This window comes from Enhydra lutris, unplaced genomic scaffold (assembly GCF_002288905.1).
Source record: "Enhydra lutris kenyoni isolate GAN:26980312 unplaced genomic scaffold, ASM228890v2 scaffoldscaffold18, whole genome shotgun sequence".
In the NCBI taxonomy this organism is placed as follows: domain Eukaryota; kingdom Metazoa; phylum Chordata; class Mammalia; order Carnivora; family Mustelidae; genus Enhydra; species Enhydra lutris.
The window spans coordinates 501,753-572,956 of NW_019154102.1; the positions used below are offsets into that span (position 1 = coordinate 501,753).

The 71,204-nt window shown below is 48.8% G+C and overlaps 1 protein-coding gene and 1 pseudogene across 1 annotated transcript; one reads left to right on the plus strand and one right to left on the minus strand.

Moving 5' to 3' along the window:
- Nucleotides 1–2,718: 2,718 nt before the first annotated feature.
- Nucleotides 2,719–50,286, minus strand: LOC111148103 (potassium two pore domain channel subfamily K member 12). The gene is made up of 2 exons (XM_022504508.1): nt 49,896–50,286; nt 2,719–3,620 (listed from the first exon to the last, which is right to left on the minus strand). The coding sequence occupies exons 1-2, from the start codon at nt 50,284–50,286 to the stop codon at nt 2,719–2,721; spliced, it is 1,293 nt and encodes a 430-aa protein (XP_022360216.1).
- A 9,460-nt stretch (nt 50,287–59,746) lies between these two features.
- Nucleotides 59,747–60,725, plus strand: LOC111147917 (annotated as a pseudogene).
- Nucleotides 60,726–71,204: the final 10,479 nt, after the last annotated feature.

Sequence of the window (71,204 nt, forward strand, 5' to 3'; positions counted from 1 at the left end):
GGGAACCCAGCCTCTCCCCACCCCCCTGGGAAGCAGCCCCTGGCATTTGGGACACTGAGCCCTTTGGCGGGAGGTGAAGGACAACAATGTACTGAATTTGGGTAAGGGCACTAGGGGAACATGGGCAAAAAGACAAGCATGACTCTGGATCTTAAGCTCCTTTTGTATGTTGGAGGGCTGGTGTTTCTCTGGGAGGTTGATGAGAGGGAAGGGTCCCTTCCCTGTCCCCATTCAGCCAGGCTTATGGCTCCTTCAGAAGCTTGCTCAAGCTGCTCGCAATTGTCTCCTTCCCAAGGCAAAGCAGTGGAGAAGTGAAAACAGCGAAGGCTGCAGCATGAGCACTTTAGGATAGACTTTAGGAAGCACTGCTGACAGAGAAGACTGCCAAGGAAGGTTGTGAGTTTTTCTTCTCTGGAGGTGGGTCCTGCTCCCTCCTGTGGAGACGCAGCTCTGTGCAGTCCTGTGTGCTGGTCAGTGGGATCCCCTGGACACCTCCTTGGCCTGTCTAGCTCAAAGAACCTCGTTAGCTAGGTCTTAAGCTTCCTGTGCTGTCACTGGGGCTCATGTCCTCTGCATTGGCTGCTGTTTTGCCTGCTCACGAGTCCTCATGGTCTAGATGCCTCCATCATGGGGCTCTCTCACCCCCTCTGTCTGCTTCAGATCCCTAAGTTATTGCTTGTTGCCTGGGTGACACCTCTAATTGGATGCCTTTTCATCTTTCCTTCTTTTAGAGGGATTGGCATGACAATGTATTTCTAGGCCTTATGAGAGGGCCTTGGTCTAGAGCATATGTGCCTCTCTCGGTATGCTGTCTCTGCAGTGTGACCCCAGCCATGGCTTGGGTGGGGCAGGGGTGTCACCAGCTGGCCTGAGTGACGGTCACCGTGACTCCTGAAGCGTGGGCCTTCAGGATTTAGTAAGACTGACCTCTCTCCTGGCCACTCTGCCTCCCTGCCTCACCCACAGATTAGGGTCTGTGGTTTCAATCCCAATCCCAATCCCAATGAGAAATTAATCAAAGTAGCTAGAGTATCATTCGGATCCCAACACTTTTTCCCCTTCTGGTCATGAATTGGAGCAGGGAAAGGGGAGGTTGACATTGAAACATGACTCCTGATGTGTGTGCATGTGTGTGTGTTCCAGGCACATACGCTTCCTTCACTGCCGGGAAGGGAGATTCCATGGCCTCCCATGCCTCTCGGGCATACAGTGTGAGGCATCCTGGTGTTTCTCCAAGACTTCCTGTCAGAAGCTGTGGATATTGGTGGGTCACACCATGTCTGACTAGACTCTGGCATTTGTCCTTGGGATCATCTCTTTAGATGAGGAAGAGGGGCCAGAAGAGGATTGTTCCTTTACAGTCCAAGAACCCCCTCCTTTCAATGAAGGCAGCATCTGGCCTTCCTCCAGGTCAGGGACCTCTCTGCAGCAGAGGGCGGAGAGCCAGTCCCTCAACTGGACAATCAACCAGCGCAAAACTAATTCCAAAACTGCTTTCATCCACCCTATCCATCAGCTCCCCCTGCTCCTGCCTTCCACCACCTCCAATACAGACTGTGCGTGGAGAAAACAAATTCACTTGACTGTCAGTGGAGGCCAAACAGGGCTTAGAATGGGATCTGTCCGCAAAAACATTATGGGCCCTGGAGCCAAATTCTCTGACATTCGCAGGATGGCTGCTTTGGGTTCCTGGTGCGGCAGAGCTCGGACTCAGAGGAGGAGAAGGGGGTTTTGCAGGCTGTGCTCTGCACCCTTAGGGGGAAAACAAGCTGCTCAACGGGGAGTTAAGAACCGAAATCCACACCAACAAAGCAAGATCTTGTCTGAGAAGACTCAGACATTCCTGATTGGTAATGAAGAGCATTCCCAAGGACAACACTGGTAGAAGAAAGGGTTGGAGGATTCTGTGATGCGCCCCCAGCCTCAGAGATCAGCTGGCTGAAGCAAAACAGGGCTCGGGGAGCCTGTGTGTTCCCCTCCCTGCGGCCACCCTGGGTTTCCAACATTCAGAGTAGCTGCCCTGTGTGTGGGGCTAAATGCACCAACTCCAGGCTGAGAAAGGCCAGCTGAGCCCCTTACCATCCCAATTTCCAGATCTCAGGGAAATGCCACAGTCTGCAAGTTGGTGCTGTGTTTCATCTCATTGCATAATACTACACCATTCTCCGTGTGTAGCGGCTGTTCTATTTATATACATCGGTAGGCAACATATGGCTCTCCCCACCCCCACCTGTCAAAACTGTGACTACATCACTTCTGACGACCAGAAGGAAGCTGCTAGGCTGGGCCAGGATTCTAAATGCTGCGGAGGTAATTCAGAGCCATGAGAAGTTGCACCATATGCTTTGGGGTTGCCGGCTGCTTATGTGCATGGGGACGGGGTTCAGTGCCAGTCCGAAAAACCCAGGAATGGACCTCTCCTCGCTGCAGCATGCACCAGGCGAGGGTCTGGGGTGCCACTTTCTCTCGCCCAGGAGGACAATCTGCCGGGGGCCACGGTTCTTCAAGAGGGGACCCAGGAGGAAAACAGGCTCCCCCGAAACCTGCCCTGGATAACATCAGGCCTGGCCAAATAGTATTTCTTTAAAAAAAAAAATTTTTTTTTGGTTTGATTTTATTGGGTAAAGATTAAGAAAGCGCCAGCGTCTGAGAGAAGGAAAGCAAACCACGGCCGGCGGCACGCCAGCCTGCCGAGGGTCCGTGGCGCGGCCCGGCGGTCTACCTGGAGGCGCTGGTCTCCGCCAGCCGGTTGTTCATGATGCCCAGCGCGCCCACACCTCCCGAGAAGCCGTTCTGGCGCGTGTTGACGCACACGCTGCGCGGGTAGCCGTTGGCCGTCTCCGACAGCTGCTTCTGCAGCAGCGCCAACGACACCTTGTTGGAGGCCGTGAGGTCGCGCATGGAGATGAGCTCGCCCGACAGGCGGCGGCCCTCGGCGTCGCTGTCGCGGGCCGCGGGGTCGGCGCCGAGTGCGGCCAAGCGGCGGCGCAGCCGGGAGCCCGGCGTGATGGCGTTGCGCCGCGAGAGGGGCGCGCCGGGCGCCGGGCAGCAGCGCGCGCAGCAGCGGCAGCTCAGCTTGCGCAGCATCCAGTTGAGCACCTGCTTGATGAGGATGGAGATGACGTTGAAGAGCGAGTAGATGCAGCACACGCCGAGCAGGATGAAGAGGAAGTTGCCCAGGCGGTAGAGCCCCTGGTTCCGGTAGGCGGCGTGCTGGCTGCTCACCAGGTCCCCGAAGCCGATGGTGCTGAAGGTGACGAAGCAGAAGTAGAGCGAGTCCACGTAGTCCCAGCCCTCCACGCTGGTGTACATGGCCGAGGCGCAGCACGATAGCAGCACAGCGAACAGGCCCAGGATCAGTAGCACGTGGTACACCGAGGGCTTCCAGCCGGCCAGGCAATCGGCCTCTGAGAGCGCGGAGCCGCGGCGGAAGGTGGCGGGCAGCAGGCCGCTGCGGCGCAGCTGGCGCTCCCGGCAGGCGCGCATAATGAAGGCCAGCAGCGAGATGATGCGCTCCAGGAAGAGGTTGAAGAACAGGATGGTCCCGGCGCAGCCGAACAACCCGTAGGCGATGAGGAAGGCCTTCCCGCCCACCGTCGCGGGGGTGGTCATGCCGAAACCTGGGGAGACAGGGCAGGGGTCAGCGAGGCCCTGGCTGGGCAGGTGGTGCCTGCTGGGTGGCGAGCCGGGCGGGCATACGCAGGTGCTGCCGTGGCTTCTTCCCTGAGTGGCATCACTCAGAGGAGGGGAGACGGTGCTTAGACATTTCTCTCCCTTGGCGGCACTAGGCTTGGTTCCCGATTTCGGAGCGACGCCTAAACTGATGGAGGAGACACACCCCTTGTCTTGGGGATCTGTAGATTGAAATGCGTGGGGGCAGGATGGCCACTAGGAAAGACCCATAAAGACTCAGGAAATGAAACCACTGTGCAGATGCAGACCACTGAGATACCTACAAAGCGACGAAGAGATGTCACCTGCTCTCCCACCCCTCAAATTGTTTTGTTTTTTGTTTTTGTTTTAAGGTAACCAATGCACATGTAGGCATACTTAGGACAGAATTCCATAAAGGCTTCATTTTAACCGGGGTTACTAGGGATGGGGTAGAGTGTGTTCAGTCTGGGTAGCTATGCATGATGGTCTCTAAAAGGGGGTTTATGAAACTGACAAAAAGATTGAGAATGAGTCCACAACCTTCAGAGAGTGAGCTGGCTCCGTCTTTGAGTGTCCAACCTGGGGCCTATCCCAGGACCCTTGGGTCATGACCTGAGCCGACTGAGCCACTGAGGTGCCCTCATCAATGGATTTTTGTGGGAGGCTTGACATCCCACCAGTGTGTTCAGGCCCCTGCCATCCAGGGCAGTGCAGCTCTGCCCCTCCCACCTGAGCTCTCAGCCCACTTCTGGTGTGGTCTCTTTGTGGGACCCATGTTTGCCTCACTCTGGTTATAGAAGGTACAAAGACTTTGGCACCAAGATTCACTGCTGCCTGGAGTCTGAGCTGGAAATGGATCATCTGTCTGAACAAGCACCATGGCACCTTTCAGCTCCTATGCAGCAAAAATTCAAGGGCATCCCTGTGCAATGTATGCCCCCATGTCAGGAGGTCTGCCTGTGTGCTGCTACTGGTGGGGTGAACCAGTCCTGGGAACTGGGTGGATAAGAGTTTTGTCTCACTTGGCTTACTATTTCCTTAAAAGAGCCAGAGGAAAAAATTTTTTATTTTCAGTAATTCCTTAAGTCTATATACTAATCATTCTCTAGATTCCCTGGAGGAAATCTCAATAGCCTAACCATGGTCATTTTCTGCTTAATGACTTAAGTTAGGAGGAAAGCTTATGACGATACCATGTTGAAGAAGATGAATTATATCCCTAGATTCAGATTTTGTCCACAAGACGGTAAAAACAAAAAACAAAAACACCAAAACTGTATTAGCAGTGTGACCAATTTAATAGAGGGACTTTTCCACAATCAAGGGGAGCCTGGGTGGCTCAGTCTATTAAGCATCAGCCTTAGGATTGAGCCCTGAGTTGGGCTCCCTGCTCTGTTGGGAGTCTGCTTCTCCCTCTCCTTTTGCCCCTCCCCTGTCCATGCTCGCCCCCATCCACACCTCTCTTCCAAACAAATAAAATCTTTAAAAAAAAAAAAATCTTAAAAAAAAAAAAAAGCCCAACCTAAGTTCTTGAATTCACAAAGAAATCAGTTCTGAATCCATATGGTTATATGTGGTTATATGTGAAGTGAAAGTGTTTGTATTTGTGTGTGCATGTGCACATTTATATAAAGTCCTACATTGATGACCCAAATATCCAACAACACAACCAAGTCACAGTCTGTTCATGCAAGGATATAGCATTGAGAAAGCATCGACCACAGCTACTTGAAATAATAAGAATGAGCCTCACAAAAGAATGTCAAACAAGGAAGCTGAACACAGAATACCTTCTGTATTATTCTACTTATAAAAAACTCAAAACTGGGCACCTGGGTGGCTCAGTCAGTTAAGTGTCTGCCTTCAGCTCAGGTCATGATCCCAGGATTTTGGGATGGAGTCCCACCTTGGGCTCCTTGCTCAGCAGGGAGTCTGCTTCTCCCTCTGCCCCTACCCACTCGTGCTCACATACTCTATCAAAAATAAAATCTTTTTTTTTTTTTAAAGATTTTATTTATTTATTTGACAGACAGAAATCACAAGTAGGCAGAGAGGCAGGCAGAGAGAGAGAGGAAGAAGCAGGCTCCCTGCCGAGCAGAGAGCCCAATGCGGGGCTTGATCCCAGGACTCTGGGATCATGACCTGAGCCGAAGGCAGAGGCTTTAACCCACTGAGCCACCCAGGCGCCCCTCAAAAATAAAATCTTTAAAAAAATTCAAAACCAAGCAAAACCAAACTATAGTAATTTTTTAGGAATACATTCTTGGTTGGTAAAATTATAAGGTAAATCAATTTCTTTTTTTAAGTTTTTATTTATCTGAGTAATCTCTACTCCCAACACAGGACTCGAAGTCGTGACCCCAAGATCAAGAGTCGGATGCTCTCCTAACTGAATCAGCCAGGTGCCCCCCCCCATTTTAAGTTTTTATTTAAGGGAAGTAATTTGAATAAAAGAATTGGAATTTCCCCTGGGCGTGGCAGGGGGGTAATAAATTGGAGGGGATACAGGGGCCTCTGGGATGTTGGAAATGTTTTGTTAATCTAGATAGTGGTTACATGGGTGTTGTGTAATTATGTGTTTTATGAGGGTTTTGGTTTTTTGTTTGTTTGGTTTTTTGTACTCATGATATGAAAAACTTAAAAAACCTCCTAGACTCTTAACCCTAAGAGACCTTAACTCTGACCTACCTCTCACTGTATAGGGGAGGGAGCAGGAGCAGAGGGAACATGGCCTGCAGCTTCTTGGGGCAGATATCATACATGTGTCCTGGCTTCTAGCCTGGTGCCTAGACCATTCTACCCGACACTGCTTCTAACACACTGAGGAAAAATAGCACCTGTAATAGGGGATTCCTTTGCTAGATTCCAGAAGAAATGGAAAGTCCTGAGCCTGGAAAATTAACACCTGCATGAGAGAATATGGGATTTTCTGAGACAATGGGATTTTTGCAATCTTTATGATTTTTAGCTGAAGTTTCAAACATAAGAGTGACGCGTGGTATGTTATCCTCTATTTGAAAGAGAAATTCTTGATGCATCTCTGCCGGATTACTAGAAGTCCAAAATGGGTCTGGTGACTAGCACACCTCATCTCCAGGCTATATGGAAAAGGCTAGAAATTATCCAGGGATAATGGGAGATGGTCATGAAGTATCAGAGTTTTTGTGGCGGAAAGTACTGTGTCATCCTGTACCCACCCCCAGGGCAGGTATGGGGGTGCGGTCAAGAGCCTCTCTGGTTGCAGCCTCACTTCCCGAGGCTAGCCAAGCAGCAGACACTGGGAGGCCCAGCCAGGGCCACTTGTTGCAGTATAGCAAGAGTTTGGGGAGAGCCAGAGGTATTTCCTAGAGTCTGAAGCCGTGCTGGAGAGTCCTCTGGATGAGAGGCTGGCTGGAGCAGCCCACACAGGCAGGGGTGGGAAGAGGAGAGCAGTCTGCCCTTCTGATGATGCTTGTTGCATCAAGTATGTGAGAGAGTGACACGGTCGAGCAGAAGGCAGCCAGATCTGAAGAGACTCTGCCCAAGACAGTTGCTGCTGGATGCAGGGGCCCCTAGAAATAGGAGGCTAAGGGGCGGGGTGCTGGGACAGCGTTGGAGGTAGAAATAGGAGGCTAAGGGGCGGGGTGCTGGGACACAGGAGGTAGGATGGAGAGGGCAGGCCCACTAAGGGAATAGCGCAGGGCATCTCCAAAGACCCAGAGATGGGCCCCATGAACATGCATGTTCGTCCCCACAGTGGCCATGGCAGTGCTACCAGCAATAGCTAAGAAGGGATTATAGTGGCCCCAGTGATGTCAGACCAAGAGGCAAACAGATTGCCCCTCTCTCACTGCAGGCCCCTTAATCTGAGGGCCAGGCCTCAGCTGGAGGGAGAGGCTGAGCTTTGATTAAAAGAGAACTTGAAGATTGGATTTAGATTAGGTTGAGATCGGACTGGATATTTGAGACTGAGTTTCAATTATAAAATGGCTGGTACTTTAAAAAAAAAAAAAAAAAGGACTAGTTGGAAAACTCTAGCATTTGCCCAAGATGTGAAGGGATCCAAAGGGAAGTTCTTTAAGAGACCAGATGAAGACCATTGAATAAACTGGTTCCACCTGGACTTAATGCAGGGAAGGCCACCCCCCTCCCCGACATACCCCCAGCAGGCCGCCTAGCTTCATCTCTGCAACAGCTGTGAGGGAGGCATACCCCACCCCACAGACAGGAAATCAAAGACTAGGGGGGTAAGTCGTTGTCAAGGCCCCACAGCATGAAAGGGTAAGCTGAGACAGAAACCCAGGTCTGCCAGTACCCACCATCCACATTCTTCCCACACTGCCTTCCCAGGGCACTGTGGGCCTCCATTCCTCCTAGAAAACCTAATTTCCATTCTCCAGGGCTGACAGCCAGGAGCGTGCTTTCATGTGGGGAGGCTGACCCTCAGTCACCACTCCTGTCCCCAGGCAGTCCTCTGTCCCCTTGTGGCTCTCTTTCCACTGACCAGTGCTGGAGAGAGGGGCCACTGATCCTCCTTGATGTTCCCACCAAGGTGGCTTCTTCACCCCTCTTGTGGCTCAGTGAAGACAAGTGTGACTTTGTAACCAGACTCAACCCTGGGACAGCAAGAGGAACGCAATGCTGAGGGGACCTCTACTTTTGGCTGTCTGGCTGATTGCCCACAGGCAGGGGACTCATCTGCCTCACAGGACTGCCCCTACCTGACCTACCTCCAAGTCAAAGGCCATGCCCTCTATCAGCAGCATCCTCGGATTCCTCCAAACTCCATGTCTGGCTTCCCAGCCCCTCTCTGGAGCTGGGTATCTTTTTTTTTTAAAGATTTTATTTATTTATTTGAGAGACAGAGTGCGAGCACAAGTAGGGGGAGAGCAGAGGGAGAAGGAGAAGCAGATTCCCCACTGAGCAGGTAGCCCGATGCAGGGCTCAATCCCAGGACCCTGAGATCATGACCTGAGCAGAAAGCAGACACTTAACCAACTGAGCCATCAGGAGCCCCTCTTTTTTTTTTTTAATTTTACTTATAATTTTTTAAAAGATTATTTATTTGAGAGGGAGAAAAAACATGAGTGGGGTGAGAGGCAGAGGGAGAAGCAGACTCTCTGATAAGCAGGGAGCCCAAAGTGGGGCTCAATCCCAGGACCCAGAGAGCATGACCTGAGCCAAAGGCAGACACTTAACCAAAGATAAGTTAAGGATACGTCTCTTCGCTTGACGATGGTATTGAGAATGAGAGGAGTTTCCCTACCAACCATTCTCCTTCCCTGAGGGGGTGTGGCCTTATCCTAGGGCCCCTTTAAGGTACACCCCGAGATATGCTGCTGGAAGACCAACACCCACCCATTCACTCCATCAGCAAACACAGTTTGGCAGGTTTTGTGCTCGGCTCAGGGATATGGTGGAAAACCAGACAGATGCAGTTTCGGCCCTCACAGAGTATCTGGGCTGTCTTCTTAGATGTACTGATTTGTATTTCTCTGCTGCCTCAGGCTCACCCCCAGGCCAGGGCACAGCGTTTCTTTCCTGTGCCCACAAAGAGGTGGGACCAGAACTTATTCTGGGACCTCTGCATGGCCATGACCACAGGCGCAAAATGGTGCCGAATGCTTGACTGGCTGTGGTCCCATCATCCCAGAATGAAGGAAACAGGCAGGAGTCTCTCTGACAGCACAGACAGCACCCAATCAAGGTCCCTCTCACCAGCCCTATTCCTGAGGTCTGGCTCTGTGCCCACTGTACCTCCTTTTGCTTTCCTACAAACGACACTGTCTGCTTAGCTCAAGAGATAGGGTGGAGGTGACAGTTTACCCTCCTTCCCCCATTCATACCCACAGCCTCAGAGCTCTGGGGGAAGGGGGTTGCTGAGGCCTTGGGGTCAGGCTTCTTGCTGAGGGCTGGGGGTGGGGGTGATGACTGTGCCTAGCGCTGGTGTCTAGCCAGGTGCTTCCCAGAGTAGAAGAGCTGTCCCCCAAGCTCTGATAATCTGTGGGGAGCCAGGCTGGCCCTGGAGGGGGGCCTCAAAGACTTAGCGGAGAAAAGGCAAACCCAGCCATCCTGAGAGTCCTTTCCCTCCCCCAATCACACCCTGCAGAGGCGTAATCTGTCCCCAGTTTCGCACCAAGCCTGCTGTTTTGTTTATGCCACAATTGATCTGCCATCCCAGTTTGCAAAGAGCAGACACTTGGGGGCTTTATTATGCCACTTTGACAAAAGCTGTGAAGCTCGTTTCCACAGCCTGTCTGGTGCCGCCTTCGCAAATGGGGCCCTGGTGACAGGGCCTCTGGAGTTCAGCTCCAAGAGGCTGGAATGGAGATGGGGAGGCCGGTACTGATCTATGTCGGGTGCTCCTGGCTGGCCCCTCCGGGCTGGACGCTAGTCGCATGTCATCTCATCCAGTCCTCCCAGACACCCTGTGAGGGAGGCATCATCAGCCCCAACAAGGACAAGGGCTAAGGGAGCTGAAGGTGGTTGGCTGAGTTCCAATTTGTAAGTGGCTGAACTGACCCTGAAGCCCCTTCCGCTGGGCCAGACAGAGGGGGGGGGTCTTTGCTCTTCCCTGGGGAACATTTTCCTGGCCACTCTACAGTGTCAACTTGGAGAAGGGGAGATATAATTTATAGCCCAATCCAGTATACTTTTGAGAGTAAAAGGGGGCACTAGTAATAATTTCCCAGAACAGCATAGAAAAATCAGAGGGGATCCAAGCAACTGGGAGGTATGATTAAAATGCAGATTCTAAAGCAGAGGCCGGTTAGGTCAGCTGGTTAGAGTGTGGTGCTAATAAAATGCAGAATCCAAGGTGGGTCCCACTCCAGAGGTTTATTTTGTGGGCCATGAAAAGGGCCAGGAATCTGCATTTTAACCAACGTTCCCTCATGATTCTGATGCAGACGGGCTAAAGCCGGTTCTTTAAGAAACAATGTTACAACGTAGCGCTGAAGGTCCTACTGGTCGAAATTTGCTGATTTCAACTATTTTGATTTAAATGTCTTAATTTCTTTAAAAAGAAAAAGGCTTTATTAAGGTATAGTTAATACATAAAATTGTAAGGATATTTAAAGTGTATATTGTTGATTCAAATTTCAAGTGGCCTGCAATGCTTGTGACAGATATTGTACGTCTCCTTAAGAACACGTCCCACCATGGGGCGCCTGGGTGGCTCAGTGGGTTAAAACCTCTGCCTTCCGCTCAGGTCATAGTCTCAGGATCCAGACCACCATCAGGCTCTCTGCTCAGCGGGGAGCCTGCTTCCCTCTCTCTCTGCCTGCTGCTCTGCCTACTTGTGATCTCTCTCTCTGTGTGTCAAATAAATAAATAAAATCTTAAAAAACAAAAAACAAAAAAAACCCAACCCACCTCCAAACGCTGAGTGAGGTAGCCAGGCCACTTGAAGAACCACCCCACGTCCAGGGGCGGGCTACGTGCTGCTTTAGCCAATGGAAACGACCCATCCCTTACTGGGATTGGCTCAAGGATGGATAGGCCTAAATCAATCAGGGCAGGACATTTTTCTGGCTACAGAGATGGGTGCAAAAAGGGGCATGTGACCCCATTCAGGCGAATCAGATGAAAGGAGATTTGCTCTGGTAGTTTTTGGGCAGAACGATGGTCACTCCAGAGCCGCCCTGGATGTGGAGGGAGCGGAAAGTGGCCCTAGGAGTTGCGGACAGCCATCTGTGGCAATGAGGTGGAGCCAGCCTTAGATGAAGCTGACATGGCAGGTGGCCGAGTGGAGGCAGCTGAAAGAAATGAGGCCATCATGACCCCAATGAGTGGTCAAATCAAGCTGGCCTTCTGACCATTCTACCTCCAGACTTCCAATTGCTTGAGCCCATAAATCCCCTTTCCTGCTTACACCTTCCATGACACGCAACCAAACCAAATAACTAAAATCAACTGCTGTGATGGTGAAGGGCCTGGGCAAGCAGCTCAGGGTCCAGGAAATAGGACCAGACTTGAACTCAAAGATTTGACCTCTGTTGTGGCCTCTATGGGCCAAGCGTGAAGCAAGTTGGTACCGCGAACTTCTGAGCCTCCATTTCTTCATCTGTAAAATGAAACCTCCCAAAGGGAATGCTCTTTGTAAACCGTAATATGCTATGCCAACCTATGTTCCTGAAGATGATAAAATAGACTTAATGGTTTTGGGGAGAAGGGGGTGCGGAGAATTCCCAAAATTTAAAAAAAAAAAAGTGGATGAACGTTTATTTATGGCAGGACTTTTCAGAGCGCTTATTGTGTTCCTGTGATTTATGAATTCGAGGGGCTGTTCTAACACTCTCCAGTGTTCCCCAAACTAATCTGACCACAGATTGTATTTGCCTCTAGTGAACTTGTTTCCAAGAATAACCTTTGGGAAATGCTGCATTCTACCCTCATGAAGACTTAAGGATGAGACATTTAAAAAAAATGCTTGAGGAGTGCCCACATTTTTCAATAGTCACCGTGACAATGCAGTGCCTAGAATAGAATAGCCCCTGCTTTGCAGAACGTGCTTGAGCTAAGCTTGTCGAATGGATAGAGACTCCTCTGCTTGTTTGGAGCAGTGATTCTCAAACTAGATTGCCTAGGACCCACCTGGAGATCTTGTTGGATTCTGGGGCAGGGCTCCCAATGCTGCATTTGTAACTTGGCTTCAGGTGATACCACTCCAGCTGGTCAGTGATTTTTATTTTAAGTAGCAAGCACAGATGACATACATCATTAATTACCTTCAGGGGCCTGTCTCCACAATGAGACTGGAATCCCTTGCAGGTGGGGCCACATCATACTGGCTATTTGGAACTCTGTTTCTCAGGTTTTAATCCTAGCTCTACCACTCCCTGACTGTGTGTCTTTAACCAAATTAATTAACCTCTCTGTGCCTGGATGCCCTTATCTGTAAAATGCAGATAACTTAGCTACTTCAATAATTTTTTGTATTGAGTTAATATATGCAAAATACTTAATGCCTAGCACATTAGGAAACCCTTAATAAAGATTTATTAATCTTTCTCTGCTCTACAGTGAACCAGGAAATCTTATGTGAAGTCAGCAATCATGGTTATTTGTTGACCGAATGACTGAAAGTAAAAATTTTAAGAACTTCTCGATGGTTAGCGTTAACTATCATTGACACTGGGAAAACACAGGGATGGGATCAACAGGTAGGGATGGGCAAGTCCTCATTAGGGTGTCCAGATAAAATACTGGAAATAGGGTTTCCAGATAAAATAAAACTCCCAATTAAATATCAAATCACTTTTTAGTGTAAGTATGTCCCAAACACTGCGTGGGGCACACTGGCACTAAAAAATGATCCATTTTTGGGTACTCGGTTGGCTCAAAGAAGCATGTGACTCTTGATCTTGGGGTTGTGGGTTTGAGCCTCATGTTGGGCACAGAGATGACTAAAAAAAAAATAATAAAATTAAAATGTTATATATTCAAGAAGAAAAGGAAGGGTTATATATTGGGGTGCCTAGCTGGCTCAGTTGGTAGGGCAAATCTCAGGGTTGTGAGTTCGAGCCCCATGTTTGGTGTAGCAATTACTTAAAAATAAAATCTTAAAGAAAAGATTCACTGTTTATCTGAAATTCATATATAAATGGGTGTCCTGTATTTTTATTTGCTCAGTCTGGTCACCCTACCCGTGGTTGCACTTGTCTGCTTGGCACAGTTTTCTGGGAAGTTTTTCCCAACATCCTCATCTCATATGATCCTTTCTGACTGGCTAGAGGAAAGATTAACAGCCTCATTTTAATAATCAAGGAAACTGAAGCTCACTGGAGACTGGATCATGCTCAAAGTCGCTAAGCAGCCAGGCCTTCCCCTTCCCCTGCCTCATCAAGCAGGGAGCAGTGGGAGATTCCGGGTGGACTGTAGGGTGGAGGGTCCGATTTCCATGAGGCTGATCTGTGGCTAGAGCCAAGACACTGATTCTGGGGAGAAGGAGGGCGGCTCCTCTGTGGAGCAAGGCTGCCTATGTGAGAAGGCGTCAGGCCATCATGCCAGAGAGACTTCCCTGGGACACAAGCCCAGGCCCTTGGAACCTCGGGGCCTGTCCATCCTACTCTAATCACTACCCTGGGGTCAGGGGAGGGGGGTCGCGGGAACAACCCCAGCAGCCTGGGTAAGCCCCGAACATTTTGGGAGAGCTGGGGGCTGAAAGAATGGCTGGGAAAAGTCACTAAAGCATTCCATGAGGAATAAAAATGTGGCGGGGGCTATTTATAGCTGATATGTACTGAACCCTCACTACTTGGCCCTGGGCCAAGACTTCATGTATCTCCATACATTTGAAACTCACGACGACTCCGTGAGGCACTGGGTTTCATTCATTCCAAGTCACAGCTGTTTTCCTTTGAATTTTAACATGCCTGAAACCAGGCTGCTTCTCAACAATCGATGACCTGACATAGTTTATTTGGCAACATTTAAAATTCTTAATGGCATATACAATATCGGTGCATTTATAATCAATGGTGTGATTATAATCTCAGATGGGATGAACCACAGTGGGAGGTTATTATCATCCCCATTTGTTAGATTAGCAGATGTAGTCACATTTAATAAAGACACTGAAGTTAAATAACTTGCCCAGATCACACAAGTGGCAGAGCCAGGATTTGGAAGGAGAAGAAGGAGCTTGCAGTGCTGCAAGGGAGAGTCAAGTGCTGGGGAATTAGGAAGAAAGAGAGGTAGGTTGCTTTTGGCTGGAGCAGCAGGTCTTCACCGGGGTGCGCGGGAGAATCGCCATCGCCAGGGAGACTTAAAACTGTCCCGAGTGCGCAGGCGCGCTCGCCCCGGCGCAGGTCAGAACCCGGGCTAAGGTCCTCCGGATGGAGCGTCTGGGAAATCCTGACGGCGGAAGGCGTGTTTGCCCAGAAGGGTGGGTGCGGTTTCGAGTGGCAGGAAGTAGAGGCCCAGCCTTGAGAAAGGCGTGCGCATCAGAAGAGTGCCAGGCCCAGGGCTGGCTGTGGGGGGGGGGGGGGTCAGTCTGGCCCCTAGAGAGTGTCCAGTAGCCCTCGCCTACAGAGTGCGTGACTATTTGGAAGAAGGAAGAGGACCATGTGGGAGAACTTCCCCTCCACCTTGTTCTCAGGCGGAACATCATGGGAGCATTGTGGGAGTGAGGCCTCTAGAAGCTTCTCCAGCACCTGAGCCTGACATCCAGCAAAATGCCCTGCCTTGTATAAACTTCCATGTTCTGGAAACCTCAAACTGCATTAGACAAAACTGGCTAGTCTCCATTACTGTTCCTATAGGCTCGGGAAGGACCAGGTCACCCTTCTTGGAGCGCTGGGAGCAGTGTCTGTGGTGTCAGGCTCTTGCCTCACTTGCTAATGGGGCAACATAGACATGTTAGTTCTCCCTGGAAAAAATGGCCTGCCGACTGCCTACCTCAGAAGGTTATTGTGGGGAATCAGTGAGGAGGTGGTTCCCCCAGCTTCCCACAGTGCCTGGGACATGCTGAGTGCTCACCAAGCAGCAAGCTTAATTGGCACGGGAGAGACACGGCCCTTCCATCATGGCTCAAGGGCATCAGGTGAAACCTGCAAGCCAAGGGCCAAGCAGAGACTTGAAGTTTCCGCAGCTGGAAAGCTCTCCATCTACACATCCCAGATCCCACGCTACCACTGACTTTCACCTCTCTGGGCCTCAGTTCACTGGCAGTTCCAGGTAAGTGGTCCCACCCATTCTGGTCGTGTTTCAGGGCTCTGGTTCCTGAGCGGGTTGGGAGGCCCAGCTAGAGGCAGGCACTGCCTTCTTCCATCCCCAAATCCACTGTGGTACTGGGGCGGGATGCTGGAAAACGGAACTGTTGGTGTCATGGGCTGTTGTATTGGTTGGCGCTTGTGGATTTGTCTAGATTGCAAACTCTATGGACAGCTTCCCAAGGCCAGTAGGCCTTGGTACCCTTCTCTCCATGGCTGAGCGTGGGGTGGGGCACACAGAGGATGCTGGATGACTCAGGACAAAATGGCACCGCTTGCAAAGCATCTGGGAAATGTGGGCCCCTCCTTCTCCCATTTGCTTTTGGCTTGTTCTGGGAAAGGTTTTCGAATGAACTTTGTTTGAGGAGACCAGGTGGGGGTAGCTGAGAGGGCAGAGGGTTAGGAAAAGAGGACTGAACCCTCCCCACCCCACCCCCAAGCTGCAGGCTGGTGATGTTTCACACTAGAAAAGTTTTTGGTAAACTGTGAGCAATGGGGAAGTGACCTCAAGAACTAGTCATGAACCTTGGCACAGCTTTCCTGGCCAGCTGGGCTGACTTGAACCTCATACTCTGTGCTGCTTCTGTGGGATTAAGGTTTTCTCTCCTTACCAGAAATCATTCAGCAAAATGAGTTATTAAAAGCCAGTTAACTACTCCTGCCTCCGGGTAGCTCCTGCTTAACAACCTCTCCCGGGGAGCAGCTGTCAAACCCAGGCCCCACGGAGCTGGCGGGGAGATGAGTCATTTACATGGAGCCCATCCTCCGTCCTGCCCCCCAGATCTGTCCCTGTCTCTCTGATGACTAATTCTTCTCAGGGATGAGATCACTGGCCCTCCTGCCCCCCACCCTCCCCAAAGAGCAGAGCCCTAGCCTCAGTCCAGGACTGGGGGAGAAGGCTGACTCCAAGGCGAGCGGAGGCAGGACTGGTCCCTAGTGGGACCCAGGCCTGGCCGGCGGGAGCCTGGAGTCAGCCTAGTAACAGGAGGAAAGCCTGCCTTGGCCTCGCTCCTTGCTCTTGGACCCCCAGGGCCCTGTGCAGACCTGGGGTGAGGCTGCTCATTCAGGGAGGAGCTTGAGAGCTCACCTGCTTGGGTGTCACTACAGTGTCAACGGAATCTCTGATCACCTCTAGTCCTGTATCTAGGGGAGCAGAGGTTTTCAAGCCCATGTTGGTTCCTGTACAGCAGAGTCTGCTCTCCCATGGACAGCTCACCTCCTCTCAGTCAGTCCTGCTTTCATGTATCCCGACCTTCATCCGTGCCTGCGGAGCTGCAAGCCATCTTTGAAGGAGGGCCTCTGTTCCCTGCTGAGGGGAGACATAGGGAGGGAAGTCGGGTGCTGGGAAGCTGGGTTCTGAGACTTCAGGGACAGGCACCCTGTGCACTGGGGACCCGTCTTCAAGGCCCTGGTCTGTATGAGGAGTTGTCGCAGCACTTGGCTCATCCCCCTGCCTCCCCTCACAGGAGGCCTGTGGGCTGCTCCAGGGGAGTGATGAAGACAGAGGGTGTGATGTGGACAACCTCACTGTTGAGAGCTGCAGTGGGCGAAATGCTCTCGAGGGTCCCCGCAGGACCCCGCGTCTGCCCTGGTGCTCACCAACATGACCCCTGCCCTGTGGACCAGCAGACAGGCTAGGAGGGCTGCCACAGCGTCTCAGCTCAGGGGTCTCTGTTAGGGCCTGTCTGTGTCAGGAGGGATTGTACTTGTGGCCTCTGGACTGAGGCTAAGGGGTCAGGAGGGCCTCCTCTTTCCCACGGGGCATGGCTGCTCCTACTGCATGTTCCGCTCTCAGCCACCTGCAGGGAAGGGTGCCGGCTGCCGGCTCACAGCAGGTGAGGGAGGGATGGCTTGGGTATGGAGCCCTACCCAGTGCCCAGCTTTCTGCTGGTGCCTTCCCAGAGGTGCCCCCAGAGCAGCTCCTGGAGCTGGTGCTTCTGGTCCTTATTCAGGTGAGAAAACCAAGGCCCAGAGATGTCAAGTAACGAACAAAAGAACACCAGGGCACAGGTCCCAAACCCGACACCCACGTGCTCTCCATTCACCCTTTTAAGGCGCCACTCAGCCTTTGGCTCAGAGAATACCCTGTGATCATGCCCCAGAACACCACAGCATGATGGGAAACTGTGGCCAGAATGCCTGCCCTGGGTCTGTGGCAGGAGTGTGCATCAGATCCTGAGTGACTGGAGGTGGAAGCTGGGGCTCGGTGGCGTCAAGGACCTTGTTCAGAGTCCCAGACAAAGGCAGACAATGGAATTCCAGCTCAGGTTTGCCCAACCCCACATCCCACGTTCCTTATCAGCTTACCTTTAGCCTCCCTAACCCCATTCACAGAGAAAGCTGATGCCTTGGAGCCCTCCTTCTGCAGACTGCCCTGGGGGGGGCGGGCTGTCCTGCTCTAACCTCACCAAGCTCCCAACAGGAGGACCCAGAATTTCTCACACTGGCACTCAAGGCCCTGACCCACTTTTCTAGCATCAGCTTCCCTCATTGAACATTCGTCCTCAGGCACTTGGGTCCCTTCAGTGCCTTATGCAGACACACATGTTCTTTCACCAGGAATTCATGGAAAGTCTGCTCTGTGTCAGGCACTGGAGGACAGGAGGCAAGCACGATGGGCAGAACTGCAGCCTACCCAGAGCCTTGCATGGAGCAGATGCTCCACAGACACTCCCCACCACCATGTCTTTGCACCTGCTGTTCCCCACCTTGTAAGGCCTGTGGTGACTTCTTTCCTTTCTTTATACCTCTCTGAAGCCCATTCATCACCTGGCGGCACATTTAGCTTTGCAGTGGCCCTGTACTGTTGACCATGTCCCAGAGTGTTCTTTACCCCTTTGTGCTTCTCTGTGTTGCCTTGTCGAGGAGGAAGACCAAGCCCGTGTCTTATATTTCCCCTCTCCCTGTACAACATAGGTGCTCAGGGAAGAGCTGCTGAATTCCCAATGGAACTGGCACGTTGTCTAGTGGTCACCCAGCAGGGCCCATCCCAGAAACATGGTTTGCACCTTAGTTTGAGTGAATTCATCTCACATGTTTTTGAGATCTGCTTTGTGCCTGCCATGGGTCAGTGAAGGGAACACTGTGATGGACAGTATCTATCGTCTGGGCCCAGCAGCCAAAGGCCACCAGGAACACCCCTGTGGACACACAAAATGGAGTTGACTCATTGAGACAAGGGAGAGGTACACCATAGGGAGCTATGGGGCATCTCTGCCAGCAGGTATCGGAAAGGACTTCTTTAGGATTTGGGCTTGAGTTAGGTGAGTTTGGGGGAGGCACCAGGAAGCAAGGCTTTGCTCTGGATTGGATGCTGCCAGGAAGCAGGGAGAATTCGAGGAGTGGACATTTTGATAACTGTTACCTAGAGGGTGGGAATAATGGAGCAAGGCCATAGCCATGGTTGGTAAAGCAGCAGCAGTCGGTCGTGGTAACCAGAGGGGGGTGTCCGGTCATGTGGGTGTCTTAGATGATGTTCTTACAGTCTGTGTTCAGACATGATTATGGGTGAGTGGTCTTCTTATCTTACTCCTCTCTGGTCATCAAGGGGCCTTGTCTGCTGTTGGTGTCCTTTGGAACTGCTTATGCTCCATGCCTAAACACCTAGTCTAGATGTGAGCACTCCCAGCTTGCAGGGAGCCGTCTTTCTCAAAATGGCTCTGCACTCAGCTTCTCTAACAGCATTTTATTGGATGTCATTCTTTTTTTTTTAAAGAAATTCCTTCTAAGTTTTCAGTTTATTAGAAAAAAAAATATATATGCATGTGTGAGTGCATGTATTTAATTCTATGTTGTAGAATTATGGGTAATTTTTATTTTACTTTTCTTCTATATGCTTGATAAATACTTCACATTTCCTCTCATACAAACAGGATAGTTACTATTTTAGAAATAGTAACTTTTCCCTAAACAATAATTTTTTAAAAATTTATAAATAGGGGGACCTGGCTGGCTCAGTCAGTAGTGTGTGACTCTTGGTCTTGGGCTCATGAGTTCAAGCCTCCTGTTGGGCACAGAGATTACTAAATCATAAATAAAATGTATAAATAAAAATGAATGAGATAAGGACCTCGTTCTCAAAAGAATGGCCCTGATACCCTATGAAAATGACAGCGTGGGAGACACCGCAAGAAGCCGGCAAATAAGAGAAGAGCCCTAGGGGGCTTCCCTGAGGAGGTGCCGCTGGCTGAGTAGTAAACATGGCTTAGCCAAGCAGGTGGAGGCTGGGAGATGGATTCAGGGGTCATATGGGTTAGACTTCTCGGGGACTGTATATAGTATGAGAATGAGAGCCTCTGGGGATCCCTGAGAGTAGAATAAGAGCCTGTGAAGGAGGCTTTCATGCACTCAACAAATACTTATTGAGGGCCTGCTGTGTGCCAGATGTTACGCTGGACCCTTGGGATTCATCAGTAATTCAAACAGGCTTATATTTCAGCTTCGAGATGGATTGTAGACTACAAACAATATGCAAGTAAATTGTGTTAGGAAGTGGCTGGTGCCTTAGAGAAAAGAAAAAACTAGAGCTCGCGAAGGGGGTAGGGGTGCTGTGGGCTGGGAGGGGGCACCTTGCAGCATGAAGTGGGGTGAGTCAGGGCAGGCCTCACTAAGGAAGGAACATTTGATGAGGCACTGGAAGGAAGTGACATCAGGAGTAAGAGCGTTCCAGGCTAGTCAACAACTAGAGCCAAGGGCCGGAGGCTGGGGAGCTGGAGGTGGACTATGAGAGCAGGAAAAGGAAAGAAAAGACTGGACAGAGGGATTAGTCAGCGAATTTTTCATAGACCCTCTCAAAGTTTAACTCACACAGATGCCTTAGAACATGAGAAAAGCTAGCATTTTCTAAAAATCATTTGATTTTTAGCATGAGGGAAAAACAGATAAGCTAGTGGTCTTTAAAAAAGAGGAAGAAATATAATAACTATTCAAATAGATTTCAAGGGACAGCAGAAATGCCGAATATAACTGGTAACTACCTTTTTTCTCTATTAGAATTACATGCCATTTTAGAAAGGAATTAAGATTATAAGAACAACCATCAGTTGCTCAGTATACAGAGAAAATTTTTATGTTTTACTTTATTTCCTTAATAGTGAGAGAGAGAGAGAGCACGCACGAGCATGAGGGGTGGGAGGAGGAGAGGGAGAGAGAGAATCCCAGACGCTGCACTGAGTATAGGGCCCCACTGGGGGCTTGATCTCATGACCTTGAGATCGTGACCTCAGCCAAAATCAAGTCAGACACTTAACTGACTGAGCCCCCAGGCACCCTACAAAATTTTGTTTTATTACATATATTCACCACTGTTACCCAGGAAAGAGAATGGCATCATAATCCCCATTTTGCAGATGAGGAAACTGATTCAATGGGAAGTTATAAAACTTACCTGACGTCTTGACTTCCTCAAGTGTGAGCCAGAGTCTACCTCCTCCTACCTCTCACCCCCATCTCTTTAAGCCTAGCATCTTTCAGTTATAACAAGAGAAATATTTGAGGGCATATCAGTTTGTATTTTGTACATAGTGTTCATATGCTCTCAATCAACGTTTAGCTATTAACGTTTTTTTAAAGATTTTTATTTATGTATTTTGAGAGAGAGCATGAACAGGGAGGGGAGAGGGGAAAAGGAGAGGGAGAAGGAAAAGCAGACTCCCCACTGGATCCGATGGAGGCCGATCCCAGGATCCTGGGATCATGACCTGAGCCGAAGGCAGACACTTAACCAACTGAGTTAAGCAGGCCTAGCTATTAAAATTTTTACATGAGAGGAATAATAATAATAGTAATAATAATAACAATAAAGCCAGTCTCTCTGGCTGCTATATTGAGGACAGCCAGAAGGGTCAGGCTCTAGGAGTCCAGTTCAGAGGCTGCAGCACCGAAACAGGTGGGGGTGGCCCAGAGCAAGGCAGTAGCCAGATGGGGACTAGGAAAGGGGAGCCAAAGGGAAGACGCAAAAGCAGGAGAGAACAAAGTCACTGAAGCTAGAACAGACAAAGGGTTTGAGAAGCACGGATGATGGAGCAAGGGGTCAGAGACTTCTAGAAGAATCTAATCATACAGAAACCTGACAGGTCCCCTGGGATTTGGCAATTGGGAGGAGCTGGCTCTAGGCCTGAAAGGAGGGGTTAAGGCCTCATGGATGCCAGTCTGCAGGGGCAGGAGCAGAGGGTGGTGCAGAGGTCCTGAAAGGGGAGGAAATGGACACAGCGGAGGAGCCTGCCCCTGAAGCAGCTTAAGGGGGCCACCCCCACCTGGCAAGGCTCACGGCCAAGACAGGTGCTTCACTTACTTTACCTCAGGGAGCGTTGCCTTCTTAATGTTTGTGTCCCAGCCCCTGAGGTGATGGCATAACGAGGTGGGGCCTTTGAGATGGCTTCTCCCTTATGAATGGGATCAGTGCCCTTGTAAAGAGACCCCAGAGAGCTCCCTCATCCCTGCCGTTATGTGAGGACACAGAACAGTGTCACCTATGAACCATGAACTGGGCACTCACCAGACACTGAATCTGCCGGCACCTTGATCTTGGACTTCCAGCCTCCAGAGCTGTGAGAAATAAATACTGTTTCAGCCACTCAGTCTCTGGTATCTTTGTTATAGCAGCCCTAACAGACTGGGTGGGGAGGCTGAGCAACTTGCTCAAGTATCGGAAGACCGAGGTTAAAATCCCAGGCCCTGGAGAGATTCAGGTTGTCTCCAGCTCCACACTCACTCAGGGCTACCTGGCATGCCTGTGTCTTGTCTGTCCTGCGGAGACGGCAGGACCTCTAGGGTGGCTCTTGTACTCAGCGGAGAAGACATCAGTGTGCTCAATATTGAGTTTACATGCCCTGCAAGGGCCAAGAGGGACAAGTTCCTAGATGGGCAGACCTCTGTCTTGGAGGAAATACAAACAAGGCTTCTAAAATTTCAGGTGTCAGATCTTGCTTTCAGGCATTCACTCCCTGTCTCAGTCTGTTCAAGCTGCTGTAACACAATCCTATAAACTGGGTGGTTTGTAGGCAACAGAGATTGACTCCTCCCAGAGCTGGAGACTGGGACGTCTAAGATTAAGGTCCCAGCAGATTCCATATCTGGTGAGAGCCCTCTTTCCCGCTCAAGGTGCCTTTTCTCTGTGTTCACATGAGGGAAGGAGTGAAGGATCTCTCCGGAATCTTTTTTATAAAGTCTGTAATCCTGTCATGAGGGTTCCGCCCTCATAACCTAATCACATCTCAGAGGCCCCAGCTACCTAATACCCTTATCTTAGGGGTTAGGTCTCAACAGGAGAATGTTAGGCGGACACAGACATTTCAGACCACATCACTCCCTCACTCTCACATGTACTCACCTGGTCTCTCGCTTCTGTAATGAGATGTGCCTACATGTGTCAGCCATGAGCTGTTCTCACTGTGCCAAGGGGTTTTGTGTCTGTCTTGGGAAGTGGGAGGAGACCCAGGCTCACCCCAGTAGAGGCTGGAACAGGAGCCTGGAAGCTCAAAGCAACAAGCCCCCTCTTGTGGGGTGTCCAAATGCCATCTTTGCGCTATGTCACGTCATCAGAAAACAGTGACCGTGGACCATCCTGTCCTTGCTCCCCATGGAAATGCTTTCAGAAATGATTTAATATTTGGCCTCCTGCCTTTAGGAAGACCAGGTCTGTGTCTTGTGCAAAACTGAAGGAAAAATATTGCCCATATCCCCGATTAAAGATCCATGAGGGGTGCCTGGGTGGCTTAGTTGGTTGGGCATCCAACTCCTGATTTTGGCTGAGGTCATGATCTTGGGGTCCTGGGATCGAGCCCCGAGTTGGGCTGCATGTTCAGCGGGGAGTCTGCTTGAGGATTCTCCCTCTCTTTCTGGCCTTCCCACACTCTCTCAAATAAAAATAAATCTTAAAAAGAAGAAAATCCATGAGATTTTTTTCTCCTTGTGTGTAGCATCTGAGATGTTGCCTTCCCAGGAGCACCTGTGTGCGTGCTTCCCCTCCCTGAGTTCTGAGCGCCCAGGGGAGGCTTGGAGCCAAGATAGTTACCAGTTGCCATAGGACTGTGCCCCAGCACTTGGGACAACTCTCATCTTTAAATTATTTTTTAGCTCCTTTCACCCCTCCCTCCCTCCTTCCCTCGTCCTCTTCCTCCTGTCCACAAGACCTGCTGAGCACCTGCTCTGGGCAAGCACCATGCTAGGACACAGCCCTGCCCTCTTCGAGCTCACAGTTCAGCTTATTTCTAGTTTTACCACAAAGTTTTTTCACGCTCTGTGGAAAGAAGCTGGCTTTTAGGGGTGCCTGGAGGGCTCAGTCATTTAAGCAGCTGCCTTCGTCCTGGGATCAAGCCCCGCATCGGGCTCCCTGCTCAGCAGGAAACTGCTTCTCCCTCTCCCTCTGCCTGCTGCTCCCCTGCTTGTGCTCCCTTCCTCCTCTCTCTCTCTGTCAAATAAGTAAAATCCTATTAAAAAAAAAAAAAAAGCCAAAGAAGCTGGCTTTTAGTCATATATACAAGCAGCAACAATTTCCAGAAATCTTCAAGTCACAGTGATCCCACCAAATACATGCATTTTCTTTCTCTAAAGTGGTCTTGAAAATGCAGACCAGCTCTCCTTCATCAAGGAAGGTCTGTGGCAGGTTTCATTCTGAAGGCAGGGGGATGACCTCCATGACCTCTTGCTCCCCCCCAATTCTTATGTTTAAGTCCTAACCCTCCAGTTCCTCAGAACATGACTGTATTTGCTCATAGAGCCCTTAAAGAGGCAATTAAGGAATAGGAGGCCATACAAGTAGGTCCTAAACCAGACTGGGGTCCTTCTAAAAAGTGATTAGGTCCCAGACAGACACCAAGGCAGGACCACGTGAAGATGCACAGAGAAGATAGTCAGGGTCAAGGAAAGAAGCCTCAAAAGAAACCACCCCGTGGACACCTTGATCTTGGACTTGGGGCCTCCCAAACCATGAGAACATAAGCCCCCACGGCCTATGGTGCTTTGTCCTGCTGCAGGAGCCCTGCGTCACTGCACCCTCGCTCATCCTGGTGCTTACAGCAGTGGTGGTGGCAGGGAGCTTGGATCAGGAGGCTGTGTTTATATTTATCCTGCTGACTGCAGGGGGCTGTTTATACCCAGAGCAATAACCTCCCAGGCTAGAGGAGGGCAGCCAAGGAACCAGCTGCTTCCATCAGGCCTGCTGGCTTCCTCCAGCAGGGCTCACACTCGGAGGCCCCAAGGTTCTCAGGTGCCACCTCTCTGCAGGCTCTCTGTGATGCCAGTTCTCCTCACCCCCACACTGGTCTGGAGCTCAGGGGCCAGAGTCTGGTCTTCCTGGAGCACAGGCGGATTGCATGGAAGCTGACCGCTCCTCTCACACTCTCCACAACACACATAGCCCAAGGACTCCTGCTAGACTCATTCCAATTCACTGTGACACTGGGTGTTCAGTAGGTGCTCAATAAACAGAATAAGGAGGGGTTTGGGATTAAAAAAATTAGTCTAGACTTCTACCTTTGTAAACTGCAAAGTGCTTTTGCCTCATGTCCTTCCTTCTTGCTCCCCTTCCTGGGGGTTCTGAGGGGGGTCTCCTGGGAGTGGGGCCCAGCGATTCTGGGAATGTTCAGGGGTCTTACAGCTGGCCCAGCCTTCCCGGAGCCGATTCCCGGAAAGGATTCAGCAGGACTCTGGCCCCGATGCCCAGATTGTTATTTTATCAGAGAAATCACTGCTGCCCTGTGACCCAGGAGGTCCCCGCCTGGGGAAAGAGTGAGATGTGAGAACCCAAGCCAGGTGAGGGGACCCAGGCTTCTGCTGCCTGCAAAGAATTTGGATGTGCAGGGAGCCAGCGTGTGCATGGAAACAGGCGAGCCAAAACACAACCAGGCCTACAGGTTTTCAGCGCCCACTGCAGGAGACACTCTGCACTCCCGGTGGGTAAATCCATGGGTCAGTCTGCACTCTGACACGCACCCATGTTCTCCTGATGGACTATTCGAGGTGAGAACAAGCATTTACTTGAGCAGGTGTGTCACTGTAACTGTGAAGAGGGAGCCCTTGGAGCACTGCCTCACAGACCCTGTCACAACCACAGCCACCACCACAGGCATTGATGACAACTACATCTTTGAGCTCAGATCCCTACTCTGTGTCACATTCCTCACTAGGTTTCGGGGGGGGGGTGCGGTTGTGAAGGTCATCTTCACAGTTTATTTGCCTCTCCTCTCAGCCATCCGAAGTGGGTGCGAGTACCCTGTTTTTAGATGCGCAGTCTGACAGGCATGGTCTGAGGCAAGAAAGTAGTGGACATGGTGTCAGAATTCAGGTCCGTGATCCCATAGGTTCCAGGTCTCTGACAACACCGTCCCAGAGTTTCAGAGCAGACACTCATCAGAAGCTTGGCTGTCTCACTAGGTGCTGCTGTCCCACTAGGTGCTCCTGCCCCTGGCTGGACAGATGCCCCAGAAGCCAATGGGGTATATCCCCCCAGGCATGTGCTCTCTTGGCTCTCTGGGAGAAAGGGTAGCGTGGGGATCACCATGGCCACGTGACCCTGGACACTGGCCATGGACTAACCCTCTGGGAGCCAGGCCAGTGAGCTAGGGCTTGGGGATGGGTCATTCCCTCCTCCTGTCTGCTGGGATTCCGGAGGTCTATAGAAGAACGTGTACCATCTTTACAGTCTCCTCTATCTTGCCCCACAGTGATTCGTCATCCACCCAGATACAGTTCTCCTACCTCTCTCTGTCCCTGATGAGAGGAGGTCAGGGGCTCTTTCCAGCAAGAAGCCAGGAGGACGCCCATCACGGCTCCTAGGAGCCGGGGTTCCCAGATGTGGCACCAAGTCCTCAGGGCCTGCCTGGCTTCAGCTCTTGGTGGCAGTGAAAGGCCAAGTAACATTCTAGAAACATGGCCACCAGTTTCACCTCTCGTTCTTTTGGACCGACTCTGTGGTCTCAGAGGGGAGTAAAGACAGACCTCCATCAGAAGACAGATGCACAGACATGCCTACATGCCCCCCACCCAACACACACAGGGTATCACAGGGATAAAGCTAGGCCAAAGGGAATCTCATCACCTCATCTCTTCCTATAGTTTCAGCCTGTTCTTGGGCAAGGCTTCGTAGCCCAGGGAAGCCCCGGCCTCTGTGCACAGGGCCTGCACCTCACCAGCTCCAAGTGACAGGGACTGCGGATGGCAGACTGTGGACAGCATCTGGGAAAGCCTTTCTCTTTCACGTGGCACTTTCCCAGGCCCCAGAGATGGCTAGCTTTATTGTTCCCAGGGCTCTTGCTAAAATGCATCAGTCCTGTGCACTTTTCTGTCTGAGTAACTCATAGATTGCAAAAGCTATAATTTCATGGGATTTGTTTTAAATGCCCTTTGTTGGCAGATATGGGCTCAGCATGAGCACTGGGTAATTTTCCAGCCTCCTAAGTGGCCCCCCTGTAGCTAACACGTACCATGCACCAAACATAACCCACCCTCTTTCCACCCCCCAGACAACCCGATTACTCACTCACATGGACTTCACCAGGGCCCTCCTAGGGTGGGGTGGGGGGGGAGGGTCCCTCGCCTAGGTCCTGTGGGGGAGGCACTCATGCTTCTGACAAGCTCCAGCATGTCCTCTCCAAAGAGTACTATGCATCCAACAAGAGGAATGCTTTTAAAAAGTTTATTTCTATGTTATGTATCAATAATGAAAGACCTGAAATTTTTCTCTAGAAAAAAAAACCAATCCAAGACAAATCTCTGTTGTAGTTCTATTTTAGCGGTATTGGAAATTGGAACATTTTTTCTTTCACTTCTTTGTGCTTCTTTCTTTATCAAATGTTCAATAATGAACATATGGTATTTGAGTGGATTAAAAACTATGTCATTATTTTTTAAAGGCAGGGTCTGACTGGGAAGGGAAGTCCTAGGTGTGTGGTCAGATAGTCCTTGGCAGGAGTGAAACAAAGAAGGAGGGTTAGCGGAGCCTGAATTATCAGGGTGGGCTCTGCTGAGGAAGAGGCCCTTGAATGCTGTGTGGGTTTTGGAGAAGTGAAGAGGGGAGAATGGGAGAGGGCTTTTCCGGGCAGAGGTGAGGTCATAATAAAGAATGGAGGGGCCCAGTACCAGGTCATTTGACTAGAGCTGAGGGTGGAGCAAGGAGAGGCATGGAGAGGCTAGAGCCAGTTTCTAGAAGCTTAGAGGATACAAGGCAGGCTGCTGCCAGAGAATGGACCTTTTGGGAGGTCTGGATCCAGCTCCACATCTTTCCTCAATTCAGTCATTTACCAAGTCCCTCTTCTGTCTCTAAATCCCCCCATCATTCTGGCAGTACCAGCTTTGTGGCAGGGTGGGGTGGGTGGTGGGCTGGCTGAGGAGGCAGGGACCCCCAGGTCAGAGTCTCCTTTCTGTGACTCATTAGCTCTTTGATCTGAGAAGTCCCTTTAACTTCTCTTTGCTTCAGTTTTCTCACCTATAAAGTGAGGATATGAATTGCACCTGTTTCCACAGGACGATGATGAGGGTTAAATGAAATAACATGTGTAAAGCGCTTAGCATAGGGCTTGGAAACGTTGACTATTTGTGCTGTTAGAGAACAAAGAACAGAATTTCTAAAGATAGGAGATGAGGAAGAATGGGGAAGAGAAAGGTGGTAGAATAAAACTCCCAGACTGAATTTCACTAAGCTTCCTTTGTTTTCTTTGGGTAAATAATTGGCTCAGGAGGCCAGCTGGCATTGTCTCCATGTTCTCTTGGGGAGGAACCCACCCACATTAAACTCCCAGAGAGAGACAGCTATGGACAGGGAAAAGCTGTAAATGGAACCCACATCGTAGATGCCCCAGGAACAGAGGAACAGCCCCTCCTGTCAGAAACTTCCAAGGGCTTCCAGAGCATAGAGCCATGGGTCCCAATTATTAGGCTGAGATTCTCACAATTCTGCCTTTATTGCAAAGGCATCTGAATCTATTTGTTCTCAGCTATAATAACTTTCTCCTACATGCCTGTGCTACTAGTTTCCAGATATATGTGAAGTGAAACCATGAATGCATTTAGAAATGGTATTGAATTCAGAGGACTTCATGCATCAATATGTATTTTTCCTATTAATTAATGGGTACAGAAATTATATGTAACTTCTATCATATTGGTTCCATAAAAAATATTTCTATCGGGGCGCCTGGGTGGCTCAGTGGGTTAAAGCCTCTGCCTTCGGCTCAGGTCATGATCCCGGGGTCCTGGGATCAAGCCCCGCATCAGGCTCTCTGCTCAGTGGGGAGCCTGCTTCCTCCTCTCTCTCTCTGCCTACTTGTGATCTCTGTCTGTCAAATAAATAAATAAAATCTTAAAAAAAAAAATTTCTATCATTCAGGTTCCATAAAAATACTCTAAATAAATAAAAATATTTATTATGTAAAAATATTTAAAGTGATCCTCACCTTTTAAAAAGGTTTGAAAGGCATCTGGTTTGATTCCCTGGATTGATTTCCTCTCCCTCTAAGACCCTGTTAACACGACAGTAAAGGGATAGAAAGGCATAAAGCAGGAACAAAAGTGAAAATGGGGAGGGAGGTTTCCAGTGGATGAGGAATCTCAACATAATTCTGGAAGGTCACAGCAGGTGAAGGAGTGGTGACTGATGAAGGTGGTTGTGGCTGAGGAGGAGGAGGAGGAGATGAAGTGCCCCCAAAGAACCCTGGACAGGCTTAGGTGAGGGCCATACCAAAAGACAATGCCTGGCTGCTCATTAGAGAGAAACTTGAGCCTCCAGGCTCAAGTCAGATTTTCTGTTTTTAATTCTTAAATATGAATGGACAGCCACAATTCAGACATTTGCAGAAAGCCTGTGACCTCCTTCTATCCGTTCTCCTCCCAAGCTTAGCCACTCCTTCAGCTTTTGGACTGCTAAGGCTTAGTCTTCAGATCACTTCTGAGTCCCATGATCACTCCCTTGGCTGCACATTGGAGTTACCTAAGGACTTTAACAAGATACTCATACCTATGTCCTACCTCTAGAGAATATGATACAGTTGGATGTCAGGGGTAGGGTGGTGGTTGGACATTAGGACTTTAAAAAGCTCCCCAGGTAATTTTAATATGCAACTAGCTTATCTTTGGCAGGGGGTCAAATGACACTTATAAGAGTGGTTCTCACTCCTGCCTGCACATTAGAACCATCTGGAGAACTTTAAGAAATATCAGTTCCTAGGTCCATTCCCCAGAGATCCTGATTGAATTGGCTTAAAGTTGAGTCTGAACACTGACTTTTTTTTCTAAGTTTTCCGAGTGTTTTTAATACCACTGCAGTCAGGGTTGAGAGCCATTGGTCTATAAAAATTTGATTATCTTAGGGCTGAACTCTCTCTTGAGTTCTAGACTTGCATATCCAATTGCCTACTGACATCTAGCCTGAAGTCTAGCAGTCATCTCAAAATTAATGTCTTCAAAACCAAGCCTTGATTCTCCTCTCCATCCCAGCAGCCTTCTTGATTTGACTACAGCCTTCCTTATCTCAGTAAGTGACAATCCATCCTTCCAGTTGCTGAGGTCAGAAGTCTTAGAGTCCTTTTTGCTTATTTTCTTTCTTTCACACCCTATATCTGATCCATTAGCAAATCCTTCCATTCTACCTTTGAATCATATCCAGAATTTAACCACTGACTTTTGCTTCAGGCCACGAAGGAGTAGCTGGGTCCAGACCTACCTCCCATCATAAATAATGGGGAAACCACATAAAATCTATGAAACAGTTATTTTCAAAAACTGGAAAACAGGTAGTGCAGGATTATGATCCCTGAGAGAAAGGAAACAAACAAGGCGAGAACCTTTGATTGCCCTGGTTTTCTGGTTGGAGGCAGTTTTCAAACAGCAGTAGAAGAAATGGGGATCCAAATAGAGCCCAGCACTCACTGAATTGAGGAGGCAGAGATCTGAGTTCAAGGAGGACCAGGCAGCTATCACATAGGCAGTACTTGCAGGGTAGTGTATGGGAAAGGAAGGAACTACTGAGTGAAAGAGCATAGGGCTTTCCTTGAGTCTTTGGCTGAAAAACAACGTGTGCAGGGCTGCCTGGGTGGCTCAGTGGGTTAAGCCTCTGCCTTCAGCTCAGGTCATGATCTCAGGGTCCTGGGATCAAGTCCCACATCGGGCTCTCTGCTAGGCAGGGAGCCTGCTTCCTCCTCTCTCTCTCTCTCTCTCTCTACTTGTGATCTCTCTCTGTCAAATAAATAAAATCTTAAAAAAAAAAAAGTGTGCAGGTATAGGATGAAACTTCTTAAGACCAAGAAAAGAACCAACTTCCATGAAAGGATGGCTGCCAGAGATGTGTAAGCCAAACCATTTCCAGAGCTTTTATAGAGCCAGGAATCACCTGAGTTCCCACCAGCCAAGGGACAAAGGTTTTAATGAATACACAAGGCATTCAGTAGAGACCCCAGAAAGGTTATGCCTTAATAGTGCAGCTGAACTAGCCCCAGAGAAAAGTCTCCTTTAGATTTGTCTTTAAAAAGTTTAAAAACAAGCCTGAAAAAGATCACATGTATCTATCAGTAACTCAACTGTCTTCCAGAACAAAGTCCAACCCTTTTTTAAAAACAAAAAAATTTATTTGAGTGAGCATGAGAGAGAATATGTGTGAGCAGGGGAAGGGGCAGAGAGAGAGAGAGAATCTCCAGGAGACTCCCTCTTCAAGCATGGAGCCCAATGCAGAGTTTGATCTTACAACCCTGAGATCATGACCTGAGCAGAATTCCAGAGTGGGAGGCTTAACAAACTGAGCCACCCATGCACCTTTTTTTAATACTTTTTAAAAGGAGTCCAGCAAAAAAAAAAAAAAAAGGAGTCCAGCATTTAGGAGTCCATTAGCATTAAGGTCCATTAGCATTAAAGGACTCCAACACTTTTTAAAGGAGTCCAACACTTTTTAAAGGAGTACAGCATAATCATCAAAAATGTAAAATTCACAATGTCTCTATTAAAATCAGACATGCAAAGAAGCAGAAATCCACAAATGAGAAAAATTAGTCAGTAGAAAATGATCCAAAAATGCTAAAGATTAGGGAACTAACAAAGATATTTAAACAGCTATTTTAAATATGTTAAACATGTTCAAGGTTTTAAGAAAAAGATGAACGTAATGAGAGAAATGGGAAAAAATAAAGAACTAAGAATTTCTAGAGGTAAAAAAAATAAAATATCTGAAATGGAAACTTCACATTGGATAGGATTAAGAGTAGATTAGCCACTGCAGGAAAAAATAAAAGATCAAACTTGAAGACATTGCAACAGAAACTATCTAAAATGAAGCACAGTGAGAAAAAAGGTCTGAAAAACAAAAGAAGCAACAAAGATAAGAGTTTGTTATCTGTGAGACAGTATTGGGTGGTTTACTATATGTGTAATTGGAGTCCACAAAGGGATGGTGGGGTAACAAAAAGCATATTTGAAAAAGTAATGGTCGGAAATTTTCCATAGTTGGTAAAATTTATAAACACACAGACCCAAGAAGTTCAGTAAGACTAAAGTAGGATAAACTCAAAGAAAACCATGTCAAAGCACATCAAAATCAAATTCCGGAGAATCAGGGTTGAAGGAAAAATCTTAAAAGCAGCAAAGGGAAAAAAGGCACATTACTTAGATATAAACAAAGATTAAAAATCACAGACTTCTTGTCGGAGACCATGTAAGCCAGGAAATAATCTTTAAAAGGTTGAAGGAAACCAAACAACCCTTAAACCTAGATTTCTATGCCCAGTGAATATATCTTTTCTGAAAGCTCTTCTCAAAGATCTCATCACTTCTTCCTGGCTCTGCCATTAAAATCTGGTTCAAGTCACCATCATCTCTCACCTGGAATATTACAAAAGCCTCCTAACTGGTTGTCATGCTTCTAAACTCACTCCGCAAAATTTTTTTTCTTGAACAAGAGTCAGAGTGACCTTAAAATATAAGTCAGATTATCTCTCTGCTCTTCTCAGTACCCTCTAGTGGTTCCCCATTTCGTTCAGTAAAACCCAAAGTCTTTGCCATGGCCCAGACACCCTGCATGATCTAGTCCTTGGTGGTGGTTCTGACTTCACACTATGACATTCTCCTACTTGACCCTCCTCCAAACAACATTCCAGCCACGTGGGCCTCACTGCTGCTCCTCCAACAAACCGAGGAAGCTCATGCTTAAGAACCGTGGCTGCAGTAATCTTCCTCCAGGAAGCCACACAGCAAACTCTTACTTCACTCCATGTCTTTGCTCAAGGGTCATGTTGTCAGAGACCCGTTTAGATCACCCAGTTGAAGACAGCACCCCCATTTCCATTGCTCTTTTATTCTCTTAATTTGCTTTTTTCTTTTTGTAGCCTTTGTCCCCATCTGACACTTCTTTTTTTCTATTTTTCCCTTGTGATGAGACCCTTTTTTTTTTTTAAGATTATTTATTTATTTATTTGATAGGGGGGAGGAGAGAGAGAGAGAGCAGCACAAGCAGGGGGAGTGGCAGGCAGAGGGAGAAGCGGAGCCCAATGTAGGGCTTGATCCCAGGACTTTGGGATCATGACCTGAGCAGAAGGCAGATGCTTAGCTAACTGAGCCCCCAGGTGCTCCTGACACTTATTTAATGACTGACTTCCTTAGCTAGAATGTTAGCTCTTTACAGTGGGGACTTTGTCTCCTTGTTCACTGCTGGACATGGAATGTGAAATCAATCACTGCCACACATACACACATAAACGCACTGCGTCCCTACCTCACATTTTTCTGGAACTCTGTAGTTCAAGACTCCTTGATACATAAAACATCTTTGTGCCCTCAAAGGGCTGGGAGGAGCTCTACATGACATATGTTTTAGTACAGTGGCCTCACTCGGGGGTTGGAAACCCTGGAAACATTACAAGAGGAAAAGGCCAGGGCCTCGCAGATGCTGGCTCATTTGATCATATCACATGCAAAAGTTGGGCCTCTCCCTGCAGGGTCTGAATCATCTCCTACCTCCCTTCTCAGCCCTGGGGAGTGGGGCAGGGTCAGGAACTGGGATAGAATTAATCAGAGTACTCAGCTCCAAGTCTGCAGCTGGAGTGCCCTTCAGTCATAATCAGCTATAAAAGAAGAATTTTTTATGGAAAAACCATTTAAAAAGAAATAAAGCAGAGATTTATTTGGAGGTGAAGGTGGTTCTAGGAACAAAGACACCATGAATTAAGGTTACTGCTACACACCAACCTCTGTTGCAGACTTGTGCCTCTTCCCTAGCACCATTCTCAGCTGCCGGGCACCCGAGGCTGCCCTCTGCAATCTGTGAGCCAGGGGCGAGGGGCTAACCTTCTGAGCCCAGATTTGGGGAGGGACTTTCTCCTCCGGCTTCAGCCTGACTTCACTCCCCACCTTCTGTGCAGTTGGAGCCTCCTCAACTGCCTTCCCCCCATTATTAGACACACACAACTGGATGTATTGTAGAGATCCACAGGCTCACACTCAGTCCCCTTCCCTGGGTCCTTGTGTGTGGCCTTCACGAGGAGAAATGGGGGCAGAACAGAGAACAAGAAAACCCAGGAGCAGTAGAGATGCTGTTGAGTCACAATGAGCGCTAGTCACTAGATCCTGCCATTTGGTTCCTGAATACGCCTCTCTCAGCTTCTCGTCTGGTCCTTTCCGAAGGCCACAGGATGCCTGCCCCCATCCCAGGCCGTTTCCACCCCATTCACTCTGCACACAGGTATTCAGCATCCCAGCTTGCCATATAAACAGATGAACGAACATTTATGGCCTCTTGGCCTATTATGTGAGGGTCTTCCCTGAAACCCTGTGAGGCAGACGTTATTGTGGGAAAGACGTGTGTGTGGCTGCTAAGTCCAGTGTGCCAAATTCGGCTAGCTCTTTGTTCCGTGTGTGTACACCAGTAGCTATAAAGTAAAATTATAACCATCATAGATCATGAGCCACTTAGAGCTCATGAAGAAACAATACTCATTGGCAGTCCTTTTGAATGAGTTTGGAATCACACCGCAGTTCAGAGCTAAATATACAAACTGAGTACCTACTCCTCAAGGATTTACCACCCATATACACATGTAAGCTCCCCATAAAGTGCAGAGGACAGCTGGTAGTGGGCTGATTTAAATGTTGGAGGTGAAGAGCCAGAACGAGGTACTTCACAATTATCTGGCTGTTTCCCAGCAATCTAGAGAATGACAATTTAGACTAACTAGATTGCCTGATTTAATGATCTAGTATATAGTGACTGATCAGCCAGAACGCTCCTCGGAAACACTATCCTCACAGGGCAGTCCTGCTCAGGAACATGCAGTGGCTCCTTACTGCTCTGCAGGCCAAGACCAAACATTTCTGCCTGGGTTTTCAAGGCCCGCTGATGGGACCCAAACCTATAAAATCCGTTTTACCTGTCATTGCTCCGTAACATGCCTCAGACTGGCTGGTCCTGATGTCACTCACTGTTTCTCCAGCTTCCCTGTCCTGTAGCTCGAGAGGTGGCATCAGACACAATGGAAGGAGCAAAGGCTTTAGGGTCAGAGAGCGCAGCTCGGGGTCCAGCTTTGCCACTCACGGTGTGATCTCAGCCACATTATTAATTAATAAAAACACTAGTTCACTTAGAGTGCCTATTAAATGCCAGGGACAGACTAAGCACTGCACTCATTATCTCCTGTCATTCTCCTGACAACCAGTGAGATAGCTGTTGTTATTACCTCCATTTAAAGATGCAAGAACTGAAGCTCTGGAAGTTCATTCATTAGTTCAGCAAACACCCGGAGCTATGCTTAGTGACAGGAATGTAACCATGCATGAGAGAGAGAGGAACCCAGCTCTCAAGGAACAGGGAGTGGCCAGAAGTTGGGCAACGGAGAAGCACACAAACAGATAGATGAACCAGATGATTTATGAAAGTGGTTTGTGCTCCAATAACACATGGCAGTGTAATGAGCAGGGGTCATGGGGTGGGGGTCAGGGAGGACTGCTCAAAGGGGTACATTTTAGCTTTTGACATTGAGACCTGAATGTGGTTGAGTGGTCAGCCATGCTGAGATGCACAGAACAGTGCTCTAAGGAGCAGAGACAGCAAGTGCGAGTACCCTGAGGTCTAACGTCCACTTTGGGTGGAGTGACAGGAGCATAAGGAATCCGATTTCCTGCAATGGGAAGTCACTGAAGGCTTTCAAGTGGAAAACTGGACAAGAACTTGATCTGATTATACCTTTAAAGATCTCTGTGGCTGCTGTGTAGAGAAGAGGTTGTCACGATGCAGACAAGAAGCTGAGGGTTGGTTAGGAAACTGCTGTAGTTGTTCCAGCAACAAGTGGCAGTGGGGGTCGGAGCAGATGGTAGTGATGGGCATGGGGACGAGGGGATGGGATCAGCATATATTTTGCAGACTGCACTGACAGGAGTTGATGATGGATTGGATCTAGAAGGTGAGGGAGAAAGAGGAATCAGGACAGCTCCTTATGTTGGTGACCTTCATTCAGATAAGGAAGACTGAGCTGGGGCAGGAATCAAGCATTCTATTGTTGGTCTTTTTAAGTTTTGATACCCAATTAGCCAACCACGTAGAGATGTCAAGGAGGCAGTTGGACCTCTGGTCTTGAAGGTTAGTGGGGAAGATTGGGGTTATTCTTGTGGAAGTCATTAGCAGATAGGGTTTCAAGCCATGGGCTGCAAGAGGATGGGAGTAGGCAGACCCAAAATATACAACTTTGGCATAGGATTATTCGGAGCTGAAGGCAATGGAGAAACAGCAGACGCAAGAAAAGCCCTCTACCCATCTTCCCCTATCTGCCTAAATGTGGGGTATAAAATTTCCTTTGTGAAGATATCTTCCTTTCCCTCAACCATACCAGAAAGAACTCCTAATCACCAGAGACACTCTTATCACCCTAGTACTGCATGAGATTGAGTCTGCATAAGAAATCCTACTAAAGGGGTGCCTGGGTGGCTCAGTGGGTTAAGCCTCTGTCTCTGGCTCAGGTCATGATCTCAGGGTTCTGGGATTGAGCCCTGCATTGGGCTCTCTGCTCAGCAGGAAGCCTGCTTCCCTTTCTTTCTCTGCCTGCCTCTCTGCCTACTTGTGATCTCTCTCTGTCAAATAAATTAAATAAATAATCTTTTAAAAAAATCCTACCAAAATAACCTTTATGTTTCATTAGTTTCCCCTGACTACAACTTACCACTCCTAGAAAGCTAAACCCTCTTTCTTTTGTCTTATAACTTCACGATTTATTGCCCTTCATTAAGATGGCATATAAGCCCCTAGCCCAACTGCTTCTTTAAGTATTCAGTTCTTTCCTTAAAAGGCCTCCAGGCAGGGAAGCCTGAGTGGCTCAGTGGGTTAAAAGGCCTCCAGGCAGAAACATAATAATACCTTTGTCCTGCAAATCTGGCCTTTGTCAGTTTAATTTGCAGGCCCCAGAAACTGAATCTAAGAGGGTAGAAGAAAAAGACTTTTGCTCCCCCACAGGTGAAATGAGACCGTCTGAAGAGAGGGCAGAGAGAAGGGCCTGAGGACCGAGCTTGGGGCTCTCCAACACTGAAAGGCCACACAGAGGAAGGGACCCAAGGAAGGAAACTGAAGAAGGCAGCCAGGGGAGGATAAAAGAGAGCATGCTGTCCCAGAAGCCAAGAGAATAGAGGATTTCAAGAAGGAGGAGTGGTCAGCCATGTCTAATATTGCTGAGATGCTGAGTAAGAGGGAACGGGGAAGTCATCATCGAATTTGCAGGAGGCTGCTGGGAGTCTTGCAAGTTCAGACTCCAGAAAGGTGGCGTGACCTCTTGATTGATGTGGATCCGGAAGAGAAGGGAGGGGAGAAGGGAGATATTGACTACCCTTCTGAGAAGTTTTCCTGTACATGGGAGCAGAGAAAGGAGGAGGTAGCCGGAGGATGATGCAGGGGTCAAGGGAGGGGTCTATTGAGAAGGGAGAAAATATAGCATGTTTCATACTCATCGAGGACACTCTGATAATGCATGGGAGTGGGTAATGGCAGGAATGGAATCTTTGAGCAAGTTAAAGGGAATGGGTGGACGATTCACCTGCTGTCATAACAGGCAAAGCCACTGCATATGGTAAGTAGATTTAGGGGTGTGAGGATACAAGAGTCCCTCTCTGATTACTTTCATTTTCTCCATGAAGTGTGAGCAGAGCGAGGGGTATGGGAGGCTGGAGGTTGGAGGGGCAGGGAGAAGGGGTGAACTGACATGGTAGGAAGGCGGTAGGAGGGCCTGCCAGTTGGAGTTCCCAGCTGGTTCCCAGGGATCACTAAGGTAAAGTTGGATCAGCCAGTATGTTTGCATTGTTTTCTCCTGCTACAATCAGCTGCTTGGGTGCGGGAGGGGAACAGGTGGAAAGCTGGTGCTTAGATGGTGGCAGAGCAGGGGTAAGGGCCCAGCACACACGGAGAAGGGCAAGGAAGTTAAGGGTCCCTGCAGAGGGAGTAAATCTAGGCTGGATTACAAAAGAGGTGAGGTCCCAAACAAGATGACAGAAACATAAGAGCAGGACACCATAGGTCCTGAGGTCCCAGGATCACTGTTTGGAAGGCAAGAGAGGAGTAGAGCGGGAAGGACGGGAGGTGGTGGTCAGAGGCAGGGATGTTTGGAGTCAAACACTTTGAAGGTAGCGCAGGGTCATAGCAAGGACAGCGGGAGAACTGCATACCTGCAGAGGGGGACTGAGAAGAACATAGTGGTCAATGAGATGAGATGGTTGAGGGACAGGAGCCCTGGGTCTTTGATGGGTCAACCTCGGCAGACGGGAGCAGGAAGCAGGGGAAGGCAGTGTGCAAGGCTTCCTCAGTGATCAAGGAAGAGACATGTCCCAGCAACCGGCTAGTGAAGGACCAAGCTGAAATTCAAACCCCAGACCAGGGCTCTCGGTCTCCTCCCTGTCCCCTGTGTCACACTGCAAGGCACTGGCTGGCGATGCAGATTTCCTCATTCTGCAACAACAGGCACTGCCCCACTGAGCAGCACGAGCTGGGGAGCTTGCTATGGCCCTTTCTGCACAGTGGGCATGCTGTCCAGGGTGCCACCCCATGGGTGCAAGGGCACACTGGCCACAGCAGTTCCTGGCACTCTTGCTTCTCAGATACCCACCAGACCTTGCAGCGTGCTCACTAATGTGACCACAGTCTCTTGCCATTACGGACTGCGCTGCCTCAGGGGTTTGGGGCTTGTGCATAGGTGGTGATGGTGATGACAGCACAGGGGACTGCATACGGCTGTGGAGCCTGGACACACTGGTTGCACAGTGCAGTTCACTCCGCGCACCAAGTTGCTTGGCTCTACTTCCAGAAGCCCTGGGATGACTCCCTCTGCAAACTGAAGCTTTCTTGGACAAGGTGAATCGTCGTCAGATTTTCACATTTTACTTTTTCATAAACGGGTGCCTAGGTAAACTTGAGAATCTTGGAAACGGCCGTTCAGCCCACAGATATTCCTGGAGCCCCTCCCACGTGCCAAGCCCTGGGCCAGCCAAACGGGGGGCATGGCAGAGATCAGAAGACGCAGCTCCCCCCGCCGCGCCCCACTTCCCACGGGTGCTAGCAGGGTAGGGCCTCGCAGTTCTGCTTCCAAAGAAAGGGTCCTCTTTCCTGCCTGTTGCCTGGGGCTTTCAGACCTTCCCTAGCACTGGCTCACCTGCCGTCTCACCTTCCCTTCCCTTCCCTACCCTCCATTGAAGAATAGAAGCCAGCCATCAAAACCTGCATGGTCTCCAAAATGCACCCTGCCCTCCTCAGAAACGCCAACAAGCTCAACGTGGGCAGAGTTTCGTGTGTTCCTTTCCCCTGGGCCCGGCTGTCTCTGCAGCATTTCTGGCAGGCCCCGGTGTGAGGAGCTCGGAATTCAGAACACTTGGCAACAGGGAATGAGATCGAGGCCATTTGGAAAGGATTAGGAAGAAGTTACACGGAGTGTGGTTTGGGGTTTGTGTTTATCTCGACTGTAACTTTCCAGAAAGCTGGGACACCCAATTCCAATAAAAGCCTCCCCAAGTATTTTTGGGAGGCATTGTGATGGCGCTGGATTGTGTGGGTGGGAGTGGTTTTTCCCCAGTTTTGTGCAGTGGGCTTAGTTACTGGGAAAACTTCTGTCCAATTTGTGAACCAACATGTGGTTCCCAAGGGATGTGCCCTGGGCAGGTGGGGAAGGTAGCACTGCTGGGCTGAGGGGCACAATTCAGCAGGGCCTCCTTCGGCTGGGGACCAGGGCCTATGGCCAAGGGCAGGCCAGACAGGGAATCAGAGTCAGTGGGAGAGCTGGGACCACAGGCCTGGCTTCACTGTTCAGGACTGAACTTCTGCTACCACTCCTGGGGCCATGGGCTGAGGCTCAGAATTTGCTGGTGGTGTTTCCTGCCAAGGATCGTGCAGGGCCCCAGGCAGGGTAGGAAAGGACTCAAGAGAGCCATGGAGGCAACACCGCCAGCCAGGGGAAGCCCCGCCAGCATGAGCTGGCTGCCCGCTGCACATCTACCAGCCGATGAGAGATCGTTAAACCAGTGGCCCAGCAGAGGGGCCGGAGCCCAGCCTGCCCCTCCGGCTCCAGGGCAGAGGGAGAGGGAGGCGCAGGGAGATTCCTGGAGCCCATCCTGGGCCCAGCTTTTTGCATTAAAAAAAAAAAAAATTTTTATTACTATGTCTAGCAGTCCAAGGTTTTCAGTTACTCACACTCATTTATTCATTCCATCCATTCAACATACGTTGATTAATCACCTATTTTGTGCCAAGCATTCTGCTCCATGATTTACAGAAACTATCTCTTTGCTTTAATTATCTCCATCTATCTCCAGACACAGTGCCCCTTTATAGTAGCTGTTCGGTGCACAGCCATTATTAACTACAGCAGTGACAAGCCTCACTAAGACACGAGCTCCTAGCCTGGAAGAAGAGGAAGGGAGAGTAATTTCTGACGCCTACTACATGCTGGGTCCTGGGGCAGCTTCTGACATTGCTTGCATTACTTCCAGGGAAACTGGCATAGAGACAAATAGTTACCACAAGTCCAGGGGCAGAGGGACTTCACGGAAGGTCTCACACTAGTGGCCCCTTTTGAGCTGGGCCTTGAGGACCAAGTTCACTGGTAGAAGAAGATGGAGAAAAGGGGGAGAACATCTTGGGTGGAAAGAACAGCACAAGCCATGGCCTAGAGGCTGACAGTGCCTGTTATTTGTGGGTGGGGTGAGTGGGAAGGGTTGGGGTGGAGTGGGGTTGGGGAGGGGTGGCCAGAAGTTAAGAGCGGCTAGAGGCAGGGTGGGGGTTGGTACGTTGGCAGGTGCTTGGTTTCATGCGCTCCCGAAACATCTGGGAAGGTTTGCCTCCAGGACATGACCTTGAGCAGAGTCTTCCATAAAGCAGCTGGCCCTCAGGAACGGAGCTGGCCCAGTCCCCAGACTTTGCTGGCTGGTGTGTGGACCTTCTGGTTATTTGGTTTTGTGTTCCTGCCTCTCCATGTCCACTGCTGCTAGCCCAAGTGCAAGGCTGAGGGCCCTGAGATCCTGGGGTCCCCTCTCTGGGCAGTTGCTTGGCACTGAGTTCCGCCCAGACTCCCAGAGTTCTGGTGAGCTCTGCACAAAGCACTGTGCTTGTCTGCCTTCTTTCATCTGCCTGGCAGCCTCCCTCACAGAGAGGAGTAGGTTGGAAAGGATGGAAAGCGAGCAGCCCTTGGTTCAGTGTAGCCGCTGGGGCTGCAGGGAGCACAGCATTGCCAAATCTGAGTCCCTAAATTGTGCTTAAACCCTTGCTGATACCTCCTCTTATTCTCTTCCTCCACCCCCACCACCCAGCAGACCCCAGAATGGGCTCTGATCCTTCCCCATCTTTGGTAATGCAGGGCTCGGGCAGAGAGGATGCTGGGTGGTCAGGGTCCTGAATGCTCTATGCTGCCAATGACTCACTTGCTGTGTGACCCCAGGCAAGTCACTTGACCTCTCTGAGCCTATATCTTTGTCTGTGAGATGGGATAATAGCGTCCTCTTTGGTGTCGTCAATAAACATGGGTGATAGCACAGTAAAGCGGCAAGCGTGGCACATTTATGAGGGCGAGACCATCAATGAGGCTTCAGCTGTCCCTCTTGCTCCCCACAGCAAAGGCCCCGGTTGCTGGCAGGGTACAGTCTGGAGCTGGGAGATGCTGGCAGGCTCTGTAGCCTCCCCTGTCCTACCCTAGGAGTCTCTGACTGGGAATGCTTTCTCTGCCTGTGAGGGGAGCTGAGGTAGCCCCCTGGAGAAAGAATGTCGGTGCCGTGGGGGCCTGACGACCTGGGGCATCACGCTAGCTCCGGCTCACAGTGGGGCTGTTTGCTGCAGCGCCGTCCTCCAAAGGCCTCCACCCACAGTCCCAGCACCAGGCCCACCTCAGAGAAGTGTGGCTGGGCCCGACTTCAGCTGGCGCTGGGCTCTGCCTGTCCCAGCTCCATGACCTGCCCCGAAGCCTGGGACCTGACAGGAGGGCCCAGCCCATGAGGGAGACCACGAGGGTGGGCAGGGGGTGGGCTCGCCAGGCCTCTGTTCTGGGAGGGGGGAACAGAGAAGTGCCAGGGGAAACTGGTCTAACCACCACTCAGTCATTCATTTGGTTTTTTAAAAAAATGAAAGAACACACACACGTGAAGCATTATTAAGACATTCTAGTTGAGGAACGAAAGAAAATGCATTTTAAAAAGCACCCTCCCAAGCCAGTTATGCAACAGTGCAGGACAACCACATGCCCCAGAGACCTTGACCAATGAGAGGGCAGCAGAGGCCCCGCTGCAGGGGTGGCTGAGGCCCAGAGGGCTGTGCACAGGGTGGTAGATGTGGCTGAGCTGAGGGGGATGAGTAGTGTCTCAGTTTTCCTCCTGCACAGTGAGGCAACTTGGGGCTTGCCAAAGGGGCCTGCCTAGCTCTGGGCAGCTGATGCTTCCCAAGGGCTGGCCACGCACTCAGTGCACACGGCCTAGCTCGTTCAGTCCTTACAGTAACACCCTACAGGGCAGGAACCATCATTATCCTCACTTCCCAGAGGAGACCCAGGTTCGGGGAGGTACACCCACTCACCAAGAGCACAGGGCTAGTAAGTGGCAGAACCGGGACTGGGACTCCAGGTGGGCTACAGAACCGGTGTGTTCAGTCTCTACTACACTGCTCTGGGACAGTGGGAGCAGATCGCCTTCCAGGACATGGGGACATCAGAGCTGGAAGGGACACCAGGGACTCTGGGTACTCGTTCCTTTTAGGAATGGAGAAACTGAGGTGCCAGGTGGTGATGAGTCAGTCCTGCCTTAAGCCACACAGCCAGTGAGGGGCAGAGGTGGGTCTCAGCTGCAGTCCCCTGATTCGCCACTGCTCCTCTCCACCCGGCTAGTACAGGTGCGGCCTGGAGACCAATGATGGGGGTATCCCTGGGAGCTTGTTAGGAATGCAGAGTCTCCGTGTTCCCCAGACTTGCGGGCCAGAAACCTGCATTTTGACAAGAGCTCAGGGATCCACATGCACTTTCTAGTTTGAGAAGCCCTGCTTTGTGCTGCTCTACCTTTCTGGTCTGCGCTGTTATTGTGAGTACAACAACATTGTATCCAGACACAGTACAAGCTGCAATTAGAAAATTCTGGAAGCTCCATCCCAGGCTCACGTGGGGGTGAGTCCTCTGGGATCTGGGGGAGGTGACAGAGTAGGTCCCCCTGAGCTTGGTATTTCTTGGGCTCAGGTACACCAGTTACCGCTGACCTGCTGCCCAGGTGGGAGCTTAGCACTGAGCTGGGGGTTACCAAGCCCAGGGAAGAGATACAACTCAGGGTCCAGAGCATTCTCCAGCATTGCTGCTGACGGCTAGTGGACGAGGCCTAGACTCCCGTGAGGAAAACCTAAGGCCTGGAGGCTGGCCTGTGAATGGCAGGTTCAGGGTAGAATTTCCTGGGGCAGAGACTGGCAGCAGGGCTGGTAGCCAAGAGCTTGCACAGGGCTGAGGGCCAAGGAGCTTTGGTTCTTTCTCTGCTCTCTCCCTGCCCCTTCCTGGGCACTGTGAAAGGTTCTTCCCAGTTCCATGGAAGGTCCTATGTCCCCACAGCCTCAAGACCTCCGCCTCCTCACTCTTCCCTGCACAGAAATCCCGTCACTACCCCTGAGTGCAGTGAGAGGTAGAGACGGCCCAACATGCCCCCCACACCCCCACCCTCAACCTGGTTGCTGGCCGACAGCCCCTGTTCCTGCCCTGGGTCCTGGGGAAGTCAGCGGAGCTAGGCAGAAGACTGGGAAAGACCCCAGTTACTCCCTGTGGGAGTAACCGCAGGAACGCAGTGGCCTTTTGCTCTGTCTCTCAGTTCCTCTGAATCTGAGGCAGCCACGTAAGGGCAAGGAGAGTTCCACTGTAGCTGGCAGGGTTGGGGGCACCGAATCCATCTTCAAACACAGACCACCTTCAGATGGAGCGGGAGCTTTTCCCTGGAGGATGCCTCCAAGGCACCCGAGTTATTTGCTGTTCCTCTAGTGTCCTACTGTCCTCTCTACATACTCTTCCCCTTTCTCCTCGATGTAATGCTCCTCTGACTTGCTGTGTAACCTTGGGGACCTCCCACTGTCCCAGAGCACTGTAACCTTGGGGAGCCTCTCCCCCTCTCTGAACCTTATGTGAAATGAGGAACAAGGCTAAATTAGCCCTCTTCAGGTGGGTCTTAGAGGAGCTCTAGGGCTCCTTGGAGAAGCTGCGGGGGAGAGCATAGCATCTGAGGGTAGGCCTGCTGGGCAGGCCTCCAGCCCCTGCCTCTAATCAGAGGAGATTTAATACTGTCTGTTTTCTATAACGGGATGCTTTTGGCTTTTTTTGGCAGGATGGTCTAAATGCTTGTGAGAAGTTCTGGAGGACTTTTATAGTACCGTCCAGCTGGAATCCCCTAAGGGGTAGATCTTTGATCCATGTGGCACAATTCTGGACCATTCCAGGCTGGGGCCCAGGCAGGGCTAAGATGAAGGATGCTCTCCCTCAGCTGACTTGGCCCAGGAGTGCAGGGGACAGGAGGGAAGAGGGTCCAGGTACTGGACCTCTCTCTCAGTCTTTAATGGCCTGGCAGCTACTCCCATCTGTTCCTTGTTCCTGCTTTCTTCACTAACCCAAAACTTGCCAAAGGAAGCATCTCTCATGAAATCAGTGGAGACTGACAGTGTCAAAGCCACAGCCTTGTTCAAGGGGTGGCTCAGCCTCTGGGACTGAATGCAATTATGGGGAAAACCAAGTGGCCTGTTTCCATGGAATAATCAGCTGGAAAACTGTCCAGTGTCTGCTAGGCCATGTAGAGGCTCAGCTTGGGGGAGACCAGAGAGTCCCTCACTCCGAAGGGGCTGGCCACCAAAGCCAGGAAGACAGCAGTGTCCACTGACTCAGCAATTTCACCCCTGGGAATTCAAACCAAGGAGATATTACAGAAAGAAAAGGCCATCTGCATAAAGAAGATTGCTGTGGCATTACTCAAAATAGCCCTAAACAGGGAACTACCCAGCTTCCCAGCAATAGGGGTAGTAAATTATAGAACATCAACCAGATGGAATATTATGCACCCACTAAAATTAGCATGGGAAGGCAACGTGGAAGCATGGAAACAACACTGAGGATAAAACACTCACGAAAGGGAACTGGCTCCACACAGATCAGTATTCTTTCTTTTCCCTACAAAAGGTGTGACAGAGAATGGCAGCTGTATCATGAGTGATTCGCTGTGTAGTTCACTAAGGAAATCATGATCGTCTCCCAAGTGCTGGGGCCAGGGCTGGGGGCTGAGGATGGGGCAAGGCTGAGAACGCCTTTCCTGCTGTCCATCTAGCACCTCCCATCTAATCCTGAAGCTCTTCCCTAAACGTCCTTCAAAGTTGTCACAGCGTCGTCTTTCAATAAGAAGTGGTCGGTAAGGGCAATATGGGAGGAGAGGTGCTTCTCTCCTTCCCGGGAATGTTCCTCGGCTCCTGGGATCTCACAGCCACCTCCGGCTGGATTACAGACATGTCAGGAAAAAACCAAATGTCACTGTGGTAGTGACATTTCAGTCTTATAATGTCTTAGTTTCCTTTGAAGCAAAAGCCGCTTTAAAAATCCATGTTAAAAAGGAGGAAAAAAGTTAGGACTTGTTACTAATCTCACGGCTGAATAATTAAGTGTGCCTAATTCTGAAAGTAGCAGGCGAAATTATGCAGTGCCGAAGTGACACTTCTCATACCTACACCATCCCGTCTACAGCAGCGTGGTTTTGACTTTATAGCTTAAATATGCTGCCAGAAAACCTAATAAAAGGAAGCAAAAATATTTCTGTTTATATCAGGCTGCCATTTGAGAAAGACTTTTAAATATGTTCTTCCCCATGTGTAAATCTGACAGCCCTTGCATAATTAAAACGCCAGTGGAGAGTTTCCTCTGAATCTTTTCAAAGAAACCAGTAAAACATCTTTTAGGCTGTAAAATGATGGATTAATACTTGGCCATCTTTGAGCGAGAACACTGCCTCCAAGAATATTGTTTGGGGCTAAAAGAACACAGGCCACCATCTCTATCTGTGGGAGTTCATGTAATCACAGGAGATGCAGGTAACGATGTGCCCAGGGGCACACACGCATTATGATGAGTTCTGCTCATCTCGGATTTTGTTAAATGGAGGACTGGATAAACGAATGCACCCACATTAAAGCAAACTTGATTTCAACCCCTTAGGAACATGTCAAATAGCATAAATGAAAGAAATAATAATGACCCAGGATTTCAGTTCAGTGTGAGCCATCAAGATGAATGATTTAGACCACAGAGTGGTTTTTTATTTTACTGCTGAACAATCACAGGCAGTGATTCCTGGATCTGTTCCATGTGGACACACGTGTCTATGCCTAGCTCTGGGTATGGGACCCTGTTCCAGCTAAATGTCCAGACAAAGAGTTCATGTTATCCTGATGTTCCATCTAACCCTGAATACACGTGGTAACACCTGAACTTTTCTTCTGTGTCTCCCTCTAGCTGAAGGCCATTCCTGCCCCTTCTTCCCCTTCCCTACACGTGTGCATGCATGCACAAACACACGCACGCATGTGCATACACACACACACACACACACACCAACCCCAGGGCAACAAAAGGCAGAAAGCAAGTGGTTTCTGTCTTCTACCATTCTGATAAACATCACAATGTCTCCTACTCACTAGCACCTTTGTCTCTGACCTTCTTGGTATTGGCTCTTGCCTTCTCAGTTTAGACCTGCCAGATGCTTCTAGTCTGTCTGACTTCTAAGATATGTTTGATCCTTCATGCTTTCTCTGGACTTAATCAGTTGTTGGCCTGACCAACAGACAAGTCCTCCTGCCCAGCCCTGCCCTGCTGTCAGACCCACACACACCCACACCCGTTATTAAATACTTCAGTCTCAAACAAGGATGTGTCCACCAATTATATGCATGAAATTGGTAGACTGAACACTGCATAACATGGATTCTGGACCCAGCTGAACATATAATTAACTGTGACCTGAAACAAGTTCCTTAACACTCTGCACCACATGGGGTTGGACTGAAGGTCTTCTCCTTGTTCCAGTCCTCTTTAGTGAAAATAGCCAGGATATGCCACCCATCAACAGTGTGATCCATCTCTTGTTGGAATATGCTTTAACCTGTGTCTCATAGGATATGCTTTAACTTTTCAAAATGTAGCACCAGGTCTGACATACACAATATATCATATTTATAGAATAAATAAAAGAAGGTTTAAAAAAAAACTATAACTAAAATCTAGATGCATCATTTAGCAGGGTCCACACAACCACAAAAAAGAAATGTCCACACTGCAGCATGGACCATATACACCATGATCTTCACTGATCAGATAAAACTGAGTGCATGCGAATTTCTCACCCGATAAGGTGACAGGCATACAATCCTTTTGGACTGAGCTTTGGCTCCCTGAGCTACTAAATCCATAAAAGCACCAACACTAACAATAATCGTCTCTGAAGACTCAGAGCATTTAAGGGAAAGAAACTATGTAAGCAGAAGAGAAACTGACGTATGTATGTATTTAGTTAATCTCATCGCAGTACATTTTGCAAGAGAAGGCTGAAATGACAACCGTGCTACTTCAGGATTCAGCAGAACTTATCTAACGGACGGAAGTGACTGAGTTGAACCACCGGCTCAGACCACTAGAGCAGGTGGATTACTCACAGCAATGCTGCTGCTCGCATGGCTGTCCTGGCATCCCTGTAGAGGTCTGGTTCAATGCTAAGCCGTCCACAGCCTAGTTCTGGTCCCTGAGTGCAGCTCCCCTGAGAGATACATGTCTCCCTACAGCAGATTTTGGAAACAGTGTGCTGGGTCATTCGTAACACAGCCACATGCTTGAGTGTAGCCCTCCTACACTGCTTGCCTACATCTGAAAACACAAATCTAGAAAGAGAACATAGCTCCTTTCTGTTTGACTAAAGAACAGCCAATCCTGCCAGTACATTAAAGACTGGGGCTTGGAACAATTTGCCAACACACAGACTTGATTTTGTGCAAAGACTGAGAGGAGCTTTAGGAGCTGTGGCTGGGCAGTGAATGAAGAAATTGATGAGAGTGCCATCAGAGAGGCGCTGAGACCACAGGTCATTGGCATGGGGCCCGATTCTGGTGGATTCACTGCCTGTAGGGGAAGAGGACACTGCTAACACCCTTCCCTTTAGCCTGTGAGTTTCATTAGGAAGCTAAAGCCAGAGCATGTAAGTGGGAGAGAAACGTTGTCACCATCCATTATGTGCACAGGTGTGCCTCTAGGTGCAGGAAAGCAAAAGGGTGTGTTTACAAGAGGAAGAACACAAATCCGTAATGAGCTATGAATGCATGATGTCATCCTCTAGGACTAAGCATCCTTAGTACTTTTAAAGCACTTAAAAAAAACTCTAGTTGCTATAGCAACTTGATGCAGCTCTTAAAAGGGGATTTTTTTCCAGGGGGTCATTTTATATCTTCAATCACCATAACAACATGATATAGCTTTTAAAGGGTATTTTTATCCAATTTGTGTGTGCTTTGGGCTTGGGCCATATTTGCCTTTTCTACTTAAAATAATCAGATCAAGCATGACACACAAAAAATCATTGAAGGAAAGGAAGCCCTTTCGTAGACTATACATATACACTCAGAGACACATCTCTAGCTGCTCATATTCTGCACATGCATGAAGTCTTTCTCTGTCTCCCAGCAGCCATCTGCGGTGGCTTACACTGGCCAGTTAGTCTGTGCCTGTCTCTGAGCTGGCATACCAGACTAGCCCAGAGCCTACCCATGGAAGTTGTGTCCATACAATCCCCCACTTCTCAGCCCAGTGGATCCAGCCCCCTCCTCCAAAACTACCACCAGGAGATAGTGCCTTGGGGTGACTAGTGATATGGCCAGCCCAATGCCTTCTTCCACCCTGAGACTCAAAGCAGGAGCAGATGGGACACACAAAATCTCACCAAAGTGGAAATCCTGTATTTATTCTGCACTCTGTAGTAGCTGGGGAGAATGTCTGCTCACATGACACCCAGGGTCCAGGGAAAGGGAGGATGGGGAAAGTGGGTGACAGGAGAAGAAGACAGACCTGGAAGGGGTGCAGTGGGGAGCAGTAAGTGGTTCCAGATTCTCTACGGGAGAGGTTCAGAGAAAGGGTAAAAGTGGGAGAAGTGGGGGGACTTACTAAAAGAGTACTTACACAGCATGTTGTGTATGGTTGTGAAACCGTGAGCTGCTTGTACCAAAAATAAGGAAAAGGGATAATAAAAAGTATAGAGAAACCAGCCCCCTCCCCCACCCCACCCAGCTACCCCCTCGTGCCACTATTGGTTGGAAAAGATGGCAGGGTAACAGAAGAGGTCAAGAAATTGGAGAAGTGAAGAGGGTGGAAGGAAAAGGGCGAGAAAGTCGTGAAGAGGGTGGAAGAAGGGGATGGCGGGGAGCCGAATGAGAGCGCTGAAGTCCTGGCCTCCCAAGTCAGACGGGCTTTTCTTTGGAGGAGGTGCGGTGTAAACCGTAGGAGAAGCGGGTGGGAAAGAGATCAAGGAAAGTGGTTGCCCTCCCCAGGGTAAAGGGCTGGAGGATACTGAAGGAAAACGCGTGGCGAAAGAAGAAAGGAAGGAGAAAGAAGTAAAAACGCTGTGAGTGGAGGTAAAAAAGGGCTTCCCAAATCACCTGGATGAGGAAACAGACCCAGGGGGCGCGAGAAATGGAAGGAAACAGCAGGCCCTGACGCTTGTTCTCTTTAGAGGAGAAAACTGAGGCGCACAGAGAGGTTAAGTCATCGAGTTGGTAAGTGCTGGAGCGCGCGGGCGGCCGCGGGTCAGCCCAGCGCCAGGGTGAGGGTGCTCCCCATTAGGCGCACTGCCTGCGAGTCACCTCTGGGTGAGGACCAGAGACTGGCCTCTCCGGGCACTTCCCGCGCGGACAGCCGGTTAAGAAAGAGAAGGGTCAGGAGAAGGGGGACGGGTGGAGAGGTGAGGGCAAGACGAAAGCAGGCGGTGGGTTGTTAGAAGGTAAGTGGGGGAGCCGAGGGACGCGGACCCAGCCTCGGAGCCGTGGAAGGGGCTGCAGGTAAAAGGCACGGAGAGGAAAAGACGCGCGCGGGGCGCGCCGCTCACCTATGGTCGATACCACGGTGCCCACGAAGTAGAAGGCGCCGGGGAAGTCCCAGCGCGGGCGCAGCGCGTCGGCTCGGACGCCGGCGGCCAGCGCAGCCTCGTAGTGCCGGAGGAAGGCGCGCAGCTCCGGCTCGGCCACGCCGTGCGCTGCGCTGAAGTTGCGCAGCGTGGCGCCCCAGCGCGCCCGCGCCTCCGCCTCGCCCGGGCTCTCGAGCGCGGAGAAGACAGTGGCGCCTGCCACCAGGTAGAGGCCGATGAGCGCCGCCAGCAGCACGAAGCGACCCGTGTCCTCGTTGAGGTGCGAGCGGCGGCAGCAGCAGCAGCAGCAGGAGGGGCGCGGCAGGCGGCGGCGGCAGCGGCGGGGCGGGGGCCGGGGGCTGCGGGAGGACATGGTCCGGAGCTCAGCCCCGGGGCCGGGGCGGCGCTCGGGGCCCGGGCCGCGACATCCCCCCCGCGGGAGCAGAAGCGTGAGGATGGTGGCCAGGGGTCGGGGGCCGTCGCGGAGCCCCTTGCCGCCTCCCCCAGAGCCCGGACGGCGGGGCGCCTCGCCTCCGCCTTCTCGGCGCTCAGGCCGCACACGGGTCCCGAGGCCCTTCGAGCGCCCGGGCTGGGACGCTCCTCTCCGTGCCCCGACGCCTCGCCGGCTCCCGCGGCTCCTCACCCGCGACCCTCGGGTGCAGGGGTCTGAAGCTAGGCCCCTGCCGCCCTATGGCCGGCGTCCGCGGGGCCCCGGGCCTCATACTCCTCTCCAGACAGGCCGCGGGCTGCGGGCGGGGCGGGCAGGGGAGCCCGGGAGTCTTAAGACTGGGACACTGCAGCAGGGCACGAAGAAAGCCCCCGGGGGCGTCCCATGAGGCGTTCCCCCTCTCTGCGGCTCCGAGGCGCAGGCTGCGCTGGCAGTCCGCTCCCACCCCCGGGCCTGAGCTGGCGACGTCGGCTTCGCAGCCTCAGAACAGAGCCGAGTCCCGGGAAGCGCTCCCTTTCCAGCTCCAGCCGGAGAGCCGCCCGGCACCGAGAGGCGGAGTCACCGGCGCCCGGGGCGGGGTGTTGGGTGGGGGGGCGGGGGGAGAGATAAGGATGGAGAGAAAGAAAGGGGTGGGGAGTTGGGCTGCTGCGACGCCTCCCGGCCGTTCTGGCGGCACTAAATGCGGGGCACCGAAGCAGGTGTCCGGACTGTGGTACTGGCTGCCACCCTGCCAGGGAACCCCGTCCGGCCCGTCCCTGAGCTTCGGCTCCGGAATCCCTTTCTTATCTCCAAGCTGCCGCCAAACTTTGCTCAACTTGAATGTGCCTTGCGGTCTTAGGGGTTGGGGGCCACAAGACGCGAATCTTCCAACACCTGGTTCTCGGACTGCAGTCCGAACTTTAAGTTCCCTCTTGCTCGCTTCTTCCTGGATCCTTCCGCAGCGCTAGGTCTCTGATGGTTGCTTTGGAGAAATGATCCGGTCTGGGAAGGAATGGGGGTGGGGTCACTCGGCTCCGAGCGACCTGGGAATGAGGGCGTCTCCTCCCCTCCCAACCGAGCGGGCGGCCGGCGTCAGCACCGCGGACAGCGCATCGGTGCTGCAGCTCGGGGGCGGGCGGCGCTAAGGCTGCGGGGGCCTGCAGCGCGGGGCGAGGCCCGTCACCCTGCTGCGCGGTGCTCCCCAAACCCTGTTTCCTTTTCTCCTTCCCCTATGCCCCTCCCCCCAGTCGGCGGCAGGTACAGTGGCTGAGCAGCGTGTTGCCAGGGCGAGGATGCTGCGGAACAGAAAGAGGGGAGGAGTCAATTTCGAGTAGGGGAACGAGGTGTCACCGGAGGAGGAGTCCAGACCCACCCTGCTCCTGGGTCTTCTTTCGCCACCCTAGCTCCCTGACTTCTCCAGCCCGGGGTGCGGGAACCTGGATAGGAACCTGGCTGAGCAGGGTGGGTAGAAGAGGTGCAGGGGAAGCTCGCTAGCGGGCTCCCGCCGAGGTCGGCGTGGGGGGGGCGGAGGAAAGGGTGTGCTTTTGAGAGCGGCGGGGCGGAGAATCGTCGCCCCCTCGTCCCGCAGCGACCGCAAACAGCGTGTGCTCCGCGCTACCTTGGGAGCTTATCCGCATAACAGTCGGGCAGGGTCTGGGTCACAAAGTTCTCTGGTGAGGAACGCCCTCCGTACGGACGGAAGATGATTCTCTTAGGGCAGCCAGCCCCTTCTCTGTCTGCCACATTCCCTTGATGATGATGATGAGACTACGCAGATAACAGGAAAAAACAAAAAACAAAAAACAAAAAACAATGGTGGTGACTGTGTTTAGACACCCCAGGTGGGTGAACTGTGGCAAAATTAGAACTATTTTCCCACCCCATTTCCCAGCTTGTCTGGCCTCCACACTAGAAAACACTCAAGCTAAGGTCAACCCGAAGTGGTGGCAGCATAGTCAGTCCCTTTAAGGGTCTGGGTGCTCAAAATGGTTCCTGAAAGAGCCTCCACTACTCTTTGGGCATTTCCCAGCTTAGAAACCAGGTACCTCTGACCTCATGCCCCCATATGGAGACTGGGGTGGGGTGGGGCAGGTTGGGAGCAGGAGAGCTATTAGAAAGCAGAAAGGGATGACTTGGGGCATTGGTTTTCTTAAACCAGGCACATTGGAGACTTGGATCTTCCTAGAAATGCTGTTCAAGTTTGTAGATAGAGCCAACTGCCCTCCCCTATGCGTTAGGAGAGACAGATGAGAAGAAACTTCACCATGGTCAGAACTAGGATTTCTGGCTGTGAGTGGCATGTGTCAAGTTTTGCAGTGATCTTCTTAGAAAAGGGCAGGGAAACCTTTGCATGAGGGGAAGAATATCTCATTCATACCGGGAGCTTTAAACAAACACAAATTATTGCCATTGCACAATATTGCTATTATTTGCAAAATGTATTTCAATTATTTTTTCCTAAGTCTTTGTCCCACTTGAGCTTTACAAAAGTGCTGTTGCCCCAACTTCTCTCTTCCCTGCAATGCCCCCATCTCTACAAGTTCCTGTAGGCAGGAAGGATAGCCCAGCCATGGACCTTTGGAGCTGGATTCCACCTGACTGGCCAGTCCTGACAGAAACCCTGAGAAGTGTCATTCCAGGAGTTGGCAGTGGAAGCCTCCAGATGCAGCTGAAGGACACTGCCAGACCTCTCAGTGGCTTTCTTTACCCAGACTCTCAGAGCAGGGACAGTGTTTTGCTGCAGTGTTCTGTGCCTCTGGACCAGCTCCTTGCCCAGTTGGCAGAGGGCCTGCCTTGTCCTCCAGCTTGTTATTCTAGCTTGATTAGCAGCAAACCCCTGGCATCAATCTCAACTCTGAATGATCTAATCAATTTATATAATAGGAAAATGATGAGTTCCCTGTACATAGGCATGGGTGCTTTAGGGGACCAGCCCCATGATGAATGCCACTTTTGCCCACTGAATCAATATTTAAGTCACTGATTTCCAGCTGGCTATCCTCAAAGCCTTTACTTTGGCCCTGAATTGCTGCAGGAGCCTCCTAGGGATGAAGGCTTGCTATCTCAGATTCCTCCCTTTTTAGCTCCACCAAGCTTGCATCTGCCAGTCATTGCTGTGATCATGCCATTTGATCTGATCATGTGACTAATGTCCCTAGATCACAGTCTTCCATGGCTTCCCCCAGCTGTAAAAACTTAGTCTTTAAACCTTCAGGGCTGCCATTAAAAGCCCTTGCTGATGTGATTCCCAGAAAATCATTCCAGCCTCACCTTCTGCTATGTCCTGCTTATCCATACTCAGCCCAATCATCAGGCCTTTGCTTGGCCCCTGCTGGAGTGCTGTCTTCTTTCTCCTCCTCTACAGCTCTTCATATATACAGCTCAACTCAGGTTAGAACTTTTTTCCAAAAGACTTTTCCTTTGTAGGGTATTTTCTTTTATTTTATTTTTTATAAACATATAATATAGTTTTATCCCCAGGGGTACAGGTCTGTGAATCGCCAGGTTTACACACTTCACAGCACTCACCATAGCACATACCCTCCCCAATGTCCATAACCCCACCCCCAACCCCCCCTCCCCCCATCAACCCTCAGTTTGTTTTGTGAGATTAAGAGTCACTTATGGTTTGTCTCCCTCCCAATTCCATCTTGTTTCATTTACTCTTCTCCTACCCCCTTAACCCCCCATGTTGCATCTCCTCTCCCTCATATCAGGGAGATCATATGATAGTTATCTTTCTCCGATTGACTTATTTCGCTAAGCATGATACCCTCTAGTTCCATCCACGTCATCGCAAATGGCAAGATTTCATTTCTTTTGGTGGCTGCAAAGTATTCCATTGTGTATATATACCACATCTTCTTTATCCATTCGTCTGTTGATGGACATCTAGGTTCTTTCCATAGTTTGGCTATTGTAGACATTCCTGCTATAAACATTTGGGTGCACATGCCCCTTCGGATCACTACGTTTGTATCTTTAGGGTAGATACCCAGTAGTGCAATTGCTGGGTCATAGGGTAGTTCTATTTTCAACATTTTGAGGAACCTCCATGGTGTTTTCCAGAGTGGCTGCACCAGCTTGCATTCCCACCAACAGTGTAGGAGGGTTCCCCTTTCTCCGCATCCTCGCCAGCATCTGTCATTTCCTGACTTGTTAATTTTAGCCATTCTGACTGGTGTGAGGTGATATCTCATTGTGGTTTTGATTTGTATTTTCCTAATGCTGAGTGATATGGAGCACTTTTTCATGTGTCTGTTGGCCATCTGGATGTCTTCCTTGCAGAAATGTCTGTTCATGTCTTTTGCCCATTTCTTGATTGGATTATTTGTTCTTTGGGTGTTGAGTTTGCTAAGTTCTTTATAGATTTTGGACACTAGCCCTTTATCTGATATGTCATTTGCAAATATCTTCTCCCATTCTGTCAGTTGTCTTTGTAGGGTATTTTGATCCAATCACTTTGATGCCATCATTTCAATCCTAAGGATCATTTGGTTCTGCTGTGTCCTTGAGAACTTCAGATAAGACACCTGAGCAGGTACAGGTCTTCACTTTTTCTGTGTCTCTCTTTTTTATAAGAGAAAATGGCAGGAGCATTAACTAGGAAAATTAGGGAATGTCAACTCATCTGGCAATTCTACCCCCATGCATATACCCAAATTAATGGGAAGATATATCCACATAAAAGCTTTTCCATGAATGTTCATAGCAGCATTTATCAATAATAGCCCAAAAGTGGAAATAACCCATCAAATTCATAAGTCTCCATCAACTTATGAATGATAAATATAATGGGGTATATCTCTACAATGATATATTCAACAATAAAAAGAAATAGAGTACTGACACATGCTACAACATGAATGAATCTTGAAATATTACACTAAGTAAAGAAGCCAGTCACTAAAAGATGACCTATTATATGATTTTATCTGTAAGAAATGTGCAGAATTGGAAAATCCACATAGATATGAGTAATTTAGTGGTTGCTTAGGGCTAAGGAATTGAGGAGAAATGGGAGTGACTGCTAATGGGTATGGAAGTTTCTTTGAGGATGATAAAAATACTCTAAAATTGTGGCAATGATTACACAGTTGTGCAAATATACTAAAAAGCACCAAATTGTATATTTTAAATGAATGAATTGTATGATATAGGAATTATATCTCAAGAAAGCTATTAAAAATACAAATACAATTAGTTGATCAATTGTTTTATTGAAAAAACAGAAACAGAAAAAAATTGATCCCAAGGACAATGATTTCTTTAAAATAAAAAATGGTAAAAATTGGGGAAAGTTTAGCTGCTGTAAAGAGAAAATTGATTATTAAATTAACTTGAATAAAATAATTTTGATCCAGAAAATACTTTCTCTTAAAAATTAATTTCTGTTGGTAAAATTCTCATGAAAAATTCTGCATTCCAAGTAGCAAATTCAGAATCTCCTGGGTGCCTCCAAAACTCTTTGATCTTCCTGATCTCAGAACTCCTCTATTATTTATTACTTGCAATTAGTTGTGTAACAAGATATAAATAAATTTAATGTATGTATATATAAAGTCCGGGTCTGGAGAAGCTGATCATCTCTGTCATGTCAAGGGTCACTGAGTTGTATAATGGCAGAAACCCTCCTCGCTCATTCTCCCAGAATTAGGAAAAAGGAAGACCTTTTATGTTTTATGTGATTTGGCAAACATTTCCTCACACCATGTTTTACAGAGCTGGTGGTTGAGGAGGGCGAAACCAATTCCACCCAGGACCTTCTGGGATGGAAAGGAAAGATGTCTGATTTGTCTTCCCTGAATCTGAGGTCAAAGAGCCATGCTGAGGAAAGGTATAGAGGGCAGTGTCTAACCACAGCACAAGAGCTGGGAAAAAGTCCCTTTGAAATGAAATTATTCTGAGGATGAGGAGTCAGAATGGAGGCTAGGCTCAGACAAGTGTCTAAATGCTTTGGTAGCGGAGGGTGTAACTGATGCCAGATTTCCCATAGGCACAGCTCCCTCGTACTCTGTGGGATCTGAGAACTAGAGTTGGTTGAGCCTGGGCTTATGACCTGAGAGGAGAGTATCCTTGGTGCTCAAGGTGGCGCCTCATGGTGAAGTACGTCTGAGCAGTGATAGATAAGCAATGCTGCAGATGGTACAGAGGTGCTTACAATAACAGGATTGATCATGTTCCTTTTCTTTCCACTTGGCATTTGGGGGAGGGGTTCCTTTTGGACTGAATAAGCCTCTATTCTTACTGTTCCTTTGTCTAGATTTTCTATCCATTATTTAAGGTGGGTATTTAGGGGTACCTGGGTGGCTCAATCAGTTAAGAGTCTGCCTTCGGCTCAGGTCATGATCTCAGGGTTCTCTGCTCAGCAAGGAGTCTGCTTCTTCTCCCTCTGTGCTCCCCACTCATGTTCTCTCTCTCTCTCAAATAAATAAAAAAGTGAGTATGTAAGTCTTCAGCTATTATCGTAAAACTCATTTTCCCCTTCAAATCTGTCAGTGTTTGCTTTGTTTTGGGGCTCTGTTACTTGGTGCATATATGTTTATTATAGCTTCTTGATGGATTTACCTTTTTTTCAATATGTAATGTCCTCTTTTGGTCTGTCATAACAATTTTTTTAAAAAGATTTTTTATTTATTTACGTGACAAAGATCATAAGTAGGCAGAGAGGCAGGCAGAGAAAGAGGAGGAAGCTGGCTCCCTGCTGAGCAGAGAGCCTGATGCGGGGCTTGATCCCGGTATCCTGAGATCATGACCCGAGCTGAAGGCAGAGGCTTTAACCCACTGAGCCACCCAGGTGCCCCTGTCATAACAATTTTTAATTTAAATTCCATTTTGGGATGCCTGGGTGGCTCAGTCCATTAAACATCTGCCTTTGGCTCAGGCCTTGATCCCAGGGTTCTGGTATTGAGTCCCACATCAGGCTCCTTGCTCAGCAGGGAGCCTGCTTCTCCCTCAGCCTGCTGCTCCCTCTGCTTGTGCACTCATGTGCACTCTCTCTCTGATAAATAAATACATAAAATCTTTTTAAAAAATTAAAGTCTTTTTTTATCTGAAGAAGACATCCAAATGGCCAACAGATGCATGAAAAATGCTCCACATCATTTGGCATCAGGGAAATACAAATCAGAACTACAATGAGATACCACCTCACACCAGTCAGAATGGCTAAAATTAACCAGTCAGGAAATGACAGATGTTGGCGAGGATGTGGAGAAAGGGGAACCCTCCTACACTGTTGGTGGGAATGCAAGCTGGTGCAGCCATTCTGGAAAACAGTATGGAGGTTCTTCAAATAGTTGAAAATAGAGCTACCCTACTACCTAGCAATTGCACTACTGGGTGTTTACCCCAAAGATACAAATGTAGTGATCTGAAGGGGCACCTGCACCCCAGTGTTTATAACAGCAATCTTCACAGTAGTCAAACTCTGGAAAGAGTCCAGCAGTCCATCGATAGATGAATGGATAAAGAAGATGTGATATGTGTCTACACACACACACACACACACACACACACACACACACACACACAGGAATATTATACAGCCATCAAAAAGTGAAATCTTGCCATTTGCAATGATGTGAATGGAACTAGAGGGCATTATGCTAAGCAGAATAAGTCAGAGAAAGATAATTATCATATGATCTCCCTGATATGTGGAATTAAACAAAACAGAGGATCATAGGGGAAGAGAGGAAAAAATAAAACAGGATAAAACCAGAGAGGGAAACAAACCGTAAGAGACTCTTAATCATAGGAAACAAACTGAGGGTTGCTGGAGGCAGGTGGGGGGTGGGAGGAGTGGAGGAATGGGGTAAGTAGATGGTGGACGGGCACGGGCTGTAATGAGAAATAAGTATTATATAAGACTGATGAGTCACAGGCCTGTACTTCTGAAACCAATAATATATTTTATGTTAATTAATTGAATGTAAATAAAAAATATTTTTTTAAAAATGAAGTCTGTTTTATATGGCGTTTAGCCACTCCAACTCTCTTTTTGTTACCATTTAAATAGAATGTCTTTTTCCGCCCACTTACTTTCATTTAAAAAAACTTTTTTTTTAATTTTTGAGAGAAAGAGTGTACACTATTGGGGGAAGGAACAGAGGGAGAGGAAGAGAAATCCTCAAGCAGACTCCCCATTGAGAGCAGAGCCTGATGTGGGACTCAGTCCCAGGACTCTGAGATCAGGACCCGAGCTAAAACCAAGGGTCAGATGCTTAATCTACTAAACCACTCAGGTGCCCCATCACCCATTTATTTTCAATCTATTTCTGTCTTTGGATCTTAAGTGAGTCTCGTGTAGATAATATATAGTTCTTACTTGAGATTTCTAGTTGAACTTGTTAAGAATGTCTATGATTGTTCTGCTGCTTCCTGGTATATTCCCAAATAATCGATGAATAGACATTTACTGAGAACCTGTCAAGTACAAAACTATGTGATGTAAATGTGGAACCAATGAAGGGCTCAATCTCATGACACTGAGATCATGACCTGAGCCAAAATCCAGAGTTAGGTGCTTAACTGACTGGGCCAGCCAGGTGCTCCTGTCCTGTCATCTTTTTTTTTTTTTTTTTTTAAGATTTTATTTATTTATTTGACAGATGGAGATCACAGAGAAGCAGGCAGAGAGAGAGAGGTAGAAGCAGGCTCCCTGCTGAGCAGAGAGCCCGACATGGGGCTCGATCCCAGGACCCTGGGATCATGACCTGAGCCGAAGGCAGAGGCTTTAACCCACTGAGCCACCCAGGTGCCCCATCTTTTTTTTTTTTAAGGATTTTATTTATTTATTTGACAGGCAGAGATCACAAGTAGGCAGAGAGTCAGGCAGAGAGAGAGAGAGGTGGAAGCAGGCTCCCCCATGAGCAGAGAGCCTGATGTGGGGCTCAATCCCAGGACCCTGAGATCATGACCTGAGCCGAAGGCAGAGGCTTTAACCCACTTAGCCACCCAGGCACCCCTGTCCTGTCATCTTTATGTCAGCATGATGCTCAAGGATTAATGAAGCCACTGATGCCTATCTGGATACAAGGAGCTTGGAAATGAAGCCCAGAATCCTAGAGTGAGGAGTTTCCACGAGGCCACTGGGGACCACTCCTTGCCTCCTAATTCTCTTGTTCATCCAGAAATCTGTGCGTTTCCTGTCTAAACATCTCTGTGGGCCCTCTCTTTCCATTCCAAATCACTTCTTAATTTTTAAGTGTCTATTTCAACTTTTATTTAAAAATCTGACCTAGATTTTTTAATTCTGTAGGTAAGACTATATGTGTACTGATTTGTCCCAAGTGGATTTTGACATATTTTTAAAGACTGTATACATAGGCCAGTTTCAGACCGCCACAGCTGGTGGATACCGCAGGTTCCTGGGCAGCTTGTCTCTCCCCCCCTGGGCTCTGAGATGATGGACCAGAGGACGCTCTGCTCCTTCTTCTCCCCAAGCCCTGCCAGGAAGCCACGTGCCCGCAGTCCCGAGCTGTCCCATCCTCAGACTGGCCTGGCGGGCAGTAGCTGAGGAGAGCAGGGATGCAGTGGCCAGCCCCTCCAAGAAGGCCCCAGCCGGGCAGGAGAACCCCAGCACATCGTCCTCCTCGCCGCTGAGCCCCAGGCAGTTGGTCTGCATCCGGAGGAACAAGGCCACCCTGCTCAGACTTGCCGCATGCAGCACCCCTGTGGGTTTCCCCGACAGTTGGAACATGTCACTGGGTGCAGAGTTGGGAAAATCATATTTCATAAAGCTAATGGGATTTGTTGCAGAGGAAAGAAAACATTGCACTGTTTATCTACCCACATACCAAGTCTTTCTGTGGACCCAGATGTGTTGTGTGCCCTAAAACAGATGAAGCTTGTCACCCTGGGACAGGATCCGTCTGGTGGACCCATCTAAGCCCATGGGCTCTGCTTTAGGGTTTGAAGACCCGTTCCACCACCACCAAGTTTAGAAAACATTTACAAAAAGCTAAGGACATAGATGTTTCGTTCATCCTGTTCACAGAGATTTATCTGGGTGGGCCAAGCAAGGTGTTCTTTTACTCAACACTGTCCTCATAGTCCAAGCACATTAGGCTAGTTCTCGTAAGGAGAGAGTATGGGAGCAATTTACTGATGCGGTTGTGTCCTGGCTAAGTCAGAACTCCATTGGCCCCTGTCTTCTTGCTCTGGGGCTCTTACTCTCAGAAGGAAGGCAGTGCCATTCTTAGGAAGCCCCACTATGTGCTACAGGCTGTGTAAGCTCACCACCCTACCCTCAACCCCCTACCCTGCTGTCATTGTGGGTGCGGGGAGGGGACAGAGGGTTCTTCGGATGTAGATATTTCTCTGAAACAAATGCACTGCTGTAGAAGTCTGGCAAGGAGCCCATCAACTGGAAGGATCTGTGACCCTGAGCTGGAGGACTGTCTCTGAGCAGTTTTCTAGAAGCTGCTATAGAAGTATTTGCCAAGAGTTGCAGCTTGATCCAGACAGAAGCACGAAAGGTTCTACCCTGGGACCATATGACTGTCTTTGCAACATAGCTTTGACCTAAAACCTGAGGTCACAGTATATGGAAGAGAGTGGAGGTCAAATAGGCATGAGACTTCTTCCATCACCTTTATGGTAAAGGGAAGGGGGACAGAAGCACCTCTTTGGTACAGCCGGCTGCTACTTGTTTTTACCTGGCAGGTTAGACTTGAGGTTGTAAGGTGTCAGGTGTGTTTATCTAGAAAGCCTCCCCTCCCTTTGCCCTGGCTGGCATTCCAGTTCTTGGCTGCCTGGGTCCTTGCCCCAGCCCTCAGGATCCTCCTTGAAGGAAGCAGGAGAACAGTTTGCAAGCGCCTAGAAATTTAGGGATGAAAATTCCTGAGGACTGAACCTCTGTGTGAGCCTTCACAGACAGTCAGGGGGAAGTGAACTGGGGCTTGTTTTTACAGTTATCCACTGGGTGTTCCTAGGAGTGAACTGTAGAAGTTGAACTGGAAGAAAGAGAAAGGGGAATTTTTTAATTTTATTTTTTTTAAATTTATTTATTTATTTATTTGACAGAGAGAGATCACAAGTAGATGGAGAGGCAGGCAGAGAGAGAGAGAGGGAAGCAGGCTCCCCGCTGAGCAGAGAGCCTGATGCGGGACTCAATCCCAGGACCCCGAGATCATGACCTGAGCCGAAGGCAGCAGCTTAACCCACTGAGCCACCCAGGCGCCCCTAATTTTATTTTTTTAAGTGAGGAAATGCTTTCCTCTGAGGTGTATCCTGAGTTGGAGTTTTTAACACAGCACAGACTGCCAAAGGCTGTTTTTTATGGACTAAAATCACATGGGGATTTTTTTTCCCTGCAACACTGGTGAATTTCGCTGTTTTAAAAATACTTATGCAGATATATATATCTATATCTATATCTATATATATATATATATATATATATATATATATCTGTGTGTGTATATATATGTACATTGTGTGTGTGTGTGTGTGTGTGTGTGTGTGTATATCTTTTGTTGGGGAGACAATTTTTGTTAGGTCTGTACCTTCATCTGAGATCCTATTAGAGGTGTTGTTGATGTGTTAGCCAGGGAAAGAGTTAACCCCGAGTGAGTTTGGGAATAAAAGGTTGTTGGTTTCCAAAGGAAAAAAAAAAAGACTCTATAAATACTGTGTAATTAATATAGAATAATTGAAAAGTTCAAGGGACACCTGGCTGGCTCAGGGAGTTAAACATCTATTTTTGGCTCATGTCATGATCCAGGGTCCTGGGATCGAGTCCTGCATCAGGCTCCTTGCTCAGCGATGAGTCTGCTTCTACCTCTGCCTGCTGCTCCCCCTGTTTGCGCTCTTTCTCTAACAAAAAAATAAAATCTTAAAAAAAGGAAAGAAAAATTCAGTAAAGCAAAAAAGAAGAAAACAAAAACTACCTCAAATTCGATCCCAGAGTGTTACTGTTGTTAATCATTTTTTCCTTCTTTTCTTTTTTTAAAGTAATCTGTGCACCCAACCTGGGGCTCGAACTCATGATCCTGAGATCCAGAGTCACATGCTCTACCAACTGAACCAGCCAGGTGCCTCTGGTATTAATTATCTTAATGATTCCACTGCCCGGTTGACTGGCTCACTCTACCTAGTTATCTACACATATTTAATTTCACAAAGATGATGGGATATTTTACATTATAGGTTGTCTAAAATTTTTCCAATTAAATCTCCCCCCAATATATCAATTGAAACATTTGTTGAGCACCTACTATGTGCCAAGAACAACTGTCCCAGGTACCTGGGATTGACTAATGATCATGGAGCTTATCTAACTTTCATATCTGTATCTATACTTCTATCTATCTATCTATTTTTTTTTTAGATTTTATTTATTTATTTGACAGAGATCACAAGTAGGCAGAGAGGCAGGCAGAGAAAGGAGGAAGCAGGCTCCCCGCTGAGCAGACAGCCCGATGCGGGGCTTGATCCCAGGACTCTGGGATCATGACCTGGACCGAAGGCAGAGGCTTTAACCCACTGAGCCACCCAGGCACCCCTATCTATCTATCTATTGAATGTCATTTATTGACATTGTGCCCTCCCAAGTGAAGTTTAAGCTGAATTTCACATTGGCAGGTCTTCCTGAATTTTTTAGGTGCCCCCTCTTCCCTTCCCTTGTCTTTTTCATTACTTTTTCCTTCCCCATTAAAATATCAGTAAATGTGTGGTTTGGCTTCTCAATGAGACTACTAGTTCCTATTCAAATCCATCCTTCACCTCTTTTTCACTAGTAATTTGTTTTAAATTAACATTTTCTTGGCACGTACTGTGTTTCTAAATGCTTTAGAAAGTTAATACTTTTAGTCCTCTCAACAACCCTATAAAGTAGGTATTATTATCATCCCCATTTTATAGTTGATAAAATTGAGGCACAGAGGTTAGCTTCTTTGTGCAACATTACACAACTAGCAAATTGCAGAGCTGGAATTTGAACCCACACAGCATGGCTCCAGAGTCCATACAACAAATAGAGTCCACGGGGCTTTGGGGTTAGTGGGGAAGGCAACAATGCAAACATGCAATTTTGAGTGAAACATTCATGATGGAGGATACAGCTCACTGAGGTAAATCTGTATTAATAGGATGTCACAAGAGGTGAATTTGTGATTGTAAAAGGCTTTGTGTTGTGCAGTTTGCTTTCTTCCCCACAGAGAGGGAACAGTCTGTAAGGACTGTTTCTATATGTTTGTGAATGGACCAGGTGGGTTGCTTAAAGGGTTAAGAGCCAGCGGGGAGCAGAGTGAAGCTAAGTAGGCTGAGCAGAGCAGAGGCAGAGAGGTCAACCTTGTTTTCAGCTCCTAGCCTCTCCATCCTACCAGGCATTCTCCAAAACTGTATTCCTCATTCACCTCCTGTCCTGTCCTCCAGGACACTGGATTCCTTCCACATTTCAAAAAGACTGCAAATCATCTCCCTTGTCCTCTCGAGAGAAGTGTCCTGTTTCTTAGGCAAGGAGCTAGACAGAGATGGTTAATTAAATTTTCAAGTAAGTAGGCAGTGGCTTCCTTTCTTTGCTGCAATGGGGGTCAGCATTGGTTCTTTTAAAAGAGTTTTGTAGAGACTCAGCAGATTCTGGGTGTAAGTTGGATATTTGCCTGACTTGGGCCCGAACAAAGGGGCTGATTCCCACACTCTCCCTGCCTCTGTGCTGCTCCCACCTTCTTACTTATGGAGGAGCTCAGTTCCTGCAGTATTCCTTCATCCAGCCACAGGACCTGAGTGGGGACGGGGTGGAGTCCCTGAGGTGGGTCACTCCCTGCCCTGGGAGATGGAAGCCTCCTGGAATGAATGCCTCATGTTGGATATATTCCTTGGTCGATCATCACCGAGCCTATAATGGGGACCCTAGTGGTTCTAACTGTGTACACAAGAGAGAGGGAGCAAGGGAGATCCAGGGTGGGCTGCAGGTTGCAGAAGGAGGTCCAGGAGAGGACTTGAACCCTGTGTGAGAAAAATGGCAGCCCCAGGGAGAGAAAGAACAGGGGAAAAGGCACTCTTGTTTTCTCTCTCTTACTAGCTCTGTGCTCCTGGACCCAGATCCATTATTCATCACTGAAATAAAACTCCAGAGGGTCAGCTTGTTCCTGTAGAACAAAGACTGTTCAGTGGTCAAAGTGGTCAAAGAGGTGATTAGGAGAAATCTCACATACTCAGTGGAGCTGTGAGGGCTGCTAACTATGTTTTCTAACCTGGAGTCAAGATACATGGTCTGATCCAAATGTGATCCTAGGAATATGACTAAAAGGACTGTGCCAAAGAATTGAAGACCTGCAGTCAGGTCCACATACACAGAAATCATTCCCCTCATGCTATGTCCAAAAGTGTCTCGGCAGGAGGAGATGGAGAGCAGGAAAGAGAAGGGCATGAGAAGTCACAGTCTTCATGGTCCTGAAGTGGATATTATTGTTTTTGCTCATCCAGACTCTTTCCCCTTCTCAGTCCTCTGGTTTGGGTGGGGCAGGTCCTATGCATCTCACCCTCAGTCCAACCCCATCCCCACCATAGGGATGGCGAGACCCAGCCTAGCCAAGCAGTGCACTCCATCTATCTGCCATGGCATTGGCTCAGGCAAATGAGACTTAAACCTGGGACTTTTGACATGTCCTTGTTCAAGTGTTTGAACACCTGTTTTCAATTCTTTTGGGTATGTGCCTGTGAGCAGAATTGTTGGGTCATACATTAATTCTTTGTCTACTTTTTTGGAGAAATTGCCGGATTCTTTTTCCATAGCAGCTGAACACAAATCCCCTTTTTATTGTTCGCTGTGACTCAGGGAGAGCTGAGATGCCAAGGCTGTGCCCTTTGTTATTCCCAGGGCCCTCAGGAGAATGGTTGTCACTAGTCTGGAATTATTCCTGGACTGGTGTGGTGACTCTGATGGTGCAGACTGACACCCAGGAGCAATCACAGCGGAGGAACCACATCCCATTGCCCCTAAGACCCCTGAGAACCCATGTTCCAGAACAGCCTCTCTCTCCAGCTGTTGGGAGAGTCACTTCTGGACCATGTCCCTCAGTCTGTTTATTCATACTTTCCTCCTGGCGGCCTCCCCCAGAGCAGTGCTGAAAAGTGGCAGGCTAATTTGGGCTGAATTTCAAGGAGGGTCGAGGCTGTAGAATGGTCTGTCTCTCCACAGACCCAGGCCTTTGGGTCCATCTATCATAAGGCATGGGAACGATGGCCCTGGTGACCGTGGAGAGTGTCAAGCCAGGGCCACAACACTTGGGCTTTATCTGCTGCCTGCCCACTATGTGACCTTAAGTAAGTCCCTTCCTCTCTCTGGGTCTCAGTTTCTCAGGTGTCACATGAGAGTGGATGATGATCGCACTGACTGTCTTGGGGCTAGGGCCTCCCACCCCACCTTGCTCCCAAACTTCCCTTCTCTGAACCTTCCATAAAAGTTTGGGATTTCGCAGTTGGTCAGAGGCATGGCAGTCATCCAAGCCACCCTCTCTGGCCCCTCGTCCCCACACTTGGTGTGCGCATGCTGGTTTTGACTGGCCGTCTGCAGGGGGCACTCATTAGTACCAGTGCCTTCCTGCAGCTGCCGTTTGCAGAGTGTGATGACGTGTGCTCCCACAGCTGGCAGATGCCTGATGAGATGTGCTCCCACAGCTGGTCCCTAGTGATGTTGGGACTCCAGAGGGCTCTGGGGGAGGTGGCTCCCTGTTTAAATGCTCAGCTCACAGCTGTCAAGTTCATCTGCATTGACAGCAGTGTGGCCAGGTGCCCCCATGTGCCCATTGCCAGGGACCTTGGAGGGCTGAGCAGCATTTGAGGTACATGTCTGTGTGTGTGTCTGTCTATGTACATGTGCAAACAGCTGTCCTGGAACCTGGCCTTTGCATACCAAGTATCCACCTGAGAATGCCTCTGTCTGATATTCTGTTACTCTAATCAGACATTCACTCTGTTTTATGACTATATATCTGACACACCCAAAATGCTGTAATAGAGTAAGGTGTATTGTTTCTATTGCTATTATTTTTATTACCCAAATCTTATAAATCCAACAGACATGACAATTTTCTAAGTGCAGTTTCTTTTCTTTTCTTTTCTTTTTATCTATGAGAGAGAGAGAGAGAGAGAGAGTAGTGAGAGAGAGCCTGAGCAGGGAGGAGAGAGAGAAGCAGGCTCTCTTCTGAGCAGGGATTCTGATGAGGTCCTCAATCCCAGGACACTGGGACCACAACCCAAGCCAAAAGCAGATGCCCGACCAATGGGGGCCACCCAGACGCCCCTCTAATTGCAGTTTCATAATGATTCTCAACATCTAAATCTTTGTAAGTTTCCATATAGAAAATCTAAAGCTCTTGAACTGGTCTTTTGAACATGACGTGACAGAAGCCAATGCTTGGATACCCTCTCTCTCTGTGGGAGAGGAGGCATGTGTGATTTGGGGAATGTTCTATTCATGCCACAGACCCCTGCTTTTCAGAGGGCCAGTAAATTGTCTTATTGAAAAATGGGTTTTTGTGTGATCTCTGGGCCTCCATTAGCCCATCCCTTGGGTATCCTCTCAAGGTCTGGACATTACCAAGGCGACTGATGCGGTAAGTGCCTTTGACCATGGGCAGCACCCAGAGGCCTTAGTAATGAAGGACGGAGGGGGGTGCGCAAGGCCATAGTGGAGAAGGTGGACACTGGAGTTCTTCTTTTAGTGCTATTGATGTTGACAAGAAGGTTCAGGAGATGGATGTGGGAGGCGGAGGTAGGGGGATGAGTAAATGACCCCTAAGCAGTTCTCCACCCTGAGATCCCAGGCTCTGTGGTGAAAACTATTAGGACTGCATTCCCTGAGGATTTTGTGCCATGTGGCCCCACCCTACCCTGGGAGGCGCTCTTGGGCTCTCCCCTAATCAGCCCTCCGCATCTGCCCAGGCAGGGCGGGGGTGTGCTTTTGCCCACAGCAGGCGGCCTGAGGTAGGCACGCAGTGCCTATAGGAAGGACTCACTCCTGATGACTTGACTCTGAGTTGCAGTGTCAAGAGTGGGCACTCACGTAGGAGACCCCTGCCCCTAGCATGTTCTTAGCATCATCTTTAACCCTGTGGCCCCCAGGGACAGTGCCAACTAGCAGAGCAGGATAAAGGTACAGAGAGGGTAAGGCTGTGTGTGGTAGGGGTGCATATGGGACATCCATCCATCAGTCCACTCTTTGACCCATGCAGGTTCCTTCCTGGATTCCTCCCTGCTCTCAGTCCCTCAGGCCAGGTCTATGGACTGCCCAGGGCCAGTTGGATCTGTACTGAGGGGAAAGGGCTAGCAGAACCCATGAGTCCCTTCCTTCTCATTTCTCCAGTGAGCCAGGAGGCTCAACCCAGGGGAGAACCCTCTGACCATGGTGCCCAGGAGCCTGTGTTGAGCTTTTGCCTAGGAAAATAAACAGCAGCCTCTGTGGTATAGCTTAAGAATTAGAGCAAGTTCTAGTGGCACCCTCAATATGTTTCTCTTGACTGCCTGAAATCTCATCACTAGCAGTCCTCACCTTTGAGTTTTGATGATTTAAATGTTTATGGAAAGGGCAATGTCACACTTGGAGACCTGTCACTCCCACATTTTTCCCATGCTAGAAGGGCCCTGGAGTGACACAACCCCCACCCCCACCCCTGGTCTGGAGCAGGATCAGGGGAGAGGTACCTCAAGTGGGGCAGTTGTGTAGAAGACCAATGTTCTTGACTTGCCTGTTTTGCTGTGAGCATCCCAGCAGTGCATGGAGGAGTGGACAGGAAGGGGAAAGGGGGAGACTTGTTGTGAGTGGCTGCTGTGAATTTTAATTCAATTCAGTCTGGCTGGCTTAATGATTCAGTGTTGGGAAAACACGGTGCTCTCCTGGGAGGAGAGGTATTTGGTATAAATAGAAGATATTATCATTGTGAGGCAATTGGGGGACATCATGTAGCTCAGTACAGCTCAGGGAAGCAGAGAGAGTCCCAGCTGTAGGCTGTAGGGCTGCAAGCGACATGCTGTTATTTGCTTGTCCCAAGAGAATGAGCTCTAGCTCTATTCAGGGCTCACCATCAATGTGGCCTAAGCAACTCCAGTGCCCTCTCTGGGCCCTTGGCCTCTTCACTGCTGGGTGCATTGGGTCATGTCCATTCTCAGGGAGCCCTTGATAGGGTCCTAACCATACCGGTGAACTGACGGTAACAAGGGCTTACTATCCACTCAAAATCTGAGAGCTGTGCCTTCCCCTGATACTGTGTTCTTTATTTTTAAATAGCTTTACTGAGCCATAATCATTATACCATACAATGTACACATTTAAATGATTCAGTAGTTTTTAGTATATTCACAGATAGATACAGCCATGATCACAACTTTCGAACATCTTCATCACCCCCAAAAGAAACCCAGTACCCTTTAGCTATCCTCTGCCATCTTCCTATCAACACCCAAGAAGCAACTCTACTTTCTATCTCCCTAGATTTGCTTAATCTGGACTTTCCATATAAACAGCATGATTTAATGTGGGCTCTCCTGTGACTGGCTGATTTCACTTAGAGTGATGTTTTCAGGGTTCATCCATCTTGTAATATGTAGTTCCTTTTTATGGCCAAATAGCATTCTGTGGTATGGATTTTCTGCGTATTCTTTATTCATTGGACATTTGGTTTATTTGTACCTTTTGGCAATTATGAACAATTTTTTGTAGGACATGTTTTCATTTCTCTTGGGAATATATCTAGGTGTAAAATTGCTGGGTCGTACAGTAACTCAATGTTTGATCATTTGAGGACCCCCAAGTTCTTATTAATTATTAAACAATATATATTATATATTGTATAATATATATAATCTATATTATGTAGATTATATAATATTATATAATATTATATATATATTAAACAATATAATTATTAAACAACTTAAATTAATTGTGGGCCTTTGAGGCAGTCACTTGACAAACACTTCCATAACTCTTTCTGTGTTCCAGGCCCTGTTCTGGGAGCTGAGGAGGGAGCACTGTGAATGTAGGGCCATCTGCCATGCAGCTTTGCTGGGGTAAGAACTTTGGCTTTTACTCCACATGAAATGCAGAGAATTTGGAGGTTTGTTTTATCCCCCAAATGGTTTATCAAAGTATAATTTACAAGCAACAAACTGCGCACATATAGAGTGTGCAATTCCTTGAGTTCTTACATGTGCATATATCCATGAAAATACCACCAGCAAGATAGTGAACAGCATCCTTGTAAGCTTCCTCTGTGCCCCTTCGTAACTCCCCCCTCCTGCCCCTCCTTCTGTACCTACCCCCGGGAAATCACAGATGAAACTACAGATTAGTTGCATTTTCCTTTTCTTTTGTTTTGTTTTATCATAAACTTTTTATCCAACATGGGGCTTAAACTCCTGACCTTGATATTAAGAGTTGCACCCTCTACTGACCTGAGGCAGCCAGGTACCCTTAGTTGCATTTTCTAGAATGAAACAGTATGTGCTCTTTCGGGTGTGTGGCTTCTTTTAACTTGGCATAATTATTTTGAGGCTTGTCTCTATTGTTGGTTGTATTGATAGTTCATTCCTTTTTATTGCTGAGTAGTGGTCCATTATATGTAGGTGTGACAATTTGTTTCTCCATTCCCCAGTTGATTGATATTTGGAGTGTTTCTAGTTTGGAATTACTACAAATAAAGCTCCGAGGAACACTTGTCTACAAGTCTTTGAAGGGACATATGCTTTGGTTTCTCGAGTAAATACCTAAGGGTGGGATGATGGGATCAGATGATAGATGTGTGTTTAGCTTACAAGAAACTAACAGACTGTTTTCTAATGTGATTGTACCATGTCCACTTCTGCCAGTGGTGTATGAGAGGTCCAGTTGTTTCACAGCCTTTCTAACCATGGGTATGGTCCCCCCTTCTTAATTGCAGCCATTATAGGTGTGTAATGGTGTCACTCATCATGATTTTAATCTCCATTTCTCAATGACCAGTGATGCTGAGCGTCTTTTCCTGTGTTTATTTGCCCTCTGTGCCTTCTTTTTTGAAGTGTCTGTCAAGTCTTTGCCAATTTTTAAAAACATCGCATTGCTGATTTTCTTACGTTTTGAGAGTTCATGTTATATACCAGATACATGTCTTTATCCGACCAGTGATTTGAAATATTTTCACCTAATCTGCAGCTTATCTTTTCATTCTCTTTTTTTAAAAAAGATTTTATTTATTTATTTGAGAGAGAGAGTCAGGAGGAGGAGGAGCAGAGGGAGAGGGAGAAGTAGGCTCCCCGAGGACCCTGGGATCATGACCCGAACTGAATGCAGATGTTTAACCAACTGAGGGCTCAAACTCACAACTCCAAGATCAAGAGCCCATGCTCTACCAACTGAGCAAGCCCGGCTCCCCACAAACAGTGGAAATCCTTCATTTTGGTAAGTCCAATTCAGCAGTTTCTTTCATGCATCCGGTGTCATAGCAAAGAAAACCTTGCCTCACCAAAGGCCACCCAAGGCCTTCTATTTTCTTTTACAAGTGTTATAGTTGTAGGCTTTACATTTAAGTCTATGATTCATTTCAAGGCCGCTTTTTCATAGGGTGAGAGGCATGAATTGAAGTTCATTCTATTGCATTTGGCTCTCAAGTTGTTCCTGCACCGTTTGATGGAAAAAAAAACTATTCTTTCTCCTCCTCGATGCCTCTGCACCTTTGTTGAAAATCACTTGTGCATAGATGTGTGGGTCTATTTTGGGGCTTTCTATTCTGTGCCATTATCTATTTGTCTATCTTTATGCCAATATCAGCCCATCTTGAGTAACTTTATAATAAAGTCAGGCAGTGTTCCTCCGGCTTTGTTCCTCTTTTTCAAAGTTGTTTTGATTAGTCCATGTAAATTTTAGAATCAGCTTGTCAATT

Excerpts from the sequence above, each read along its gene's own strand:
- LOC111148103 (XM_022504508.1), bottom strand. The coding sequence starts at position 50,286 with ATGTCCTCCCGCAGCCCCCGGCCCCCGCCCCGCCGCTGCCGCCGCCGC. Across the intron at positions 3,621-49,895 it reads CACCGTGGTATCGACCATAG|GTTTCGGCATGACCACCCCC; the intron begins GTGAGCGGCGCG and ends CTGTCTCCCCAG.